The sequence below is a fragment of the Aegilops tauschii genome, chromosome 1, assembly GCF_002575655.3.
Source record: "Aegilops tauschii subsp. strangulata cultivar AL8/78 chromosome 1, Aet v6.0, whole genome shotgun sequence".
NCBI lineage: Eukaryota > Viridiplantae > Streptophyta > Magnoliopsida > Poales > Poaceae > Aegilops > Aegilops tauschii.
Window position 1 is genome coordinate 400,376,569 of NC_053035.3, and position 72,089 is coordinate 400,448,657.

The 72,089-nt window shown below is 48.5% G+C and overlaps 4 protein-coding genes across 4 annotated transcripts in view; 2 read left to right on the plus strand and 2 right to left on the minus strand.

The window, feature by feature from the left end:
• The first annotated feature begins 39,097 nt into the window (after nt 1–39,097).
• On the plus strand, nt 39,098–39,609 carry LOC109761931 (histone H4). The gene has a single exon (XM_020320741.4). The coding sequence runs from the start codon at nt 39,166–39,168 to the stop codon at nt 39,475–39,477; it is 312 nt and encodes a 103-aa protein (XP_020176330.1). The 5' UTR covers nt 39,098–39,165; the 3' UTR covers nt 39,478–39,609.
• Nucleotides 39,610–40,793: 1,184 nt separating this feature from the next.
• LOC109761938 (uncharacterized protein At4g08330, chloroplastic) lies at nt 40,794–42,266 on the minus strand. Its single transcript, XM_020320749.4, has 2 exons — nt 42,010–42,266; nt 40,794–41,393 (listed from the first exon to the last, which is right to left on the minus strand). The coding sequence occupies exons 1-2, from the start codon at nt 42,057–42,059 to the stop codon at nt 40,994–40,996; spliced, it is 450 nt and encodes a 149-aa protein (XP_020176338.1). The 5' UTR covers nt 42,060–42,266; the 3' UTR covers nt 40,794–40,993.
• Nucleotides 42,267–64,699: 22,433 nt separating this feature from the next.
• On the minus strand, nt 64,700–65,338 carry LOC109761978 (pre-mRNA-splicing factor 38-like). The gene has a single exon (XM_020320786.1). It carries the CDS (start codon nt 65,336–65,338, stop codon nt 64,700–64,702), a length of 639 nt encoding a protein of 212 aa, XP_020176375.1.
• Nucleotides 65,339–71,184: 5,846 nt separating this feature from the next.
• The window catches only part of LOC109761979 (uncharacterized), a 2,604-nt gene continuing 1,699 nt past the window's right edge, over nt 71,185–72,089 (plus strand). Inside the window, exons 1-2 of the mRNA XM_020320787.4 lie at nt 71,185–71,574; nt 71,953–72,081. Of these exons, the coding sequence (XP_020176376.1) occupies nt 71,299–71,574; nt 71,953–72,081 (405 nt within the window). The 5' untranslated portion in view covers nt 71,185–71,298. The remainder of the gene's footprint in view (nt 71,575–71,952; nt 72,082–72,089) is intronic.

Here is a 72,089-nt window from a genome sequence, read left to right on the forward strand (position 1 = left end):
AGTGGATCAATAGAATACCCCATTGTCACCACGGGTATCCCACGCAAGACATACATCAAGTGTTCTCAAATCATTAAAAGACTCAATCCGATAATATAACTTCAAAGGGAAAACTCAATCCATTAAAAGAGAGTAGAGGGGGAGAAACATCATAAGATCCAACTATAATAGCAAAGCTAGCGATACATCAAGATCGTGAGAGAGATCAAACACATAGCTACTGGTACATACCCTCAGCCCTGAGGGTGAACTACTCCCTCCTCGTCATGGAGAGCCCCGAGATGATGAAGATGGCCACCGGTGAGGGATCCCCCCCTCCGGCAGGGTGCCGGAACAGGGTCCCAATTGGTTTTCGGTGGCTACAGAGGCTTGCGGCAGCGGAACTCCCGATCTATTCTATTCCCCGATGGTTTTAGGGTATATTGGTATATATATAGGAGGAAGAAATACGTCAGGGGAGCCACGAGGGTGGAGGGCGCGCCCAGGGGGGTGGGCGCGCCCCCTGCCTCATGCCTTCCTTGTTGATCCCCTGACGTGCACTCCAAGTCTCCCAGATTGCTTTTTTTCCAAAAATAACTCTCCCGAAGGTTTCATTCCGTTTGGACTCCGTTTGATAATCCTTTTCTTCGAAACACTGAAACAAGGGAAAAAACAGGAACTGGCACTGGGCTCTGGGTTAATAGGTTAGTCCCAAAAATCATATAAAAGTGAATAATAAAGCCCAATAATGTCCAAAACAGAATATAATATAGCATGGAGCAATCAAAAATTATAGATACGTTGGAGACATATCAAGCATCCCCAAGCTTAATTCCTGCTCGTCCTCGAGTAGGTAAATGATAAAAACAGAATTTTTGATGTGGAATGCTACTTGGCATAATTTCAATGTAATTCTTCTTAATTGTGGTATGAATATTCAGATCCGAAAGATTCAAGATAAAAGTTCAATATTGACATAAAAATAATAATACTTCAAGCATACTAACTAAGCAATTATGTCCTCTCAAAATAACATGGCCAAAGAAAGTTCATCCCTACAAAATCATATAGTTTAGTCATGCTCCATTTTCGTCACACAAGAATGCTCTCATCATGCACAACCCCGATGACAAGCCAAGCAATTGTTTCATACTTTAGTAATCTCAAACTTTTTCAACCTTCACGCAATACATGAGCGTGAGCCATGGATATAGCACAATGGGTGGAATACCGGGATATGCAATGAATCAAGAGTGACATGTATGAAAGAATTATGAACGGTGGCTTTGCCACAAATACGATGTCAACTACATGATCATGCAAAGCAATATGACAATGATGAACGTGTCATGATAAACGGAACGGTGGAAAGTTGCATGGCAATATATCTCGGAATGGCTATGGAAATGCCATAATAGGTAGGTATGGTGGCTGTTTTGAGGAAGACATAAGGAGGTTTATGTGTGAAAGAGTGTATCATATCACGGGGTTTGGATGCACCCGCGAAGTTTGCACCAACTCTCAATGTGAGAAAGGGCAATGCACGGTACCGAAGAGGCTAGCAATGATGGAAAGGTGAGAGTGCGTATAATCCATGGACTCAACATTAGTCATAAAGAACTCACATACTTATTGCAAAAATCTACAAGTCATCAAAAACCAAGCACTACACGCATGCTCCTAGGGGGATAGATTGGTAGGAAAAGACCATCGCTCGTCCCCGACCGCCACTCATAAGGAGGACAATCAAAGAACACCTCATGTTTCAAATTTGTTACATAACGGTTACCATACGTGCATGCTACGGGACTTGCAAACTTCAACACAAGTATTTCTCAATATTCACAACTACTCAACTAGCACAACTTTAATATCACTACCTCCATGTCTCAAAACAATCATCAAGCATCAAACTTCTCTTAGTATTCAACACACTCATAAGAAAGTTTTTACTATTCTTGAATACCTAGCATATTAGGATTATTTAAGCAAATTACCATGCTATTTAAGACTCTCAAAATAATCTAAGTTAAGCATGAGAGATCAATAGTTTCTATAAAACAAATCCACCACCGTGCTCTAAAAGATATAAGTGAAGTACTAGAGCAAAAACTATATAACTCAAAAGATATAAGTGAAGCACATAGAGTATTCTAATAATTTCTGAATCATGTGTGTCTCTCTCAAAAGGTGTGTACATCAAAGATGATTGTGGTAAACTAAAAAGCAAAGACTCAAATCATACAAGACGCTCCAAGCAAAACACATATCATGTGGTGAATAAAAATATAGCTCCAAGTAAAGTTACCGATGGAAGTAGACGAAAGAGGGGATGCCTTCCGGGGCATCCCCAAGCTTTGGCTTTTAGGTGTCCTTAGATTATCTTGGGGGTGCCATGGGCATCCCCAAGCTTAGTCTCTTGCCACTCCTTATTCCATAGTCCATCGAATCTTTACCCAAAACTTGAAAACTTCACAACACAAAACTCAACAGAAAACTCGTGAGCTCCGTCAGCGAAAGAAAACAAAACACCACTTCAAGGTACTGTAATGAACTCATTCTTTATTTATATTGGTGTTAAAACTACTGTATTCCGACTTCTCTATGGTTTATAAACTATTTTACTAGCCATAGATTCATCAAAATAAGCGAGCAACACACGAAAAACAGAATCTGTCAAAAACAGAACAGTCTGTAGTAATCTGTAACTAACGCAAACTTCTGGAACTCAAAAATTTCTACCAAAATAGAAAGTCCTAGATAATTTTATTACTGATATGCTGCAATTGGAATCAGTATTTTATCACATTCTGGTGATTTTAAACAATTGTTTTCGTGAATAGAAAGTTTCTGGAATTTTCAGCAAGATCAAATAACTATCATCCAAGAAGATCCTATAGGTCTTACTTGGCACAAACACTAATTAAAACATAAAACCACATCTAAACAGAAGCTAGATGGATTATTTATTACTAAACAGAACCAAAAAGCAAGAAACTAAAATAAAATTGGGTTGCCTCCCAACAAGCGCTAACGTTTAACGCCCCTAGCTAGGCATGATAATTTCAATGATGCTCACATAAAAGATAAGAATTGAAACATAAAGAGAGCATCATGAAGAATATGAATAGCACATTTAAGTCTAACCCACTTCCTATGCATAGGGATTTTGTGAGCAAACAACTTATGGGAACAACAATCAACTAGCATAGGAAGGCAAAACAAGCATAACTTCAAAACTTTAAGCACATAGAGAGGAAACTTGATATTATTGCAATTCCTACAAGCATATATTCCTCCCTCATAATAATTTTCAGTAGCATCATGAATGAATTCAACAATATAACCAGCACCTAAAGCATTATTTTCATGATCTACTAGCATAGAAATTTTATTACTAACCACATAAGCAAAATTCTTCTCATTCGGAATAGTGGGAGTATCATAAGAGACTTGAATACTATAAATTGTTTCCACATTAAAAGAGTAATGTTCAGAGAAAGGGTACTCATAATCATGACAAGTTTTATAAATATAATCACTACTCTTTATAGCATAAGTTTCATCACAATAATCATCATAAGTAGCAACTTTGTTCTCATCATAATCAATTGAAACCTCTTCCGAAATAGTGGATACATCACTAAATAAAGTCATGACCTCTCCAAATCCACTTTCATAAATATTATAAGATTCAACATCCTCCAAAATAGTGGGATCATTACTTCCTAAAGTTGACACTCTTCCAAACCCACTTTCATCAATATAATCATCATAGGTAGAAGGCATGCTATCATCATAACAACTTTGCATATCAAAACTTGGGAAGCTAAAAATATCATCTTCATTAAACATAGCATCCCCAAGCTTGAGACAAACATTAATTTCAGCAAATATATTCTCAAAAACATCATCTTCATCAAACATAGCATCCCCAAGCTTGGGCCTTTTCATATCATAAGCATAATCACTCTCATTATTAATAGTATGAATAGCACCAACAGTATAGCAATTATCATATTCTTCCAAGCAAGTGCCAAAAAGATTTTCAAGATCATAAGAAGTATCATTATCTTCCCAATCATAATCATCACAACAAGCAATAGGCATAACGAGATCATCATCAAGTGCATCATCTTCCACAATTATTTTTGATTCATTTTCATGGGGCACAACAATAATAGGAGCAACATTATTTGGGAGAGATATCTTTTTACCTCTCTTCCTTTTTCTTTTCTTCTTCTTCACCTCATGTGTGGGTTCAATCCTATTTTTGGAGCTGCTTATTAATGAGATTGGTTGAATAGAAGGCTCCTCCTCGTTACCTGATTCATCATAAGAAATAATAGGAGAATATTGGGAAGTCTCTTCCCTTTCGTTAGCATTCTCTTCATATTATATTTGTTTTCTTTTCACCGCACAATACATATAAATTTCTTCTAGATCAAAATGAAGAACTCTATCAAGGGCAAATTCTGGAATAACCTTAGTTATACGTTTCATTTCTTCATAACCCAAGAGCAAACTAAGTTCATTATGATGTGCAAGGGAAATCAAGTCATCACAATTTTTGGACACGATACGATCATGAAACAATTTGCATTGGGTACTGAAATGATCACGTTCATTGCAAAGTTCACAAGTACGGCTAAGAAAGTTTAAATTTTCAGCACAAACATCTAGCCTCTCTTGCAACCATTTAGTTTCTAAGTGCTTATGCCTCTTGCAATATCTATCTTCCCTATTTTGTGTGTACTTGTTAACCCAATGCACTCCAAAAAAATTGACATGTTTATAGGAGACATTTTCATCATGACTAGTGCAATCATCGTTAGTACCATGCATATTCAAGGAGTTCATACTAACAACATTGCAATCATGCTCATCATTCAAAGATTTAGTGCCAAACATTTTAATGCATTCTTCTTCTAACACTTCGGCACAATTTTCCTTTCCATCATACTCATGAAAGATATTAAAAAGGTGAAGCGTATGTGGCAACCTTAATTCCATTTTTTTGTGGTTTTCTTTTATAGACTAACTAGTGATAAAACAAGAAACAAAAAGATTCGATTGCAAGATCTAAAGATATACCTTCAAGCACTCACCTCCCCGGCAACGGCGCCAGAAACTGCTTGATGTCTACTACGCAACCTTCTTCTTGTAGACGTTGTTGGGCCTCCAAGTGCAGAGGTTTGTAGGACAGTAGCAAATTTCCCTCAAGTGGATGACCTAAGGTTTATCAATCCGTGGGAGGCGTAGGATGAAGATGGTCTCTCTCAAACAACCCTGCAACCAAATAACAAAGAGTCTCTTGTGTCCCCAACACACCCAATACAATGGTAAATTGTATAGGTGCACTAGTTCGGCGAAGAGATGGTGATACAAGTGCAATATGGATGGTAGATATAGGTTTTTATAATCTGAAAATATAAAAACAGCAAGGTAACTAATGATAAAAGTGAGCACAAACGGTATTGCAATGCTAGGAAACAAGGCCTAGGGTTCATACTTTCACTAGTGCAAGTTCTCTCAACAATAATAACATAGTTGGATCATATAACTATCCCTCAACATGCAACAAAGAGTCACTCCAAAGTCAATAATAGCGGAGAACAAACGAAGAGATTATGGTAGGGTACGAAACCACCTCAAAGTTATTCTTTCCGATCAATCCATTGGGCTATTCCTATAAGTGTCACAAACAGCCCTAGAGTTCGTAGTAAAATAACACCTTAAGACACACATCAACCAAAACCCTAATGTCACCAAGATACTCCAATGTCACCTCAAGTATCCGTGGGCATGATTATACGATATGCATCACACAATCTCAGATTCATCTATTCAACCAACACATAGAACCTCAAAGAGTGCCCCAAAGTTTCTACCAGAGAATCAAGACGAAAACGTGTGCCAACCCCTATGCATAGGTTCATGGGCGGAACCCGCAAGTTGATCACCAAAACATACATCAAGTGGATCAATAGAATACCCCATTGTCACCACGGGTATCCCACGCAAGACATACATCAAGTGTTCTCAAATCATTAAAAGACTCAATCCGATAATATAACTTCAAAGGGAAAACTCAATCCATCACAAGAGAGTAGAGGGGGAGAAACATCATAAGATCCAACTATAATAGCAAAGCTAGCGATACATCAAGATCGTGCCAAATCAAGAACACGAGAGAGAGAGAGAGAGATCAAACACATAGCTACTGGTACATACCCTCAGCCCCGAGGGTGAACTACTCCCTCCTCGTCATGGAGAGCGCCGGGATGATGAAGATGGCCACCGGTGAGGGATCCCCCCCTCTGGCAGGGTGCTGGAACAGGGTCCCGATTGGTTTTCGGTGGCTACAGAGGCTTGCGGCGGCGGAACTCCCGATCTATTATGTTCCCCGATGGTTTTAGGGTATATTGGTATATATAGGAGGAAGAAATACGTCAGGGGAGCCACGAGGGTCCCACGAGGGTGGAGGGCACGCCCAGGGGGGTGGGCGCGCCCCCCTGCCTCGTGCCTTCCTCGTTGATCCCCTGACGTGCACTCCAAGTCTCCCAGATTGCTTTCTTTCCAAAAATAACTCTCCCGAAGGTTTCATTCCGTTTGGACTCCGTTTGATATTCCTTTTCTTCGAAACACTGAAACAAGGGGGAAAAACAGGAACTAGCACTGGGCTCTGGGTTAATAGGTTTGTCCCAACAATCATATAAAAGTGAATAATAAAGCCCAATAATGTCCAAAACAGAATATAATATAGCATGGAGCAATCAAAAATTATAGATACGTTGGAGACGTATCAAGGAAGGGCGCCTCTCCCTCCTCGAGATCCCAGCGGCCGACCCAGAAGACAAGAAGGCCAAGGCAAAGGACGTGAAGCGCAAGGGGGTGGCCGTGCTCGCGGCTGAACCAGAGATGAAGCGCGGCTGTGACCACCCAGAGTCAACCAAGGGCAGCCATTCGTTCTGCGTCTTCCACAACGTACACAACCACAACACCAATGATTGTCAGGAGCTCAGGGCCATCCGCGATGGGCGCCTCGGCCATTGCCTCGAGTGCGATGATCGAGGCTACGGCCGTGGAGGAGGCCGGAGTGGAGGACGCTGGGACGACCGCGACCCCCGCCAGGAGTGGCGCGACCAGCCTCGTGAGGGCGCCTGGAGAGATCAGCCTCGTGAGGACTGTCCTCAGGGCAACGGCGGCCTCCCTCCGCTGCCACCACCACCAAGAAGGAATGACGACCACCACCAGCACAAGGGGCTGGGGGCTTCCAGGAGCCTCGTGCCATCGCCTGCATCTTGGGCGGTGCTCAGTCCCCAGCCTCCCAACGCCTCTTCAAGCAGTTTGCCCGCAAAGTGAACATGGCTCTCCCCAGGCTCGAGGCCACGCGACCACTCAGGTGGTCCAAGTGCACCATCACCTTCAGCTCGTCAGACCAGCTCAAGTGTGCAGCAACCGCTTGCGCCCTCCCGATGCTCTGCTCTCCCGTCATCAGCAACGCCCAGGTCACCAAGACCCTCATCGATGGCGGTGCGAGGCTAAATGTTCTTTCCATCGGGACGTTCAACCGCGTCCAAGTGCCATATGATCAACTGCAGCCCACCAAGCCCTTCTCAGGAGTGACCGACGGCTTCACCACCCCGATAGGGAAGATCCGCCTCCCTGTCACCTTCGGCCAACACGACAACTACCGCACTGAGCTCATCGACTTTGACGTTTCTCACACCCGCCTTTCGTACAATGCCATCCTTGGGTATCCAGCCCTGGCCAAGTTCATGGCGGTGACCCATCATGGCTACAATGTCCTCAAGATGCCAGGGAACCGCGACATCATCACCATCGCATGCGAGGAGAAGGATGCAGTGTGCTCTCTCTAGCGCGCTTACCAGGCTGCAGCGGTCGAGGACCCAGATAACGAACGCGCCATCTACCCTCCCGAGGCCGTCCCCAAGAAGAAGCAGTTGCTCCGCCCTCCAGCGGCACCACCTCAGGACCTGCGCCCATGGACGAGGCGCCTCCCTCTCTCGCATAGGAAGGAGCGCCCGGCGTCCCTCTCAGGCTGGGCTCGGGGGTTCTCCTCTGGAGGGCCTTTGGCCTAGCCAATGTCACGAGGGAGGCGCTCGGGCACCACGTGCAGGCATGCTTCAGTGTGCGCTTCCGCCAAGAGGGCACAAGGCACAAGGTGTCAGGTGCTCAGGAGTTCATCACCAAGGCGACCCAAGAGCTTCAAGAGGCGAGAGTAATGCGCGGCGACCGCCGCCCACCACCTAGCGCAGCTCCTCGTCCTGGTGAGGACAACGAGCTGCGCGTCTGCGTTGACATACCAGGGCTCAATAGGGTCGCATCTCAGGAGCGCTTTTGGCCATCGCGCGTTGGTCGGTACGAGGGCCCCCTCACAACTATGTTCGCATGCCTTTCGGCCTGCCGAACGCGGCTGTCACCTTCCAGCCCCACCTGCGGAGCGTTCTGGCGGCTCAGGCGGCCAGGCATCAGGCGGTCCTGGCAGAGATGGCGACGGTTCTTCGCGAGCCCCCTGAGCACCCAGAGCCTCCAGAGGTTCAGGACCCAGGCGGCTCGTGAGGAGCGACTTCTTCACCACACGTCTTCAGTTACTCCAACATCTCTTCAGCAACGGTGCCAGGTGACATTTTATGATTTATTCAGTTGGGGGCGCCCCTCGGGCTGCATTATCCCCAGATCGCATGGGCCTGTCCCTGCGATGTGTATCCTTTTGCATCTTTGATTTGCTCTGTTGGGGGCACCCCTCTGGCTGCATCATCCCCAGGCTGCGTGGGTCCGTCCCTGCGGCATGTATCGTTCTTGCATCTATCAGAACTAGCTTTACCTCCTTTCCATAAGATGATTTATGTTGTCACCTACTTGCCTATTGCCCTTCGCGGCCTCCCGCGTTGCTGACAGGCCCCCTGCTCATCCCGCAACAGGGGCTACGCATGCTGGCACGACACTTGTGCCCGGGTCCATCCCTACAACGCTAAAAAATCTGAGAGATCGAGCTCTGGCTCGCGGCCCACTCCACGCACCTCACCTCACCAGATCCTCGGTGCCTTCATCTTCTTGCGAAAAGATCAGCGGCAGGACAGCAAACGCGACTATGAATTGTATTCCCCCCTCGGACTAACTCGCAAGAATCTCCAGAGCTTAACTACGGGTGGCCCAGCCAGCTGCCCCTTTTTCACACGATTCGCTTGCGCGTTAATGGGGGGGCTCCCAAGAATCGTGCCTCGGGAGCTCCTACTGACTCTCCAGCCGTCACCCCCTGGCCTTGACCACAGCATCGCGACCTGGCATACCAGCGGCGGCTGAGCCTCGCTTGAGGGTCAGGACCCGAGGACGCAGAGCACTTAGATGAACGAGAAAAGGGGAGGCCGGCGTGAGCCCTACCTAGTAGCTCCGCCGTTGAAGCACGAATCGGGCACCGCGCGAGGAATCAACTCAGGCTCGTTAAGATAAGTCACCTATTCGTGTAGTGCGACACTGTTGTCTGGAATTTTCGACTCTCGCAGCCTTGCTCCGGCAATGCCGCCTTCCTTTTCGGTCTTCAGGAAGCTACTTGCACGCCAAAGGGGACCTCTTGAGCACCGCGCCTCAGGAGCTCTTACCGGACCTTGGGCCGCTCACCTCCTGGCCTTGACCACGGCATCGCGACCTGGCATACCAGCGACGGCCGAAGCTTGCTTGGGGACTGGGACTTGCCGCGTAGAGCGCTAAGCTACCGCAAGGACAAAAAGGGGGAACAATGCCGAAGCAAGATATGCAGCCGCAACCTTATAATAGGAGTAGTAAACATTGGGGCAAAAGCATTACAGGTTCTTTACATACCCCCACGGGGTTTGTCTTGATTCCTCGCAGGGAACAAAAGAAGAAAAACCTCAAGGAAGCCCTGACTACGGGTGTGGCCATCGACGCCATCATCAACAGTGGGCCACGAGAGGCCGACGTCAAACCCCATCCAGGTCATCGACGACGCCGAGCGGATGCCGCTGCCGCGCTCCGGGCACGGCGAGAGCTTGGAGGCACGTAGCTGTCGTCACTCGACTCCGGGGACTCGCTAGGCTCGGGGGAATCGTTGGACTCCCAGGAGTCGTCGCTGCTGCTGGAGGAGATAGTGGCAGGGCCGGGAGCAGGCTCCACGCCTGCTGCCGCGCCATGCTGGCGGCTTCCTCCAGGGCAGCACTCCAGGCGGCGGACTCCTCGTCGAAGACCTTGAAGAACAGTGTGGAGGCGCCGTCGTACTCAAAATGGATGGCGAGGGCCCCCTCCGCGCAGCAGGCGCGGGCGGCCTCACCCCATCCTCAGGTCATGAAGATCTTGCCTGGGGGACGACCTCGACTTCCGCCCCCGTGGCCAGACTGCAGCACCCGGCGTGCTGCAGCCACAGCTCGAGTGGCCCCCTCGGTGGCATCTCCTCAGCAAAGAACCACGAGAGCTGAATCCACGTGCCCAGGGGCATCGCCGCCCACGCCAAGAACTCACGCGAGGAGCCTTCAGCGTGGGTTCGCGGGCCTGCAGCCCGCGCGACCTCAACCTGGCCACCACGGCCGTGGCGCGGGGCGCGGGGCGCTGCCGCCTCCTCCAGAGCCTTGCGCCTGGGCGTACAAAGGAAACGGGAAGCCGGGCGGAGGTCGCTCGTACCAAGGCCACACCACCACTGGCCTGTCGCCGGCGTCGCGGGGGCGGCTCAGCCTTTTCTTCGGCGGGAGCGGCCCCTGCTCCTCGCGGGGAGTTTTTCCTTTTTCTGCTGCGGAAAACCTCCTGATCGGCGCCATGGGAACCGCGGGAAGACGGCGAGGCAAAGAGGAAGAAGAGAGAGCAGGCGACGAGAAGAAGGAGATGAGCAAAGGGGGCTCCGCCCCTCTCCTCATTTATAGCCAAGGGGAGGCCAACCGTCGGCCTCCGCGATCGCACGTAATGATGGTTTTTCTCTACATGCAGCAGGGTCTCGTCAAGTCGGACGATTGCCGAGGCAGCGTGGGGAAGCGGAGGCGCCCACGTCCCATCCATCGCCACACGTCAACCGAGGCCGCAGGCGGTTGGGGCTCATGGTGGTCCGCACTTGCCCTTTGGCTTCGCCTCGAAGCCAAGTTCGAGCGCGCCTTGGGCCCGGGGGCTACTGTCGGCGTCCTGGGAACAGGGGTACCTAGACTTGCCTGCCTGCGACCCACGGCGTGGCTCCGTCAACGGCCTGGTACGGCCCAGCTTCAATGGTTGACGCTGGTACGAACCACTCCACCGCTTCCATGGCTGACGCTCGTCGAGCCCGTGTTGAGCGTTGGGCCGCCCTCACCGCCCGCGTCGCCCAGACGGCTCCTGCCGGCGGGCCTCCCCATCGGTCTCCATCGCCTACCGCCAACGCCGCCGCCGACCCGGCGGGGCACGAGCAGCAAGCCTCGTCGCTGCACCCCTCCGTGCGGCATGACGGATGCATGGCCACCCCATCGCTGGCTCCGGCTGGTTCGTCGTCCCACGCTCGTCACGGCCCGGCAAACGCGCAGGCTGCGTTGCTCATGGCGCGCGAGCTCCTGCGCTACCGCCCCGTCGACGACTTCCACGAAGAATGGTTGGACCGCATCGCCGAGCTGGTCAGTGCCACCGGGGGCTCTCCTGCACCGTCCCTCTCGCTACCTCACCCACCGTCTGCGGCGGGCGACGTGGCCCATGGAGCACCTCCACCACCTCTACCTCATCAAGACGTCGCCCTCGCACCAAGGCACGTGGCCCCACGGCGTGGCCCGCCGTGCAGGGCGCCCGCGCACGAAGAAGGAAGCTGCCAGGAGGTCCAGCGGCCGCAGGGAGAGACGCGTGCGCTTCCAGCACTGCCACGTCAAGATCGAGCGCCGCCTCTCGCGGTGGCGTGCGAGCTCCAAGAGCAAGCACCACCTCCACGACGAGCTCCGGCGGCCAGGGTAGGCTGCTGCGCCTTCACTCCCAAGCTTCGCAGCATCGCCTGGCCGGGAAAGTTCAAGTCTGACCTGCCTCCGCGCTATGACGACACCCCCGACCCTGCTAAGTTCTTGCAGCTCTACGAGCTAAGCATCGAGGTAGCCAACGGCGACGAGAAGGTCATGGCGAACTGGTTTCCCATGGCTCTCAAGGACGGCGCGCGCTCGTGGCTCCTGAACCTGCCCCCAGGATCGATCTCCTCCTGGGGCGAGATGCGCGAGCGCTTCGTCGCCAAATTCTAGGGCACTCGCGACCGCCCGCCTGCCGCGGGTGACCTGCGACGCATCAAGCAGCAGCCAGGGGAAACCCTGCAGAAGTACATCCAGCGTTTCAATAGCGTGCGCCTCAAGATCCCCAAGGTTTCAGACGAGGCCATCATTTCAGCGTTCTCTGATGGCGTCCGTGATGTCAAGATGAAGGAGGAGATCTCCATCCACGAGGACCTGTGCACGGCTCTGGAGATGTTCAACATGGCGACCAAGTGCCCGAGAGCTGAGGAAGGGCGCCTTTCCCTCCTCGAGCTCCCAGCGGCTGACCCAAAAGACAAGAAGGCCAAGGAAAAGGACGTGAAGCGCAACGGGGCGGTCGTGCTCGCGGCTGAACCAGAGATGAAGCGTGGCTGTGACCACCCAGAGTTATCCAAGGGCAGCCGTCCATTCTGCGTCTTCCACAACGTACACATCCACAACACCAATGATTGTCAGGAGCTCAGGGCCATCCGCGACGGGCGCCTCGGTCGTCGCCCCGAGAGCAACGATCGAGGCTATGTCCGTGGAGAAGGCCGGAGTGGAGGACGCTGGGACGACCGCGGCCCCCGCCAGGAGTGGCGCGACCAGCCTCGTGAGGGCGCCTGGAGAGATCAGCCTCATGAGGACCGTCCTCAGGGCAACGTCAGCCTCCCTCCACTGCCACCACCACCAAGAAGGAATGACGACCACCATCATGATGAGGGGGCTGGGGGCTTCCAGGAGCCTCGTGCTATCACCTGCATCTTGGGCGGTGCTCAGCCCCCAGCCTCTCAACACCTCTTCAAGCAGTTTGCCCACGAAGTGAACGCGGCTCTCCCCAGGATCGAGGCCACCCAACCGCTCAGGTGGTCCAAGTGGACCATCGCCTTCAGCTCGTCGGACCAGCTCAAGTGTGCAGCAACCGCTGGTGCCCTCCCGATGCTCTGCTCTCCCATCATCAGCAACGTCCAGGTCACCAAGACCCTCATCGATTGCGGTGCGGGGCTGAACGTTCTTTCCATCGAGGCGTTCGACCGCCTCCAAGTGCCATATGATCAGCTGCAGCCCACTAAGCCCTTCTCAGGAGTGATCGACGGCTCCACCACCCCAATAGGGCAGATCCGCCTCCCTGTCACCTTCGGCCAACACGACAACTACCGCACTGAGCTCATCGACTTCGACGTCGCTCACATCCGCCTTTCGTACAATGCCATCCTTGGATATCCAGCCCTGGCCAAGTTCATGGCGGTGACCCATCATGGCTACAATGTCCTCAAGATGCCAGGGAACAGCGACATCATCACCATCGCATGCGAGGAGAAGGATGCAGTGTGCTCTCTTGAGCGCGCCTACGAGGCTGCAGCGGTCGAGGACCCAGACAACGAAGGCGCCATCTACCCTCTTGAGGCCATCCCCAAGAAGAAGAAGAAGCTGCTCCGCATAGAGCCTCAGGAGAGCGGTGTCTCCAGCGGCACCGCCTCAGGACCAGCGCCCACGGACGAGGCGCCTCCCTCTCTCGCATAGTGAGGCGCGCCCGTCGCTCCTCTTAGGCTGGACTCGGGGCCTCTCCTCTGGAGGGCCTTTGACCTAGCCAACGCCATGAGGGAGGCGCTCGGGCACCATGTGGAGGCATGCTTTAGTGCGCGCTTCCGCCAAGAGGGCACAAGGCACGAGGTGCCAGGTGCTCAGGAGTTCATCACCAAGGCGACCGAGGAGCTTCAAGAAGCGAGAGCCATGCGCGGCGACCGTCGCCCACCACCTGGCGCAGCTCCTCGTCCTGGCGAGGACAGCGAGCTGCGCATCTGCGTTGACATACCAGGGCTTAATAGGGCCGCATCTCAGGAGCGCTTCTGACCATCGCGCGTTGGTCGGTGCGAGGGCCCCCCTCACAGCTACGTCTCATGCCTTTCGGCCTACCGAACGCGGCCGTCACCTTCCAGCGGCACCTGCGGAGCGTTCTGGCGGCTCAGGAGGCCAGGCACCAGGTGGTCCTGGCGGAGATGGCGACGGTTCTTCGTGAGCCCCTGAGCACCCAGAGCCTCCAGAGGTTCAGGACCCAGGCGGCTCGTGAGGAGCGACTTCTTCAGCACACGTCTTCAGCTACTCCAACATCTCTTCAGCAACGGTGCCAGGTGACTTTTTCCAGTTTATTCAGTTGGGGGCGCCCCTCGAGCTGCATTATCCCTAGATCGCACGGGCCTGTCCCTGTGACATGTATCCTTTTGCATCTTTGATTTGCTCTATTGGGGTGCCCCTTGGGCTGCATCATCCACAGGCCGCGTGGATCCTTCCCTGCGGCATGTATCATTCTTGCATCTATCAGAACTAGCTTTACCTCCTTCCATAAGATGATTTATGTTGTCAACTACTTGCCTATTGCCCTTCGCGGCCTCTCACATTGCTGACTGGCCTCCTGCTCATCCCGCAATGGGGGATACACATGCTGGCACGACGCTTCTGCTCGGGTCCGTCCCTGCAACGCTGAAAAACCTGAGAGATCGAGCTCTGGCTTGCGGCCCCCTCCGCGCATGTCGCCTCACCAGATCCTCAGTGCCTCCATCTTTTTGCAGAAAGGTCAGCAGCGGGACAGCAAACGCGACTATGAATTGTATTCCCCCCTCGGAATAACGCGCAGGAATCTCCAGAGCTTAACTACGGGTGGCTCCCGAGCATCACGCCTCGGGAGCTCCTACTGACTCTCCAGCCCTCACCCCCTGGCCTTGACCACGGCATCGCGACCTGGCATACCAGCGGCGGCTGAGCCTCGCCCGAGGGTCGGGACCCGAGGACGCAGAGCACTCAGATGAGCGAGAAAAGGGGAGGCCGGCATGAGCCCTACCTAGTAGCACCACCGCTGAAGCACGAATCGGGCACCGCGCGAGGAATCACCTCAGGCTCGTTAAGATAAGTCACCTATTCATGTAGCGCGACGCCGTTGTCCGGAATTTTTGACTCTCGCAGCCTTGCTCCGGCAATGTCGCCTTCCTTTTTGGTCTTCAGGAAGCTGCTTGCACGCCAAAGGGGACCTCTTGAGCATCGCGCCTCAGGAGCTCTTACCAAACCTTGGGCTGCTCACCTCCTGGCCTTGACCACGGCAGCGCGACCTAGCATACCAGCGACGGCTGAAGCTTGCCTGGGGACTGGGACCTGCCGGTGTAGAGCGCTAAGCTACCGCAAGGATGAAAAGGGGAACAATGCCGAAGCAAGATACGCAGCCGCAACCTTATAATAGGACTAGTAAACATTGGGGCAAAAGCATTACAGGTTCTTTACATACCCCCACGGGGTTTGTCTCGATTCCTCGCAGGGAACAAAAGAAGAAAAACCTCAAGGAAGCCCTGACTACGAGCGTGGCCATCGACGCCATCATCAACAATGGGCCACGAGAGGCTGACGCCAACCTGATCCAGGTCATCGACGACGCCGAGCGGATGCCGCTGCCGCGCTCCGGGCACGACGAGAGCTCGGAGGCACGTAGTTGTCGTTGCTCGACTCCGGGGACTCGCTAGGCTCGGGGGAATCACTGGGCTCCTAGGAGTTTTCGCTGCTGCTGGAGGAGCTAGCGGCTCAACGCCTGCTGCCGTGCCATGCTGGCGGCTTCCTCCAGGGCAGCACTCCAGGCGGCGGCCCTCCTCGTCGAAGACCTTGAAGAACAGCCTGGAGGTGCCGTCGTACTCAAAATGGATGGCGAGGGCCCCCTCCACGCAGCAGGCGCGGGCGACCTCGCCCCATTCTCGGGTCATGAAGATCTTGCCCGGGGGGACGACCTCGACTTCCGCCCCCGTGGCTAGACTACAGCACCCGGCGTGCTGCAGCCACAACTCGGTGGCCCCCTTGGCAGCATCTCCTCGGTGAAGAACCGCGAGAGTTGAATCCACGTGCGCGGGGGCATCGCCGCCCACATCATGAACTCACATGAGGAGCCTTCAGCGTGGGTTCACGGGCCTGCAGCCCACGCGACCTCAACCTGGCCGCCACGACCGTGGCTGGCGCGGCGCTGGGCGCTGCCGCCTCCTCCGGAGCCTTGCACCTGGGCATACAAAGGAAGCGGCAAGCCAGGCGAAGGTCGCTCATAACAAGGCCGCACCACCACTGGCATGTCGCCGGCGTTGCGGGGGCGGCTCAGACTTTTCTTCGGCGGGAGCTGCCCCTGCTCCTCGCGAGGAGTTTTTCCTTTCTTCGCTACAGAAAACCTCCTGATCGGCGCCATGGGAACCGCGGCAAGACGGTGAGGCAAAGAGGAAGAAGAGAGAGCTGGCGACGAGAAGAAGGAGATGAGCAAAGGGGGCTCCACCCCTCTCCTCATTTATTGCCAAGGGGAGGCCAACCGCCGGCCTCCATGATCGCACGTAATGATGGTTTTTCTCTGCATGCAGTAGGGTCTCGTCAAGTCGGACGGTTGCCGAGGCAACGTGGGAAAGCGGAGGCGCCCACGTCCCATCAATCGCCATGCGTCAACCGAGGCCGCAGGCGGTTGGGGCCGCGGCGCTCCGCAATTGCCCTTTGGCTTCGCCTCGAAGCCAAGTTCGAGCGCGCCATGACGACCAAGGCCAGGCGGGCGCCAGCGGGCGCAGTGTACCAGTTTCCTCTTTGGTGCTAAGGAGGCAAGCGTAGGCGCGGGGTCTCGAGGGATCAAGCAAAGGTTTCCATATTGGTGCAACAAGACCAAGAATGCCAGGACGGCAGGACGGAGGTCATCGCGGAGCCCACCATGGCGTCACCACCAGAGCCTTTTGCAGGCAAAGACTACTTTTGTCAGGATAGCTTGTACTAGTTGTCTCCCTTCAAATTTGGCCGTTGTGGGATCCCTTCCCGCCTACATTTGGGAAGAGGACCAAGGCCACTATAAATAGGACTTAGCCACCACCATAGAAGGGGACGAATCGATTCCACCCTGACCACCTCACCAGCTCATCGAGCTCAAGAACACCTCACCTCCTGAGGCCGTTCCCACATTGTACTAGTTCATCCTCAGCCCTCGAGGCAATCCACCACAAAGCTGGAGTAGGGTATTACACCGCAAGGTGGCCCGAACCAGGATAAACTGCCGTGTCTCTTGTTCTTCGGGTTCGTCGAGCTAGGCCGTGGAATCGTTGAGTAGGCAGACTGGGGAGAGAGACTTCTTCGCACGCACCCCAGAGTTCGAGCCTCTCAAGGGTCTGCGGAACCCTGAATCCGACAGAATCTCGATCATAGTGATACACATATTCATAATATTGATGCCAAAAGATGCAAAGTTGATAATGATAGTGCAACATACTTGTGGCACTACCGTTTAGGTCATATTGGTGTAAAGCGCATGAAGAAACTCCGTACTGATGGATTTTGGAATCACTTGGTTATGAATCATTTGATACTTGCGAACCATGCCTCATGGGCAAGATGACTAAAACTCCATTCTCAGGAACAATGGAGCGAGCTAATGACTTATTGGAAATAATACATACCGATGTATGCGGTCCGATGAGTGTTGAAGCACGCGGCAGGTATTGTTATGTTCTCACCTTCACAGATGATTTGAGTAGGTATGGGTATATCTACTTAATGAAACACAAGTCTGAAACATTTAAAAAGTTCAAAGAATTTCAGAGTGAAGAAGAAAATCATCGTAACAAGAAAATGAAGTTTCTACGATCTGATCGCGGAGGCGAATATTTGAGTTACGAGTTTGGCCTTCATTTAAAACAATGTGGAATAGTTTCACAACTCACACCACCTGGAACACCACAACGTAATGGTGTGTCCGAACATCGTAACCGTACTTTATTAGATATGGTGCGTTATATGATGCCTATTACCGATTTACCACTATCATTTTGGGGTTATGCATTAGAGACAGCCGCATTCAAGTTAAATAGTGTTGGGGAACGTAGTAATTTCAAAAAAATTCCTACGCACACGCAAGATCATGGTGATGCATAGCAACGAGAGGGGAGAGTGTTGTCCACGTACCCTCGTAGACCGACAGCGGAAGCGTTATCACAACGCGGTTGATGTAGTCGTACGTCTTCACGATCCGACCGATCAAGTACCGAACGTACGGCACCTCTGAGTTCTACACACGTTCAGTTCGATGACGTCCCTCGAACTCCGATCCAGCCGAGTGTTGAGGGAGAGTTTCGTCAGCACGACGGCGTGGTGACGATGATGATGTTCCACCGACGCAGGGCTTCGCCTAAGCTCCGCAACGGTATTATCGAGGTGTAATATGGTGGAGGGGGACACCGCACACGGCTAAGAGATCTCAAGGATCAATTGTTGTGTCTCTGGGGTGCCCCCCTGCCCCCGTATATAAAGGAGCAAGGGGGAGGCAGCCGGCCAAGGGGAGAGGCGCGCCATAGGGGGGAGTCCTACTCCCACCGGGAGTAGGACTCCTCCTTTCCTTGTGGGAGTAGGAGAAGGGAAGGGGGAAGGAGAAAGAAGAAAGGGTGCGCCCCCCTTCCCTAGTCCAATTCAGACCAGACCATGGGGAGGGGTGCGGCCACCTTTTGAGGCCTTTCTCTCCTTTCCCGTATGGCCCATTAAGGCCCAATACGAATTCCCGTAACTCTCCGGTACTCCGAAAAATACCCGAATCACTCGGAACTTTTCCGAAGTCCGAATATAGTCGTCCAATATATCGATTTTTACGTCTCGACCATTTCGAGACTCCTCGTCATATCCCCGATCTCATCCGGGACTCTGAACTCTTTCGGTACATCAAAACTCAATAAAACTGTCATCGTAACGTTAAGCGTGCGGACCCTACGGGTTCGAGAACTATGTAGACATGACCGAGACACGTCTCCGGTCAATAACCAATAGCGGGACCTGGATGCCCATATTGGCTCCCACATATTCTACGAAGATCTTTATCGGTCAGACCGCATAACAACATACGTTGTTCCCTTTGTCACCGGTATGTTACTTGCCCGAGATTTGATCGTCGGTATCTCGATACCTAGTTCAATCTCGTTACCGGCAAGTCTCTTTACTCGTTCCGTAACACATCATCCCGCAACTAACTCATTAGTCACAATGCTTGCAAGGCTTATAGTGATGTGCATTACCGAGTGGGCCCAAAGATACCTCTCCGACAATTGGAGTGACAAATCCTAATCTCGAAATACGCCAACCCAACAAGTACCTTTGGAGACACCTGTAGAGCACCTTTATAATCACCCATTTACGTTTTGACGTTTGGTAGCACACAAAGTGTTCCTCCGGTAAACGGGAGTTGCATAATCTCATAGTCATAGGAACATGTATAAGTCATGAAGAAAGCAATAGCAACATACTAAACGATCGAGTGCTAAGCTAACGGAATGGGTCAAGTCAATCACGTCATTCTCCTAATGAGGTGATCTCGTTTAATCAAATGACAACTTATGTCTATGGCTAGGAAACATAACCATCTTTGATTAACGAGCTAGTCAAGTAGAGGCATACTAGTGACACTCTGTTTGTCTATGTATTCACACATGTATTATGTTTCCGGTTAATACAATTCTAGCATGAATAATAAACATTTATCATGACATAAGGAAATATATAATACTTTATTATTGCCTCTAGGGCATATTTCCTTCAGTCTCCCACTTGCACTAGAGTCAATAATCTAGTTCACATCGCCATGTGATTTAACATCAATAATTCACATCACCATGTGATTAACACCCATAGTTCACATCTCTATGTGACCAACACTCAAAGGGTTTACTAGAGTCAATAGTCTAGTTCACATCTCTATGTGATTAACACCCAAAGAGTACTAAGGTGTGATCATGTTTTGATTGTGAGATAATTTTAGTCAACGGGTCTGTCACATTCAGATCCGTAAGTATTTTGTAAATTTCTATGTCTACAATGCTCTGCACGGAGCTACTCTAGCTAATTGCTCCCACTTTCAATATGTATCTAGACCGAGACTTAGAGTCATCTAGATTTAGTGTCAAAACTTGCATCGACGTAACCCTTTACGACGAACCTTTTGTCACTTCCATAATCGAGAAACATATCCTTATTCCACTAAGGATAATTTTGACCGCTGTCCAGTGATCTACTCCTAGATCACTATTGTACTCCCTTGCCAAAATCAGTGTAGGGTATACAATAGATCTGGTACACAGCATGGCATACTTTATAGAACCTATGGCCAAGGCATAGGGAATGACTTTCATTCTCTTTCTATCTTTTGCCGTGGTCGGGCTTTGAGTCTTTACTCAATTTCACACCTTGTAACACAGGCAAGAACTCTTTCTTTGACTGTTCCATTTTGAACTATTTCAAAATCTTGTTAAGGTATGTACTCATTGAAAAAACTTATCAAACGTCTTGATCTATCTCTATAGATCTTGATGCTCAATATGTAAGCAGCTTCACCGAGGTCTTTCTTTGAAAAACTCTTTTCAAACACTCCTTTATGCTTTGCAGAATAATTCTACATTATTTCCGATCAACAATATGTCATTCACATATACTTATCAGAAATGCTGTAGTGCTCCCACTCACTTTCTTGTAAATACAGGCTTCATCGCAAGTCTGTATAAAACTATATCCTTTGATCAACTTATCAAAGCGTATATTCCAACTCCGAGATGCTTGCACCAGTCCACAGATGGATCGCTGGAGCTTGCATATTTTGTTAGCACCTTTAGGATTGACAAAACCTTCTGGTTGCATCATATACCACTCTTCTTTAATAAATCCTTTTAAGGAATGCAGTTTTGTTTATCCATTTGCCATATTTCATAAAATGCGGCAATTGCTAACATGATTCGGACAGACTTAAGCATAGATACGAGTGAGAAACTTCATCGTAGTCAACACTTTGAACTTGTCGAAAACCTTTTTGCGACAATTCTAGCTTTGTAGATAGTAACACTACTATCAGCGTCCGTCTTCCTCTTGAAGATCCATTTATTCTCAATTGCTTGCCGATCATCGGGCAAGTCAACCAAAGTCCACACTTTGTTCTCATACATGGATCTCATCTCAGATTTCATGGCCTCAAGCCATTTTGCGGAATTTGGGCTCACCATCGCTTCTTCATAGTTCGTAGGTTCGTCATGGTCTAGTAACATAACCTCCAGAACAGGATTACCGTACCACTCTGGTGCGGATCTTACTCTGGTTTACCTACGAGGTTTGGTAGTAACTTGATCTGAAGTTACATGATCATCATCATTAACTTCCTCACTAATTGGTGTAGAAGTCACAGGAACAGATTTCTGTGATGAACTACTTTCCAATAAGGGAGCAGGTACAGTTACCTCATCAAGTTCTACTTTCCTCCCACTCACTTCTTTCGAGAGAAACTCCTTCTCTAGAAAGGATCCATACTAAGCAACGAATGTCTTGCCTTCGGATCTGTGATAGAAGGTGTACCCAACTGTCTCCTTTGGGTATCCTATGAAGACACATTTCTCCGATTTGGGTTTGAGCTTATCAGGATGAAACCTTTTCACATAAGCATCGCAACCCCAAAATTTTAAGAAACGACAACTTTGGTTTCTTGCCAAACCACAGTTCATAAGGCGTCGTCTCAACGGATTTTGATGGTGCCCTATTTAACGTGAATGCAGCTGTCTCTAATGCATAACCCCCAAAACGATTAGTGGTAAATTGGTAAGAGACATCATAGATTGCACTATATCCAATAAAGTACGGTTATGACGTTCGGACACACCATTATGCTGTGGTGTTCCAGGTGGCATGAATTTGTGAAACTATTCCACATTGTTTTAACTGAAGGCCAAACTCATAACTTAAATACTCTTCTCCACGATCAGATCGTAGAAACTTTATTTTCTTGTTACGATGATTTTCTGCTTCTCTCTGAAATTATATGAACTTTTCAAATGTTTCAGACTCTTGTTTCATTACGTAGATATACCCATATCTGCTCAAATCATCTGTGAAGGTCAGAAAATAATGATACCTGCTACGAGCCTCAATATTCATCGGACCACATACATCTGTATGTATGATTTCCAACAAATCTGTTGCTCTCTCCATAGTTCCGGAGAACGGCGTTTTAGTCATCTTGCCCATGAGGCACGGTTCGCAAGCATCAAATGATTCATAATCAAGTGATTCCAAAATCCCATCAGTATGGAGTTTCTTCATGCGCTTTACACCAATATGACCTAAACGGCAGTGCCACAAATAAGTTGCACTATCATTATTAACTTTGCATCTTTTGGCTTCAATATTATGAATATGTGTATCACTACGATCGAGATCCAACAAACCATTTTCGTTGGTGTGTATGACCATAGAAGGTTTTATTCATGTAAACAGAACAACAATTGTTCTCTAATTTAAATGAATAATCGTATTGCAATAAACATGATCAAAACATATTCATGCTCAACGCAAACACCAAATAACACTTATTTAGTTTCAACACTAATCCCGAAAGTACAGGGAGTGTGCGATGATGATCATATCAATCTTGGAACTACTTCCAACACACATTGTCACCTCGCCTTTTACTAGTCTCTGTTTATTCTGCAACTCCCGTTTTCGAGTTACTACTCTTTAGCAACTGAACCAGTATCAATTACCGAGGGGTTGCTATAAACACTAGTAAAGTACACATCAATAATCTGTATATCAAATATACCTTTGTTCACTTTTACTAGTCTCTGTTTATTCTGCAACTCCCGTTTCGAGTTATTACTCTTAGCAACTGAACCAGTATCAATTACCGAGGGGTTGCTATAAACACTAGTAAAGTACACATCAATAATCTGTATATCAAATATACCTTTGTTCACTTTGCCATCCTTCTTATCCACCAAATAGTTGGGGTAGTTCCACTTCCAGTGACCAGTCCCTTTGCAGTAGAAGCACTTAGTCTCAGGCTTAGGACCAGACTTAGGCTTCTTCACTTGAGCAACAACTTGCTTGCCGTTCTTCTTGAAGTTCCCCTTCTTCCCTTTGCCCTTTTCTTGAAACTAGTGGTCTCGTCAACCATCAACACTTGATGTTTTTCTTGATTTCTACCTTCGTTGATTTCAGCATCACGAAGAGCTCGGGAATTACTTTCGTCATCCCTTGCATACTATAGTTCATCACGAAGTTCTACTATCTTGGTGATGGTGACTAGAGAATTCTGTCAATCACTATTTTATCTGGAATATTAACTCCCACTTGATTCAAGCGATTGTAGTACCAAGACAATCTGAACACATGCTCACTAGTTGAGAGATTCTCCTCCATCTTTTAGCTATAGAACTTGTTGGAGACTTCATATCTCTCAACTCGGGTATTTGCTTGAAATATTAACTTCAATTCCTGGAACATTTCATATGGTCCATGACGTTCAAAACGTCTTTGAAGTCCCGATTCTAAGCCGTTAAGCATGGTGCACTAAACTATCAAGTAGTCATCATATTGAGCTAGCCAAACATTCATAACGTCTGCATCTGCTCCTGCAATAGGTCTGTCACCTAGCGGTGCATCAAGGACATAATTTTTCTGTGCAGCAATGAGGATAATCCTCAGATCATGGATCCAATCCGCATCTTTGCTACTAACATCTTTCAACATAATTTTCTCTAGGAACATATCAAAAATAAAACAGGGAAGCAACAACGCGAGCTATTGATCTACAACATAATTTGCAAAATACTATCAGGACTAAGTTCATGATAAATTTAAGTTCAATTAATCATATTACTTAAGAACTCCCACTTAGATAGACATCCCTCTAATCCTCTAAGTGATCACGTGATCCATATCAACTAAACCATGTCCGATCATCACGTGAGATGGAGTAGTTTCAACGGTGAACATCACTATGTTGATCATATCTACTATATGATTCACGCTCGACCTTTCGGTCTCCGTGTTCCGAGGCCATATCTGTTATATGCTAGGCTCGTCAAGTTTAACCTGAGTATTCCGCGTGTGCAACTGTTTTGCACCCGTTGTATTTGAACGTAGAGCCTATCACACCCGATCATCACGTGGTGTCTCAGCACGAAGAACTTTCGCAACGGTGCATACTCAGGGAGAACACTTATACTTTGATAATTTAGTGAAGGATCATCTCATAATGCTACCGTCAAACAAAGCAAGATAAGATGCATAAAGGATTAACATCACATGCAATCAATATAAGTGATATGATATGGCCATCATCATCTTGTGCTTGTGATCTCCATCTCCGAAGCACCGTCATGATCACCATCGTCACCGGCGCGACACCTTGATCTCCATCGTATAATCGTTGTCGTCTCGTCAATCTTATGCTTCTACGACTATCGCTACCGCTTAGTGATAAAGTAAAGCATTACATGACGATTGCATTGCATACAATAAAACGACAACCATATGGCTCCTGCTAGTTGCCGATAACTCGGTTACAAAACATGATCATCTCATACAACAAATTATATCACATCATGTGTTGACCATATCACATCACAACATGCCCTGCAAAAACAAGTTAGACGTCCTCTACTTTGTTGTTGCAAATTTTACGTGGCTGCTACGGGCTTAGCAAGAACTGTTCTTACCTACGCATCAAAACCACAACGATAGTTTATCAAGTTGGTGCTGTTTTAACCTTCGCAAGGACCGGGCGTAGCCACACTCGGTTCAACTAAAGTGAGCGAGACAGACACCCGCCAGTCACCTTTAAGCAACGAGTGCTCCGAACGGTGAAACCAGTCTCGCGTAAGCGTACGCGTAATGTCGGTCCGGGTCGCTTCATCTCACAATACCGCTGAACCAAAGTATGACATGCTGGTAAGCAGTATGACTTATATCGCCCACAACTCACTTGTGTTCTACTCGTGCATAGCATCAACGCATAAAACCAGGCTCGGATGCCACTGTTGGGGAACGTAGTAATTTCAAAAAAAATCCTACGCACACGCAAGATCATGGTGATGCATAGCAACGAGAGGGGAGAGTGTTGTCCACGTACCCTCGTAGACCGACAGCGGAAGCGTTATCACAACACGGTTGATGTAGTCGTACGTCTTCACGATCCGACCGATCAAGTACCGAACGTACGGCACCTCTGAGTTCTACACACGTTCAGTTCGATGACGTCCCTCGAACTCCGATCCAGCCGAGTGTTGAGGGAGAGTTTCGTCAGCACGACGGCGTGGTGACGATGATGATGTTCCACCGACGCAGGGCTTCGCCTAAGCTCCGCAACGGTATTATCGAGGTGTAATATGGTGGAGGGGGACACCGCACACGGCTAAGAGATCTCAAGGATCAATTGTTGTGTCTCTGGGGTGCCCCCCTGCCCCCGTATATAAAGGAGCAAGGGGGAGGCAGCCGGCCAAGGGGAGAGGCGCGCCATAGGGGGGAGTCCTACTCCCACCGGGAGTAGGACTCCTCCTTTCCTTGTGGGAGTAGGAGAAGGGAAGGGGGAAGGAGAAAGAAGAAAGGGTGCGCCCCCCTTCCCTAGTCCAATTCAGACCAGACCATGGGGAGGGGTGCGGCCACCTTTTGAGGCCTTTCTCTCCTTTCCCGTATGGCCCATTAAGGCCCAATACGAATTCCCGTAACTCTCCGGTACTCCGAAAAATACCCGAATCACTCGGAACCTTTCCGAAGTCCGAATATAGTCGTCCAATATATCGATTTTTACGTCTCGACCATTTCGAGACTCCTCGTCATATCCCCGATCTCATCCGGGACTCCAAACTCTTTCGGTACATCAAAACTCAATAAAACTGTCATCGTAACGTTAAGCGTGCGGACCCTACGGGTTCGAGAACTATGTAGACATGACCGAGACACGTCTCCGGTCAATAACCAATAGCGGGACCTGGATGCCCATATTGGCTCCCACATATTCTACGAAGATCTTTATCGGTCAGACCGCATAACAACATACGTTGTTCCCTTTGTCACCGGTATGTTACTTGCCCGAGATTTGATCGTCGGTATCTCGATACCTAGTTCAATCTCGTTACCGGCAAGTCTCTTTACTCGTTCCGTAACACATCATCCCGCAACTAACTCATTAGTCACAATGCTTGCAAGGCTTATAGTGATGTGCATTACCGAGTGGGCCCAGAGATACCTCTCCGACAATTGGAGTGACAAATCCTAATCTCGAAATACGCCAGCCCAACAAGTACCTTTGGAGACACCTGTAGAGCACCTTTATAATTACCCATTTACGTTGTGATGTTTGGTAGCACACAAAGTGTTCCTCCGGTAAACGGGAGTTGCATAATCTCATAGTCATAGGAACATGTATAAGTCATGAAGAAAGCAATAGCAACATACTAAACGATCGAGTGCTAAGCTAACGGAATGGGTCAAGTCAATCACGTCATTCTCCTAATGAGGTGATCTCGTTTAATCAAATGACAACTTATGTCTATGGCTAGGAAACATAACCATCTTTGATTAACGAGCTAGTCAAGTAGAGGCATACTAGTGACACTCTGTTTGTCTATGTATTCACACATGTATTATGTTTCCGGTTAATACAATTCTAGCATGAATAATAAACATTTATCATGACATAAGGAAATATATAATACTTTATTATTGCCTCTAGGGCATATTTCCTTCAAATAGGGCACCGTCTAAATCCGTTGAGACGACACCGTATAAACTGTGGTTTAGCAAGAAACCTAAGCTGCCGTTTCTTAAAGTTTGGGGTTGCGATGCTTATGTGAAAAAGCTTCAGCCTGATAAGCTCGAACCCAAACCGGAGAAGTGCGTCTTCATAGGATACCCAAAAGAGCCTGTTTGGTACACCTTCTATCACAGATCCGAAGGCAAGATCTTTGTTGCTAAGAATGGATCCTTTCTAGAGAAGGAGATTCTCTCGAAAGAAGTGAGTGGGAGGAAAGTAGAACTTGATGAGATAATTGTACCTACTCTTGAATTGGAAAGTAGTTCATCACATAAATCAGTTCCAGTGATGCCTACACCAATTAGTGAGAAAGCTAATGATGATGATCATGAAACTTCAGAACAAGTTACTACCGAACTTCGTAGGTCAACCAGAGCATGTTCCGCACCAGAGTGGTACGGTAATCCTGTTCTGGAAGTCATGTTACGAGACCATGACGAACCTATGAACTATGAGGAAGCGATGATGACCCAAATTTCGCAAAATGGCTTGAGGCCATGAAATCTGAGATGGGATCCATGTATGAGAACAAAGTATGGACTTTGGTGGACTTGCTCGATGATCGGCAAGCCATAGAGAATAAATGGATCTTCAAGAAGAAGACTGACGTTGATTGTAATGTTACTGTCTACAAAGCTCGACTTGTCGCGAAAGGTTTTCGACAAGTTCAAGGAGTTGACTACGATGCAACCTTCTCACCCGTAGCGATGCTTAAGTCTGTCCGAATCATGTTAGCAATTGCCGCATTTTATGATTATGAAATCTGGCAAATGGATGTCAAAACTGCATTCCTTAATGGATTTCTTAAAGAAGAGTTGTATATGATGCAACCAGAAGGTTCTGTCGATCCTAAAGTGTTGGAAATATGCCCTAGAGGCAATAATAAAATGGTTATTATTATATTTCCTTGTTCATGATAATTGTCTATTGTTCATGCTATAATTGTGTTATCCGGAAATCGTAATACATGTGTGAATACATAGACCACAACATGTCCCTAGTGAGCCTCTAGTTGACTAGCTCGTTGATCAACAGATAGTCTTGGTTTCCTGACTATGGACATTGGATGTCATTGATAACGGGATCACATCATTAGGAGAATGATGTGATGGACAAGACCCAATCCTAAGCATAGCACAAGATCGTGTAGTTCGTTTGCTAGAGCTTTTCCAAATGTCAAGTATCATTTCCTTAGACCATGAGATTGTGCAACTCCCGGATACCATAGGAGTGCTTTGGGTGTGCCAAACGTCACAACGTAACTGGGTGGCTATAAAGGTGCACTACGGGTATCTCCGAAAGTGTCTGTTGGGTTGGCACGAATCGAGACTGGGATTTGTCACTCCGTATGACGGAGAGGTATCTCTGGGCCCACTCGGTAATGCATCATCATAATGAGCTCAATGTGACCAAGTGTTTGGTCACGGGATCATGCATTACGGTACGAGTAAAGTGACTTGCCGGTAACGAGATTGAACAAGGTATTGGGATACCGACGATCGAATCTCGGGCAAGTAACGTACCGATTGACAAAGGGAATTGTATACGGGATTGATTGAATCCTCGACATCGTGGTTCATCCGATGAGATCATCGTGGAACATGTGGGAGCCAACATGGGTATCCAGTTCCCGCTGTTGGTTATTGACCGGAGAGTCGTCTCAGTCATGTCTGCATGTCTCCCAAACCCGTAGGGTCTACACACTTAAGGTTCGGTGACGCTAGGGTTGTAGAGATACTAGTATGTGGTAACCCGAAAGTTGTTCGGAGTCCCGGATGAGATCCCGGACGTTACGAGGAGTTCCGAAATGGTCCGGAGGTGAAGAATTATATATAGGAAGTCCAGTTTCGGCCACCGGGAAAGTTTCGGGGGTCACCGGTATTGTACCGGGACCACCGGAAGGGTCCCGGGGGTCCATCGGGTGGGGCCACCTATCCCGGAGGGCCCCATGGGCTGAAGTGGGGAAGGTAACCAGCCCTGGTGGGCTGGTGCGCCCCCCTTGGGCCTCCCCTGCGCCTAGGGTTGGAAACCCTGGGGGTGGGGGGCGCCCCACTTGGCTTGGGGGGCAAGCCACCCCCCTTGGCCGCCGCCCCCCTAGACATTGCATCTCCCAGGGCCGGCGCCCTCCCCCAGGGACTCTATATAAAGGGGGGAGGGAGGGCAGCCGCACCTAAGCCCTGGCGCCTCCCTCTCCCTCCCGTGACACCTCTCCCTCTCGCTGAGCTTGGCGAAGCCCTGCCGAGATCCCCGCTGCTTCCACCACCATGCCGTCGTGCTGCTGGATCTCCATCAATCTCTCCTTCCCCCTTGCTGGATCAAGAAGGAGGAGACGTCTTCCCAACCGTACGTGTGTTGAACGCGGAGGTGCCGTCCGTTCGGCGCTCGGTCATCGGTGATTTGGATCACGACGAGTACGACTCCATCAACCCCGTTCACTTGAACGCTTCCGCTCGCGATCTACAAGGGTATGTAGATGCACTCCTCTCTCTCGTTGCTAGATGACTCCATAGATTGATCTTGGTGATGCGTAGAAAATTTTAAATTTCTGCTACGATCCCCAACATAAAGGTGCTAACAAAGTGTGCAAGCTCCAGCGATCCATTTATGGACTGGTGCAAGCATCTCGGAGTTGGAATATACGCTTTGATGAGGTGATCAAAGCATATGGTTTTATACAGACTTTTGGAGAAGCCTGTATTTACAAGAAAGTGAATGGGAGCTCTGTCGCATTTCTAATATTATATGTGGATGATATATTGTTGATTGGAAATGATATAGAATTTTTGGATAGCATAAAAGGATACTTGAATAAGAGTTTTTCAATAAAAGACCTCGGTGAAGCAGCTTATATATTGGGCATCAAGATCTATAGGGATAGATCGAGATGCTTAATAGGACTTCCACAAAGTATATACCTTGGCAAATTTTTGAATAAGTCCAAAATAGATCTGTCAAAGAAAGGGTTCTTGTCTGTGTTGCAAGGTGTGAAGTTGAGTAAGACTCAAAACCCGACCACGGCAGAAAATAGAAAGAGAATGAAAGTCATTCCCTATGCCTAAGCCATAGGTTCTATAAAGTATGCTATGCTGTGTACCAGACCTATTGTGTACCTTGCCATGAGTTTGGTAAGGGGGTACGATAGTGATCCAGGAGTGGTTCACTGGACAGCGGTCAAAGTTACCCTTAGTTACCTAAGAGGACTAAGGAAATATTTCTCGGTTATGGAGGTGATAAAGAGTTTGTCGTAAAGAGTTACGTCGATGCAAGCTTTGACACTGATCTAGATGACTCTAAGTCTCAATCTAGATACGTATTGAAAGTGGGAGCAATTAGCTAGAGTAGCTCCGTGCAGAGCATTGTAGACATAGAAATTTGCAAAATACATACGGATCTAAATGTGGCAGACCCGTTGACTAAACTTCTCTCACAAGCAAAACATGATCACACCTTAGTACTCTTGGGTGTTAATCACATGGCGATGTGAACTAGATTATTGACTCTAGTAAACCCTTTGGGTGTTGGTCACATGGCAATGTGAACTATGGGTGTTAATCACATGACGATGTGAACTATTAATGTTTAATCACATGGCGATGTGAACTAGATTATTGACTCTAGTGCAAGTGGGAGACTGAAGGAAATATGCCCTAGAGGCAATAATAAAGTTGTTATTTTATATTTCCTTATATCATGATAAATGTTTATTATTCATGCTAGAATTCTATTAACCGAAAACTTGATACATGTGTGAATACATAGACAAAACACCGTGTCCCTGGTAAGCCTCTACTAGACTAGCTCGTTAATCAAAGATGGTTAAGTTTCCTAACCATAGACATGTGTTGTCATTTGATGAACGCGATCACATCATTAGGAGAATGATGTGATGGACAAGACCCATCCGTTAGCTTAGCATGTTGATCGTTCAGTTTTATTGCTATTGCTTTCTTCATGTCAAATACATATTCCTTCGACTATGAGATTATGCAACTCCCGGATACCGGAGGAATACCTTGTGTGCTATCAAACGTCACAACATAACTGGGTGATTATAAAGATGCTCTACAGGTATCTCCGAAGGTGTTTGTTGGGTTGGCATAGATCGAGATTAGGATTTGTCACTCCGAGTATCGGAGAGGTATCTCTGGGCCCTCTCGGTAATGCACATCATAATAAGCCTTGCAAGCAATGTGAGTAATGAGTTAGTTGCGGGATGATGTATTACGGAACGAGAAAAGAGACTTGCCAGTAATGAGATTGAACTAGGTATGAAGATACCGACGATCGAATCTCGGGCAAGTAACATACCGATGACAAAGGGAATAACGTATGTTGTCATAACGGTTCGACCGATAAAGATCTTCGTAGAATATGTGGGAACCAATATGAGCATCCAGGTTCCGCTATTGGTTATTGACCGGAGAGGTGTCTCGGTCATGTCTACATAGTTCTCGAACCCGTACGGTCCGCACGCTTAACGTTCGATGACGATTTGTATTATGAGTTATGTGTTTTGGTGACCGAAGATTGTTCGGAGTCCCGGATGAGATCACGAACATGACGAGGAGTCTCGAAATGGTAGAGAGGTAAAGATTGATATATTGGATGATAGTATTCGGACACCGGAAGTGTTCCGGAGTGCATCAGATACATATCGGAGTACCGGGGGGTTACCGGAACCCCTCGGGGGAAGATATGGGCCCTATGGGCCATAGGAGGGAGGCAAGGCAGCCCACAAGGGTGGCGCACGCCCCCCAAGGGAGGAGTCCGAATTGGACTAGGGGAGGGGGCGCGGCCCCCCTTTCCTTCTCCTTCCCCCTTTCCCCTTCCGGTAAAAGGAAAGGGGGCGAATTGGACTAGGAGTCCAAGTGGGACTCCCCCCACTTGGCGCGCCCCTAGGGCCGGCCTCTCCCCTCTCCTTCCTTTATATACGGGGGCGGGGGGCACTTCCAAGGACATCAATTTTTCTTAGCCGTGTGCGGTGCCCTCCTCCACCGTTTACTCCTCCAGTCTTATTGTCGTAGTGCTTAGGCGAAGCCCTGCACGGATAACTTCACCATCACCGTCACCACACCGTCGTGTTGACGAAACTCTCCCTCGACACTTTGCTGGATCAAGAGTTCGAGGGACGTCATCGAGCTGAACGTGTGCAGAACTCGGAGGTGTCGTACGTTCGGTGCTTGATCGGTTGGATTGAGAAGACGTTCAACTACATCAACCATGTTAAGCTAACGCTTCCGCTTTCAGTCTACGAGGGCACGTGGACACACTCTCCCCCTCTCGTTGCTATGCATCTCCTAGATAGATCTTGCGTGATTGTAGGATTTTTTTTGAAATTGCATGCTACGTTCCCCAACAACATCATGCTTACGTTTCCCATTTTATGATGACTACGATCAGCCTACGTGATTCGTGTCTTAATAGCACTGCTCCACCCATCAAGCTAAACAAGCTTAGTTGTACAAATTCGAATCTGATATGATGCTGATATTAGTAAAACTGAAACATGTTTAATTAGTCAGCTAAATGTTCCTACTTTAGTTTCCAAATGCACGTGAGCCACACATGGAGAGACCAGAAGGAATAGTATTTCTCTGTGCGCTCTGGTTCATCATGGGTGGGCAACAAACATTGTATAGAAAGACTTGTAATATCTTCAATCTGCTTGCTCTTCTGCTCTTCTTTAACATGATCCTCTTCTCTTCTTCTTCTTTAATAAGTATGTTCCTTGTTGGGAAGAGTAGCAGAGACATTTGCGGTCGACTAATCAGGTCGAGTTGTTCTCCCTTAGTATATTTTGAATCTGTCAGGTCAGGTCGACTTGTTCTTCTTTACTATATGTTGAAGCTGTCATCTGCGAAGTATCATCACTTCTGGAGCTCTCATATTTTGAGTAGTAGGACACATTATATTAATGCACACACCAAATTACAGCATGCATGGCATCTCTCAGAAGAATTGCAGCGATAGCACAAAGGGGTTTACAGGGAGGCAGTATTGGATTAGAATCACTTCTGCATTACAAAGATAATCTCACTTATTTTTATGTTTTCATGCATGTCGGGTATTGAACATGATCAAAATGAATATGAGAATGGGCGCACGAGAGTAATATTGCGGAACAATCCACTGGCTAACAAAGTTGGCATGGTGGAGGATGGCTTGTCTTATTCACCCATCAAGGTGCTTGCTCTAACTTGGCAAGGTTGTATTGGTCGCACACATTTTGCATATGACCTCTTGCATTACTTCTACTTTGTTACACCACCATCTGCTTAGTTTAAGCATCATATATGAGTATATGCCATACCTATCCATTTTCTATACCTATTCCATGTGTCATCATACTATGTTTTTCCGGTCAAATGTTGTTCTTTCATAATAGATGGAAGAGGGTGAGTGCAGATCCTCAAGGAGTACAAACTAGGTATTTGGAAAAGGTAGTGATACCTGTTAAATCAGATAGATCAGCAGCCACAGAAAACACAGGCCCAACTGTACCACACTTTACCTCTACTAGCCAAACCCCTATTAGAACTACAGAGAGCCCAGCGTCAAGTACTGTCTATGATATCAATTCAAAATTTGAACTCCTACATTTCTGCATGTGCCTTACCTTCTCTCTTGTATGAAAACTAATTTAAGATGAATATCCTTTCTCAAAGGATCATAGGATCTCACAACAATACTGGGCACTGCATTGCTTTTGTCAGTACCCTCTTGCCCTTTGTCAGCATACTTACACTCATTGCTTTTTGACTATGTAGCATCACTGTAAATGTTCGCTTCCTTATCCTCCCTTTGCTCAAAATTATAAGATCTATATTTACTCTTAGATAAAGAAGTTTTGGACTGCTTATGTAAGTACCTGTTGTCATGTACCCCCTCTGTATCCAATTAATTGTTGCTCAATGGATGTATTTAGAACTTAATAGTGCTAGATACATCCATTTGAGCGACAAGTAATAACGGACGGTGGTAGTATTACCGTACTTGCATTGCGAGATAGTTGATTGTCTAGCATTACTCTACATCTTATCTGCCCTGCCCTCCACTTTCTCCAAATTATCAGATCTACATTTACTCTTACCAAAATGTTGAATAAAGCCAATGCCACTGCACACGTTGATGTCTGCATTCCTCTTGTCGGTACCTTTGGACTTGCAACGCTGTACTTAATTAATAGCTATTTGATTATGTATCATTACTCTGCACCTGAGCTTCATTATCCTCTATTTCTTCTAATATTATTTGATCTATATTTACTCTTTACAAAATGTAGAATAAAGGCAACGCTTATAAAGAAGTTTCTTTGGGGATTTTCTTGAATTATCCTTCCATCGACATGGAGAAGAGCTTTGTCCAGCCCGTGTTAACATGTAATGTAAGTTCATCCTTCTCAAGCCTTCAAACTTTGTTCTAGTATAGATTTGGATAGGCATCATTTCCTCCACTGCTGTTTACTTTGGTGTTTACATCTGATTGGATGTTTGCAACAACTACCAGTCTTAAATTCTAGTTGTAAAAACATGTTCCTTATGCAGAACAGATCCATTTATTTGCTTATATAATTGTGAAACCTATTACGTGTCTCCTTGTTTTTCTTTCAGAGTCATATCTCTTATGCCAGGCAGAACTTTAGGGAAGATAGTGAGCCAAACCATCTTGAAGAGAGCGAGATGACCCCAAGGTCATGTCTTGATGAAGACAGTGAGTTGAAGCTACTCACCTGCAGCTGTGAGACAACCTCTGTGCGGTTGCTGCCTCAATCAGTTCGACTTCTTCAGTCTCAACTTAACGCGGAAAGGTTTGCTTCAACTCAGCTTCGACTTGATGTCAATGATGCAAAGAAGACCTCAGAGGACTGCCTTGCGGGCTTTGGTGCTATACAGCTAGGGTTAGAGCATCTATCATTGACACAACTGAGGTCTCATCAGCTTTTTCTGATGGTTGCGGTGCACCTCCAGGCCAGGCCTAATGCCTTCTGAAGTGCTCTTAGTTTTGTATACTCTTTTGTCGGCGCATTTATATGCACTGGGGGCGACCTTTGATGGCCAGTGTATGTAATCTGCGGTCTCGTTGCGCTTTATTATCACCGGTGGCGAGGGTTGATGTCCAGTGGATGTAATATGCCAAAATTTCTTTATTGTGTAGTCTAGGTTTAATCTTAGTCGGTATGTTGTAGTTTAGGCCGGAAGCTTCAACAGATCTCAATGTTGTCGGTCTTCAGGCCGGCCCGTAACTCGCTACGCTATATATGGGCCGAAACGTGGGCCTACAATCATCTTGGGCCATTAGCAGGTCTAAACGTATAGTAGTTTTCCGCCTTTAATAGGCCAAGTAAAGTTCTGGCCAGCTGGGCCAGAGAATACCATGGGCTTTTAATAGGCTAAAAACTAGATTCGGCTAGCTTTGAGCCGAAAAATTCATGGGCCAACACAGGTCGAAACTGTCTTAGGCCCATGTTTGGCCCAAATAGGAAACGAGCCATTAACAGGCCAAAATATATCTCGGGCCTTGTTTGGCCCAATAAAATTATGGGCTTTTAGCAGGCCGGTATCAACGCGGGCCGTAGGCCCAACTGTGTCACGGGCCATTAACAGATGGGCTGTAAGCAGGCCGGATTCAACACGGGCATTAATTAGGCCCAACTATTATACGGGCCATTAACAGGCCAATAGGCACGTTGGGCTGAAATTTATCCGCGAAGACTACGGGCCGTTAAGAGGTCTAAAGTCACTTCAGACAAGAAATAGCCCAGTTTCAACACGGGCCGTTAAATGGCCTAAAGTGAAACCGGGCCGACAATAGCCCAGGTGCACCACGGGTCGCTAATAGGCCGAAACTATTATTGGGCCGAACTGGTAAACGGGCATTTAACACGCTGAAATACAAACTCGGCTTAGAATGGGCCCAAAAGAACAGTGGCCTGTTAACGGGCCAGATCTGATATGGGCCTTAATTTGACCCAAAACATGGCAGGCTATTAACGGGCCGGCCCACTAGTGTTTGAAAAATTATGGTGGGCCTTTAGCTGGGCCGGCCTTTTTACCTTAAGTGGGCCACTGTTGGGCTGTGCCACGTGTCGACATATCATATGCGTCTTCCGTCCATTGTATGGATGACATCTGTCCCAACCATGAGCTGACACATGGATCATACGGCGAATGAGAATTTTACACGTGGAAAATCCCCATTGGTCGGGGCTGTTAACGGGTTATCGGATCCAAACCGGAACCCGATAGCTTAATGGCGACCCGTTACGGTTGATGCCACGTGTCGGTTACCCTTGACGAAAACACTTCTATGACGCGCCATTTATCGTCATGGAGGTGGACACTTCCGTGATGATAATTTTGGTATTGTCATGGAACACTTCTAACAACACAGGTATAAATATCTTGATTCTGTCATAAAATCGTCATGGATGCACATGCATGACAGAAAACGTGACATACTATGACAAACACGTATCATCACGGAAGTGTATTTTTTTGTAGTGTTCGTACTTAGCGTAATATGGGAGAGCAACGTCCAAAGGACGTTGAACTCGAGTAACTGAACCGTAGGGTGCAACTGGACCACTGACCTGATCCAGTTCTCCTTGTAGAACTCCTCCACCATCTTGTGCTTACTGGTGGCGATCTTGTAAAGCTCGAGAGCCATGATGCGTAACAACCTTTTTATCACCATTGGTCATGCCAAAACATAGACTTCCCGGGCTAGGCGGTCCGCCGTCCATCAACGATCAAGAACGGCCAACCAAGAGAACGCCGTCACCCGTAAGGGAGCCCATGTTTTCTAGTGAAGGCACCAGTTCGGGTCCGAGATGGAACCGTGGAAGAGAGCTAGGTAGCAGGACTTGGCGGAGTACTGTCCGGAGTTAATCCATCGCTATCTCAGCTCTTTGGGCTGGTCGGAGTGATGTACACGACTAAGACGCCGCCATAACCCCACATATTGGACCAAGGAAACTTGGTCAACGACGCCATGAATATCATGGACCCAGGCCCTCCCCCAAGGAGCCCTTGGCACACTGAACGTTCTCTTTGATGTCGCTTCAGGACCCGATCAAAGATCAAAGGGGCATATTCTGCAATAGACTTCCAAGCGAGCCATGGGTCTGTCCAGAAGTGGCAAGAGTTGTCGTTGCCCAGCAACTAGGAAGTGGAGGCACGAAATATTTGCAATGCCTCCGGATCAGAGGGGAGGTGAAGATGACTCAAGCTCTAGTATTTCTACCAACCAACAACCAGGAAGTTCATCTTACAGTCAAGGTAGTCGAGCTCTTGTATTTCTCACATACCATGATTTCTTGAAACAAACTGAAGTCTGATGGTTATTTGCTTCACTTAACTCGCTCAAAGCTGACGCCCTCTCTATGTGACTTATAGGAGCTCCTATCATTCACCTACCTGTAGAAGATATGCCCTAGAGGCAATAATAGTTATTATTTATCTCCAAATTTATAACTACAATGATTCTTGAGTCCGCAATAACCACGAGGCTCGAAGGGAAACTCACGTGCATGTGTGGAATAATAAAATAGATAAATAGATTCTTAGTCTCGTCTCTAAGACTAGCTGTGTTCCTTCCAGATGTTGTTCTGGATCGTATATTGGAAGCGACCACTGCGGCGGCGACGACTATCATCAGAAGCGATGAACATGTCCCACCAGTTCGAGACCCCATGGTTGGGGGGGGGCGTGAGGTTGGTCACTAGAGCCTCCCCAACTAGTCTAGATATGGGTGTGGGAGCAAACTGCGACAATGAAAGGGCAGTCCTTGCCGAAGTGGGTCGCCGTTTATAGCCCCATGCAGAGTGGACATCGTGTGTCTTGCAACCAACCCCTGATGAGCATGTAGGCAGTAAGGATCGTCCCGTGGAGCATGGGTCATGAGAATAACTTGCACTTCGGCTCTGCGTGTGCCTCCCAAATCTTGGTTGAGGAGAACTTGGGGGAAGGAGCCCTGAAACTGAGTTGTGTATGCCGAAGCGGAGGATTAGATGTCGTTGGCGGTCCAGTTCCAGGTGATGGTGTCCTCTTGTTTCAGACTCAACGTAATCTAGGGGAGCAACGTCCAAAGGGCAATTGAACTGGAGTAACTGAGCCGGAGAGTGCAACCGGGCCGCCGACCTGATCCGGTTCTCCTCATAGAACTCCTCCATCGTCCTATGCTTCCTGGTGGCGATCTTGTAAAGCCCGGGAGCCATGGTATGCAGAGACTGTTTTCTCATGAGTCGTCATGCCAAAACGCAAATTTCCCGCTATCACCTAGTGAAATGGTGCTAGCGGCCATTGTTAGCGCCATGTCCGCAAAGGCAACGTAGAACCCGCCCATGGCCGATTAGGGTTGGTCCACTGGAGCTAAGGCCAACACGACCTCAGAGCTTGGCCGATAAGAGTCGGTCCACTGGAGCCAAAGCCGGCGCAACATGTGAGCTCGGTTGAACCTCTCAAGATCCATGACCCCAAACCCCCCAGAGCCTTAGGCCAACAGAGCGACCGCTAGTTGACCAGAGAGTGGCCACTGGATGCATCCTCGGAGTCATCACCACACCAGATGAAGTTGCGAGCTTGTGATTTTCCCAGGTAAGCAATGGGAGCGCCGTGAGGTGATATGCTACAACTACGGACAATACGGTTTTGGCTAGGGACACCTTCCAGCCCTTCTAGCCAGGCAAGCTGCACGCGGCCTTGTTTAGGAGCGGTTGGAGGTCGGTCCTCCTAAGCCGCCTCGTGTGGAGAGGGAAATGCTTTCACATCTAATATTATTTTATTTTATAAGTTTTGGAAATGTCACACGAAAAGAAAAAAAAGAAAAAAACAGTCTTGGGAAAAAGGAAACATATAAATAAAAAAGAAGTTTGGATCGCCATCATACTCATCAAGAATCACGGTTCATGGAGCATCGTGTTGCTCCAATGTGCCAAGCAGTGAAACTGCACCAAAAAGAGGTTTGGATTGATTCTCCTGCATACCACGTCTCGCGCTGAATTTCAGCCAACCTTCTTCATATCTCCAATCAAAGCACTCGGTCTAAATCCAGAAAGTTGGTTCATAACTTAAAATCAGGAAAGTTCTCACAAAAGGAAGGAAAGCCACAACCCACAGCCAAAAAATTCGAGCTGCCGCCCCACCTCTGACCCGGCCCGCCAAGCCACAGGTCCAAGCTCCCCGCCACGTCATCGATCCGCGGCATCTCTCTCGCGGATCCTCATCTTGACCGTCCACTGCATCCGCATCGAACGGCAGGCACACGCCTCCTCCAACCTCTCTCCCCTTTAAAGCACCCCTCGCCCCTTTCCGCAAATCACATTACCAACCACCACCGCTCCTCCAACCCCACATTAGCTCATCAGCAGCTCGAAGAGGATCGTCGGCGACCATGTCCGGGCGCGGCAAGGGAGGCAAGGGGCTCGGCAAGGGCGGCGCCAAGCGCCACAGGAAGGTGCTGCGCGACAACATCCAGGGCATCACCAAGCCGGCGATCCGGAGGCTCGCTCGGAGGGGCGGCGTGAAGCGCATCTCGGGGCTCATCTACGAGGAGACCCGCGGCGTGCTCAAGATCTTCCTCGAGAACGTCATCCGCGACGCCGTCACCTACACCGAGCACGCCCGCCGCAAGACCGTCACCGCCATGGACGTCGTCTACGCCCTCAAGCGCCAGGGCCGCACCCTCTACGGCTTCGGCGGCTAGGCTCGTCCTCGCCCCCCCTCCTGCAGATCCCCAAAGTTTGATGATACCGCGACTTGTTTAGTTCTCTGTATGCTCTGTAGTTCGAACTGAATCGTGGAACAAAGTTATTCGCATATGTTGCTGGAAATCAAACCCCTGTCTGTGCAAATACCGTGTTTCTGAATTTTGTCTCGCTGGTGGCCTGCTGCATCTCTGTTGTGTGCGATTGCTGTTTCTTCTGTGATGCAAACTTGTGTGCGCTTATGAGCTAGATTTTACCAGTAGACCTTCACGAATTGTACTTGGTTGCGCAAGAATTGTTTATGGCTGAATCATGAACATCCGAATTGGTGTTCCTTCTGTTGTGCAGCGCTGTAATTGAGATGGAATTTGTCTGCATATCATACATCCAGTCTTAGATTGATTTGTTATGCTCAGCAGAGTTGCAGCTGTGCAAAAATTATTCTGAAACTCTCACAGCTACCGATTCATGATGGGGTTACTGTTAACTGCTACTGTAAGTTAATCAGAATCATCATTTCTGCGTTATCTCTCTCGATTTCTAGTTACTCAGAAACCTTTCCAATTGCTTGAACGGTGATTCCATGTGCAGACTTTGCTAGTAATACACATACGCGAAACCCCCTTCTGCAGTGGCAGCAACAACTACATCCTTCAGAGGAATTGGCCGTCTTCATTTTGCTATCTCAAAGGAGGATGTGGATGAGTTTACAGTGACAATGATTCACTGCAAATCCTTCGGAAATCAGTTACCTGATGTGTTCAAGGCCAGTGCTTTAGTATGTCTCATTCACTGTATTCAAACGATTTCCATTTGTGAGGTGTCAACAAAAAGTGAAAAACTGAACAATGAAAACAAAGGAAGGGGTGCAATGATGCATTGGATCTCTTATGAATTACATTCAGATATCCAAACCAGCTCAAATAACGGAGTAATAATCTGTCCTGAGAAGACATGATGCAGATTACAAAACCATCATCCAGTCAGAACAGCGATGTAAAAGGTACACCAAGTTAGATTGATATTGGTATTCACACGAATTAGTGGTCCTTCTTGTTGTTTGGCTTTGAAGTATATTTGTGTATAAAAGAAGTCGTTCTATTAGAAAATAAACTGAAGATACATCATTTTGATAGACAATATTCACAGTATCTCAATATATTTTTCCCTTCGACGCCAACAGCTTTGGCCCCCTCCCACATGAACAACTTCAGGAACGCCTTTATGAGACTGAATGCCTGATACAGGGAGGCGACTGAATATGGCAAACATGTTGCAAACACGCTGAAGAGATAGACACACAAGCACCGACGTAGACAACAAAAAGACCCTCTCAGTTTGTACTATCAACACAACCAAAATTTGGCACTTTTGTTTAAAGTATACATGTACACAGAGTAGAGCTACAGAGATGGCAAGTTCCCTTGAAAAGCTCCGATTCACAACATCCCAGTCCGGCACAGAGTAGAGCAACCATGCTTTTCAAGGCACACAATACATCAGTTCAGATTGCTGTCATTGAGAGAATGGAACACCGGAGTCGTCGGATGAGGGCTGTAGTGCATTGATCTTGATAACATATTTCTTTCGACTAGACATGCTGCTGACCTCTGAGCTCGCGAGTGTGTCATCTAAGGTATCATACAAGGCAGAGTCCTTGTCGTCATAAGCGTTACCGATATGGCCACTGCACTTGCGGCAGAGCAATCGTGTTCTCTTTCTGAAGAAGCCCCAGGAACGACTCGAGCGGAAGTATGGCGTGCAGCTCACCTCGTCGGTTTGCGTGAACCGGCTCTCGTCGATCGCGAAGAATGAGACGACACCTTTCCTGATCAGCTTCCCGTACTTTGATCCAATGTTGGCCGTGTTCCGTGTCGAGGAGCTCAAATTCAGTGCATAGCCACAGTATCCACAGCTGGCAAGAAGGAACAAACAACACACATCATTGAACTGGACATATAGACGCTTTACAAACCTGAAAGCCATAAACGACAACGCGGTGTTCCCTCTACGCCTTCACAAGTTTAAAATTCAAATTATGTCGTACAGTGCTTATTTATTCGTTTCTAGTCAGTTATCAATGTGTAACTTCATCAGTCAATTTTAATCTGCACCCAAAACATTGCATCCATTTCCTCTTGTGTAATTCTAGTGTTTCTCAGAGATCATGATCTCTTGGAAGAAACAGAGGGCCAATGATAGATGATCCACTTCACTTTCTCGAAACCGGCACGCTCTCTCTATGATCAATCTATTTGGAGTCCCTAGCCAGCAGCCGCCCATAACTAATAACTATAATAAAGAAGCAAAGGATTCAGTATCCATCTGAACCCAGCAACACCGTAACAGTATTCTGAAATTGATCTTGCTGGACAGTAGTACAGACTTCTGACAACAAACACCGCAAGAAGTTACGGCTCCTCCGAGCAAGACCAATCTAGGTTCTGCATCCTATGGTTGTTTGACTCTGGGTTCCTGACCCAAATTAAGCAAGCAGCGGGGAGAGGGCCACCGGAAGGAAGTTGGCGAACCTGTAGGCGACGTCTTTGGCGGAGTAGCAGCCGTCGAGGGTCCTCGCCATGCTCCCCGAGTCCTGGTCGATTTGGGAAAGTGCCCGGGACGGGAGGGAGGGAGGGAGAAGGGAGAAGAGGGGGGCTCTGCTCTTTTGATTGGGGGCTGGCCGGGACGGCGAAGCGGGCAACGGTCTCCGCGGAGGGCAGGCAGGTACGGCGACCGCGCCGCGCTGGTTTTCTTTCTTTTTCTCCTTTTCTTCGTGCCCTTTGGCGCACGTCGTGGCGGGGCGGATGGTGGGTGGATTGATGATGGGGCGTTGCTCTCGCGTCGTTGTTGCCATGCCAGCGCCGTGATTGATTGCTGCCGCGTCTGTGATGCGATCGTGTGAAGGCTGGTGGTGCCTCGTTCGTTGTGTTTGCGTGTTTGCCGGACGTTGCGCCTGTCTCTGTTCAAACTTCAAAATCTTCAGTGGCAGGCAGTGCTTGGTCAATATGGATGTGTTCAGTAGCCCGCATCCGCCCTAATAACTAGGCTCGTACGGGAATAAAGTGTCCTATTTGGTTATCTGGGCTTAGTCCTGGCCATCTCCGGCCCGGCCCTGTCGGCCCACCCAGGCCCGGCCCTAAAATCCAGGGCCTAGGCCCGATGGGCTTGCCCGTGGGCTGGGCTTGGGCCTGAGTTTTGAGCCCACCAGCAGGGCCTGGACGGGCTTGGGCTTGGTATATTGGTATTTTATAAGGAAGAGGCCTAGCCCACGGCCCTAAGCCCTAAGGGCTTTTCAGGGCTTTTTATCAGATGGGCCGAGCTTGGACTTGAAAAGTAGGCCTGATGGTAGGGCCTGGGAGGGCCTGGGCCTCAGTTTTCTGCCATGGGCTTTTTTGGCCCGGCCCAAGCCCGTCCCGGCCCGGCCCATGGCCAGGTATGACTGGGCTGCATCAAATTCTTGCATAGTACGGAACTTAAAGTACTCCTTAGCCTGGCCTGATAGAAACGGCCGAATTGACCGTTTCTAGCGATCCAGGTTGAGGAGATCCATATCGAGGGCACATGGGTGGGTCGAGATGCACGAGGGGATGCAAGGATGCGTACACGATGTACGCGGTTTCTTCTTCTATCTTCAGTAAGCTCCTTCTTAATCCTCTTTCTTCCGCCCCATAGGTGCCTTAGCGGCGGAGGCAGAGTGCCTGAACAGCTCCTACGCCATCAGCAGCACGACGAGGCCGAGCTGACGTAGTAGAGCCTGACGCGCTTCGCCTCTAAGCTGGGCATCACGTTCGAGTTCACCGCCGTCGCGTTCGACCCCTTCAGCCCCTCGCCATCCCAAGCCTATCGGCGGTGCCCGATGAGACCGTTGTCATGCACATAACGGTCGACACAGAAACCTGCAGGCCGACGACGGCCTCCCTCCACGCCGTGAAGCAGCTTCAGCCAGCCATCGTCGTGTGCGGCGATCACGGCTGCGACCGCGCCGACCTACGGCTCTCGAGCCACGCGCTCAACATCGTCCGCTCATGCACCGCGCTGAACGACCTGCAGAAGAGCGCGACGACGTAATACATGCCGGTGGCGGCCAGTCCACCACCCTCTTCTGCTGCTGGTTGTTCCCCTTCCCTGCTCGGTATCTATCGACCATTGATGAGCTCCAGGGACTCTGCTCGCCACGGCGGTGGGAGGCTTGCTCGTCGACCCGAAGAGGTCGGCGTTCCACACGTGCAAGCCCGAGGCAGTGGACTGTCGCCTCGACGCCGAGTCCGATGGCGGCGCGACGTACTAGTTCCTTGTGTCCTCGTCATCGTTCATTGCAATCGCCATGGCACTGTGTGTTATGGTTAGCTGTTAAGTCTTAATCATATCCCATGCATGCAACCAAACAACATGCACTAGTATGAGCACAGCCAATGCGAGCAACCAAAACACAATGTGTAGAGGCGTTGCTCTGATGCAGAAAGAGGGGATGCATGCAACCAATCAATATGCAGATGATGTTGTTTTGCCTGCATATGCTTAGCCAGACCCAACTGAGACAAGTATGCAAAAGGGCAAAAAAGATGCAGGTAACCAAACGCATCCCATGTGTGTCCACACGCAGTATGTTGTGCTGCTGCGCTCTGTTTTTTTAGTGATGCTTCAGAGAAACTAGCACCGGTTTCTGCGATAAATCGCGTGTGCACATGCGGCCACGCGAGGTCGTTATCTGCACCACTCGTCCCCACGTGATTCGTGCTAGCGCAATACAACGTTGCCGTATAATCTCCCCTTGGCAGCGTACACCAGCTGGTATAGCGCTCGTATTCGCGTCTGCGCCACAGTAAAGGCCCACATGGCAGCCTGTAGTGACAACGGCTAGCAGCACTAGGCGGGAGCGAGACACGCAGATGCATTTATTGCACGGGACATGGCCATTCGAAGCTGCTCCCCTTCTCCATTCCTCACAGCTTAGCTGGGCTTGCAAATCATGTGTTCGTCCACGTCCCGTAGTAGTTCATGTTGGGGAACGTAGTAATTTCAAAAAAATTTCTACGCACACACACAGGATCATGGTGATGCATAGAAACGAGAGGCGAGAGTGTTGTCCACGTACCCTCGTAGACCAAAAGCGGAAGCATTAGCACAACGCGGTTGATGTAGTCGTACGTCTTCACGATCTGAACGATCCAAGTACCGAACGTACGACACCTCCGAGTTCAGCACACATTCAGCTCGATGACGTCCCGCGAACTCCGATCCAGCAGAGCTTCACGGGAGAGTTCTGTCAGCACGACGGTGTGGTGACGGTGATGATGTTGCTACCGGCGCAGGGCTTCGCCTAAGCACCGCTACGATATGACCGAGGTGGAATATGGTGGAGGGGGGCACCGCACACGGCTGGAATAGATCAATCGATCAACTTGTGTGTCTAGAGGTGCCCCCTGCCCCCGTATATAAAGGACCAGGGGGAGGAGGCGGCCAGCCAGGAGGAGGGCGCGCCAGGGAGGAGTCCTACTCCCACCGGGAGTAGGACTCCTTCTTTTCCTAGTTGGAGTAGGAGGGGGAAAAGAAGGGAAGGAGAGAGGAGGAAGGAAAGGGGGGCGCCCCCCTCCTTGTCCAATTCGGACTAGAGGGGGAGGGGGCGCGCGGCCTGCCCTAGCCGCCCCTCCTCTTCTCCACTAAGGCCCATCTTGGCCCATTAAACTCCCCGGGGGTTCCGGTAACCCCCCGGTACTCCGGTATATGTTCGAAACTCCCCGAAACCATTCCGGTGTCCGAACATAGTCGTCCAATATATCGATCTTTACGTCTCGACCATTTCGAGACTCCTCGTCATGTCCGTGATCATATCCGGGACTCCGAACTACCTTCGGTACATCAAAACACAAAACTCATAATACCGATCGTCATCTAACTTTAAGCGTGCGGACCCTACGGGTTCGAGAACTATGTAGACATGACCGAGACACGTCTCCGGTCAATAACCAATAGCGGATCCTGGATGCTCATATTGGCTCCTACATATTCTACGAAGATCTTTATCGGTCAAACCGCATAACAACATACGTTGTTCCCTTTGTCATCGGTATGTTACTTGCCCGAGATTCGATCGTCGGTATCTCAATACCTAGTTCAATCTTGTTACCGGCAAGTCTCTTTACTCGTTATGTAATACATCATCCCGCAACTAACTCATTAGTTACAATGCTTGCAAGGCTTATAGTGATGTGCATTACTGAGTGGGCCCAGAGATACCTCTCCGACAATCGGAGTGACAAATCCTAATCTCGAAATACGCCAACCCAACAAGTACCTTTGGAGACACCTGTAGAGCATCTTTATAATCACCCAGTTACGTTGTGACGTTTGGTAGCACACAAAGTGTTCCTCCGGTAAACGGGAGTTGCATAATCTCATAGTCATAGGAACATGTATAAGTCATGAAGAAAGCAATAGCAACATACTAAACGATCAAGTGCTAAGCTAACGGAATGGGTCAAGTCAATCACATCATTCTCCTAATGATGTGATCTCGTTAATCAAATGACAACTCATGTCTATGGCTAGGAAACATAACCATATTTGATCAACGAGCTAGTCTAGTAGAGGCATACTAGTGACACTCTGTTTGTCTATGTATTCACACATGTATCATGTTTCCGGTTAATACAATTCTAGCATGAATAATAAACATTTATCATGATATGAGGAAATAAATAATAACTTTATTATTGTCTCTAGGGCATATTTCCTTCAGTTCAACACCACCTCCATCTCACCACACGAGCAATAAGATGCCTCCACTCCCTCTCATCCGTTGCCCCGAATGCAACACCGACTACGTGCTCTAGTTTGTCTTCGGGACTGAACTAAACCCCGGCATGGGGTAAGTGTTTCTAAATCCTTTCATGCCTTCTTCTCCAGGGCGTGCTAATCTTTCTTCCTGCTGCAACATGGAGGGTGCAGTTTTTGGAAGTGGGAGAACGAGTACATGCAGTACTTCAGCGCGCGGTGGGGACATCTGATTTCGCATGCGCCGGTCCATCGCCAAGTCACACTTCTCGAGCAGAACCAGTCATTCCTAAAGAACATTTCCATGTTGTGCCTCTCAAACTTGATGGTCATGGTCACTATGTTCCTCCACAAGTTCTGAAGTATCATTCCGGCTGCATAGGAAGCGCCGTAGTCATAATACATGTGTTCATCTTCTTCTGCTCAGTGCACTTCATGCATCCCGCGCATGGCCTTGGCCAAGAGCTGCCTCCTTAGAACTACGTAGTTTATCCCCTCTGCGTAGGGACTGCCGTTTTCTTTTTCATATGTTCCACTTTTTGCTGGCCGAGCTGCATGTATCACCCAGTACGTTTAGCTTGCTCATGCAGGCTGCGAGCTGGTCTATCAATAAATTATTTAGCCACCTTTGTGGGCCGACGCCCCTGCTGCAATTAGCCTGTCTCTAATCACAAAACGTGTGCAAATACATCGAGCGTAAATGTGCGTACACCAAACAGCAGTGTATGCCATAAATTGCCCAATTGAAGTCATTGCCCAGCTCCCCTGAACCGAATAACAACACCCAGCATGATTACTTCAATTAACACGCACTGCAGCGGAGCAGTTATGACCCACCCCGGACGGGCGTCCCCCGCGGGCCGAATCGCTAATGGATAAGGCTGTATTCCTACGATGATAAATGCGTGCGGGCCCACACGCGTGAGGGTATAATGGGTGTATTCCCATTTCGTAAGAAATTAACATTGTGCAGTATTGGGCGTTGGGGGCAAGATGCTATATTAGATGCCGATAACGACGCGCTGCGGACGCATAAGATAACGGCAGCGCGTGGCCGCATGTCCTCAAAATTCGCGTCGCGGTTTCTGACTTAAACCAGAACCGATGTTCTGCTTCGGGACGGATAGCCCCACCACGCATGGTGCTAGTCAGCATCAGGACTAATTACCTCAATCAATGTTTAAGGACACGTGGCTCCATTACCGTAGCCCGTCCAGAGAAGGTATGCCTTGTTTTCCTTCGTGGCTTGGCTTGGTTGCGCGTCATTCTCCATGCAATAATTCTCACGATCAAGTGACCCACGTCACGGGATTGCTCCCTTCGCTATACCATCATAGCGTTAGGGGTGGCATAACCCATTAATTTTTGTATAAGAGATACGGGTGAGAGCTTTATCAAAGGGAAAAAGACAAAGTGATTAGAGATATTAGGTGACTTCAGCATGGGGAGTAGCATCTATGATAATCACCATGTTTTTTCTACGGTCAACCCAGGAGCTGATATGTTTAACACCCCCCACCCTCCACCCGGGGGTCTTCTAAGCATGCGCCGTTGCAAATAAAGAAGCAACCTCAAGGTGGGCCATACGATGAACTGACGCTCAAAGTCGTTACTTGGGTGCTTAGGGTTGTGCTCGTGCAGGGCAACAATGGCGGCGAAGAGGAGCGACACAGAGGTCAAAAGTGAGGGGAGGCAGTCTGGGGATGAAGAGACGATGCAAAGGAAGGGTAAACGTGAAAAGAGGAATGTGGCGGTGACATTGAGGAGCAAGCTAAGCTTTTGGTGTTGAGATCACGCGCCTACTAGCCAACCACCTCCAACGCCGCCAATAGACCTTAGAACACAAGCGGCGATGCCGATACAAACGAGCAAAGACCAGGGAGGCAATGCGAACCAGCAACAACCCACATCAGAGAGAACCCCTCCCCAGACCAACCCGCGCACATGCCATCTGCCGCACAACACAACTAGCTTCATGAACTTGGCCGCTAAGAGCATCTACAACCAGACCACTCATATTTTCACCAAACGTCCGGGCGAGTAGCCCGGTCACGGCTTGGACACGAGAGAGAAGGGGGAAAGGCACCCAACCGGACACCCATATTGTCCTCATATGTCTAGGATGTCCGCAAATCTCCATATCCACGCCATATCTATATCTATACTGTAATGCCATAGCTGTAATGCCATTGTTCGACCAAAAATCTATACCCACAATTTAATCCCCACAATAGGAAGCAAAAGAACACTTCTCCAGCAGTCAAAGAGTAGCAAATACAATGAGAGTGCAAATACCAGATAGCAATAGCAGAGTGCAGATAGCATCAACCTTTTCTTCTAGGCTGTTTGAATCTTTGGCATTGATTTGGTTAAAAGAAATGGAATAGGGAGTGGAGCGAACAGGTTGATTGAGTGGCAGTTTTTGTTCAACAAATAATTTTATAGGTCCTCGAATATATGTTTTTGGACGCAAGTCCATGTATGTGTTTTTATTCATTTTCACAAATGCGGCAATGGCCTTTTCTAGTGTCTATAAACTTGTCATGACCAACAGGTGCATAGAGTTTTGTCGTAGCTTTTTCAAAATAAGAATATCGATCTCACATGAAGTGATCTTTGTCTCTTGTAGGATACTGGGATGTGCCTGCAAGTTCATTATGGTCCAAAGGAAGAGCGAATGCAGTGGTTGAAATATTGCCGATGGAGAGCATCGTCGAGGCCGACCATATGTGTCATCGCCATCACTCCTCCACGAGCCAGTGACTCCGACTTCACCAAAACAAACCACTGACGAGCCCGCACTGCAACAACCTGCATGAAGCCTGCATTGACCTATGCCAAACAGTTGGCCACCAAGAGTAACGGCGAGACAACTCCGACTTAGATGACAATCAAGTGCAGAAGAAAAATGAAAATCTTGCACCGACAAAGACCTCACGAAGACCAGTGAACACCCGTCATCATTGTTGCCCATGCCCCACAAAGGCAGCTCTGACTGCATGATGAAAGAGACCATGAGGAGACCAGACAGACACGCCGGAAAGAGCCAACTACCAAGACCCTGCCACGACCCTACACCACACGCCACCAACATCGTCACCAAACAAGTCACCATACCGAAAGGTAGGAGAGCCGTCAACCTCACAACCATGCGAAACAAGCTGTCGCAGATCCACAATGCCCACCGGCTCCAATACTATGCCTTTAAGAAGGGAGCGATACAAAGCATCACCATCGTCCGCTTGACATGAGCTAGGGTTTCCCCAAGAGCCGAGGGAAGGGGGAAGGCAAGCTCACAACTATGCCCCCAATAGGAAAACGGTGCCCACAGGTGTTATCATCACCGACTCCTACCACAACCGGAGCAGGGCACTTGCCCCAAGCAGATCATCCACTCCACTTCCCAGTGAAGGCCAATGGACCCTGCAACCCGTCACTAGCCTGCTCTCCACACCAGTGTTGGGGAACGCAGTAATTTCAAAAAAATTCCTACGCACACGCAAGATCATGGTGATGCATAGCAACGAGAGGGGAGAGTGTTGTCTACGTACCCTCGTAGACCGTAAGCGGAAGCGTTATGACAACGCGGTTGATGTAGTCATATGTCTTCACGATCGACCGATCCTAGCACCGAAGGTACGACACCTCCGCGATCTGCACACGTTCAGTTCGGTGACGTCCCACGAACTCACGATCCAGTAGTGTGTCGAGGGAGAGCTTCGCTAGCACGACGGCGTGATGACGGTGATGATGAAGCTACCGGCGCAGGGCTTCGCCTAAGCACTACGACGATATGACCGAGGTGGATTATGGTGGAGGGGGGCACCGCACACGGCTAAGAGATCAATGATCAACTTGTGTGTCTATGGGGTGCCCCCTCCCCCGTATATAAAGGAGTGGAGGAGGGGGAGGGTCGGCCCTCCTATGGCGCGCCCCATGGGGAGTCCTACTCCCACCGGGAGTAGGATTCCCCCCTTCCCTAGTTGGACTAGGAGTGGAAGGAAGGGGGAGGAAGGAGGAAGGAAGGGGGGGGGCGCCCCCCTCCCAATTCAGATTGGGCTTGGGGGGGCGCGCCCCCTCCTTTGCTCCATTCTCCTCTCTCCCACTATGGCCCAATAAGGCATGTATACCTCCCGGGGGGTTCCGGTAACCTCCCGGCACTCTGGTTTTCTCCGAAATCACCCAGAACACTTCCGGTGTCCGAATATAGCCGTCCAATATATCGATCTTTATGTCTCGACCATTTCGAGACTCCTAGTCATGTTCGTGATCATATCCGGGACTCCGAACTACCTTCAATACATCAAAGCACATAAACTCATAATACCGATCGTCACCGAACGTTAAGCGTGCGGACCCTACGGGTTTGAGAACTATGTAGACATGACCGAGACACGTCTCCGGTCAATAATCAATAGCGGAACCTGGATGCTCATATTGGCTCCCACATATTCTACGAAGATCTTTATCGGTCAAACGCATAACAACATACGTTGTTCCCTTTGTCATCGGTATGTTACTTGCTCGAGATTCGATCGTCGGTATCTCAATACCTAGTTCAACCTCGTTACCGGCAAGTCTCTTTACTCGTTCCGTAATGAATCATCCCGCAACTAACTCATTAGTTTCATTGCTTGCAAGGCTTATAGTGATGTGCATTACCGAGAGGGCCCAGAGATACCTCTCTGACAATCGAAGTGACAAATCCTAATCTTGATCTATGCCAACTCAACAAGTACCATCGGAGACACCTGTAGAGCACCTTTATGATAACCCAGTTACGTTGTGACGTTTGGTAGCACACAAAGTGTTCCTCTGGTATTCGGGAGTTGCATAATCTCATAGTCATAGGAACATGTGTAAGTTATGAAGAAAGCAATAGCAACAAACTAAACGATCATAGTGCTAAGCTAAAGGATGGGTCATGTCAATCACATCATTCTCTAATGATGTGATCCCGTTCATCAAATGACAACTCATGTCAATGGCTAGGAAACTTAACCATCTTTGATCAACGAGCTAGTAAGTAGAGGCATACTAGTGACATTCTGTTTGTCTATGTATTCACACATGTACTAAGTTTCCGGTTAATTCAATTCTAGCATGAATAATAAACATTTATCATGATATAAGGAAATAAATAATAACTTTATTATTGCCTCTAGGGCATATTTCCTTCAACCAGGCCCAGGGACATTCGGTCACCGTCGCCGCATCACAGCCACCGCACCTCGCGAAGCAGGCGGACAAGGCCACAACAGATACCCCGAAGGCCGCCCGAATCCGGCCATGCTTGGCCAGATCCGGCAACCACCAACCTCCCCACTGGCACAAACAAAGCATCCGCGCTGTCCAGCCGAGTAGAGCTGGAGACCTAGCCGGGGAGCATTGAGACCGGAGCGCCACCAGGCCCAGCAACCGCACTGCCGCGTGGCCACAACAGTTGCCAACCACCAAAAGGTAGGCCATTGCCTGAGATCCAGAGAGCTTCCCATGTTGCAATGGCTCAGGAGAGCCCCACCGCGGTCGTCCGTTGCACGGGCTTAGTCCAACCCCGTCATTTGGCGGCGGGGAGAGGAGGCGGAGGAGAGAGGGGTGGAGCCAGTTGGAAGGCTCTGCCCGAGCCACTCGGAGGCGGCGTGGGGACAAGAGGAACGGGAAATCAAATATAGTTTTTTTTTCGAGAGTACGCTAAGGGTGTACCATATTTTTATAGAAGAAAGAAAGACAATTTACAAGAAGATCGCGCGCACTGCGAACAGGTCTCGATCGAATACCGACACCAACACCTACAGCTAAACTAAGGCTACTCTCTCGCTAACTGATCTAAGCCTCCAGCACCAGCCTTCCTCGAGTCCTTAGTTTCTGCGATGATGTGCCCCTTCAGTTGCGTGGGGGACAGCTGCTGAGCGGTCCTACCTAACACCCTGGCATTCCGCTGCTTCCAACGTGACCAGGTTGTCACCATGAATAGGGAGTCAAATCCTCTTCTCTCCCTCCCGTGAAGGGTGTCCCTTCCTAAGGGGTCAGATAAGGAGCTAGGTTCTAAGGGATTTGTTAGAGATACTCTTATCCAAAACTATGACAAGCCCAAGCTGCTCGAGGACGATGCGGGTCTGCCTCTTCGCCGGGCGAGACTCAATGGTCACCGGCGGCCCGATGAACTCCGCATCCGCCTGCGTCTTAATCTCCAGGAAGTTGAGCTTGGGTCGCGGTCGGCCGAGCCTCCACAAGGCAATGCCATAGACACACGCGACCACCTCCGCCGTCTCAAACGTGTAGAGCCAATACAACCGACTGTCACATTGAAACTCGACACTGAAGCGGCTAGATGGCCGCGCCTGAATGCCGCGGTAGTCAGACTAGGCCTTCACGAGTTTCAGCAGCATCGTCGGTGGTGGCGGCCGAATTTGGTGGTGCGGCGCGACAACAGTAGCGGTGTGGCCCAGCGACGATGAAGTAGGAAGATGCGTTGGCAAGACGGTAGCGGTGTGCTACCTCTTGAGCATGCGTTGGTTTTCCCTTGAAGAGGAAAGGGTGATGCAGCAAAGTAGCGTAAGTATTTCCCTCAACTTTTGAGAACCAAGGTATCAATCCAGTAGGAGACTACACGCAAATTGCCTATTACCTGCACAAACAATCAAGAACCTTGCAACCAACGCGATAAAGGGGTTGTCAATCCCTTCACGGTCACTCGCAAAAGTGAGATCTAATAAAGATGGTAAAGTAAATATTTTTGGTATTTTTGTTGTATAGATTGGAAAGTAAAGATTGCAAAATAGTAAACGAGATGCGATGTATATAAAAGAGATGTAATATAATAGGAAAGAGACACGGGGGCCATAGGTTTCACTAGTGGCTTCTCTCAAGATAGCATGTATTACGGTGGGTGAACAAATTACTGCCGAGCAATTGATAGAAAAGCGCATAGTTATGAGAATATCTAGACAATGATCATGAACATAGGCATCACGTCCGTGTCAAGTAGACCGAAACAATTCTGCATCTACTACTATTACTCCACACATCGACCGCTATCCAGCATGCATCTAGAGTATTAAGTTCATAAGAACAGAGTAACACATTAAGCAAGATGACATGATGTAGAGGGATAAACTCAAGCAATATGATATAAACCCCATCTTTTTATCCTCGATGGCAACAATACAATACATGCTTTGCTGCCCCTGCTGTCACTGGGAAAGGACACCGCAACATTGAACCCAAAAGCTAAGCACTTCTCCCATTGCAAGAAAGATCAATCTAGTAGGCCAAACTAAACCGATAATTCGAAGAGACTTGCAAAGATATCAAATCATGCATATAAGAATTCAGAGAAGAACCAAATATTATTCATAGATAAACTTGATCATAAATCCACAATTCATCGGATCTCGGCAAACACACCGCAAAAAGATACTACATCGAATAGATCTCCAAGAACATCGAGGAGAACTTTGTATTGAGAATCAAAGAGAGAGAAGAAGCCATCTAGCCAATAACTATGGACCCGAAGGTCTGTGGTAAACTACTCACACATCATCAGAGAGGCTATGGTGCTGATGTAGAAGCCCTGAAAGATCGTGGATGTCGCCTAGAGGGGGGGTGAATAGGCGCTTTAAAATAATTATGGTTTAGGCTTGAACAAATGCGGAATAAACCTAGCGGTTAATTTGACAAGCACAAAACCTACAACAACTAGGCTCACCTATGTGCACCAACAACTTATGCTAAGCAAGATAAACAACTAAGTGATAGCAAGATATATGACAAGAAACAATATGGCTATCACAAAGTAAAGTGCATAAGTAAAGGGTTCGGGTAAGAGATAACCGAGACACGCGGAGACGCCGATGTATCCCGAAGTTCACACCCTTGCGGATGCTAATCTCCGTTTGGAGCGGTGTGGAGGCACAATGCTCCCCAAGAAGCCACTAGGGCCACCGTAATCTCCTCACGCCCTCGCACAATGCAAGATGCCGTGATTCCACTAAGGGACCCTTGAGGGCGGTCACCGAACCCGTACAAATGGCAACCCTTGGGGGCGGTCACCGAACCCGTACACTTTGGCAACCCTTGGGGGCGGTCACCGGAACCCGTCAAATTGCTCGGGGCGATCTCCACAACCTAATTGGAGACCCCGACGCTTGCCCGGAGCTTTACACCACAATGATTGAGCTCCGGACACCACCAACCGTCTAGGGCGCCCAAGCACCCAAGAGGAACAAGCTCAAGGGCACCAAGCACCCAAGAGTAATAAGCTTCTCAACTTGTAACTTCCACGTATCACCGTGGAGAACTCAAACCGATGCACCAAATGCAATGGCAAGGGCACACGGAGTGCCCAAGTCCTTCTCTCTCAAATCCCACCGAAGCAACTAATGCTAGGGAGGAAAATGAGAGGAAGAACAAGAAGGAGAACACCAAGAACTCCAAGATCTAGATCCAAGGGGTTCCCCTCACATAGAGGAGAAAGTGATTGGTAGAAATGTGGATCTAGATCTCCTCTCTCTTTTCCCTAAAAAACTAGCAAGAATCCATGGAGGGATTGAGAGTTAGCAAGCTCGAAGAAGGTCAACAATGGGGGAAGAACACGAGCTCAAAGGATTAGGTTCATTGGGGAAGAAGACCCCCTTATATAGTGGGGGAAGAAATCCAGCCGTTACCCCCACTTCAGCCCCACAGAGAGCGGTACTACCGCTCGGCCAGCGGTACTACCGCTTGGCCCTATAAGCGGTACTACCGCTCCCCCTCGCGGTACTGCCGCTGGGCCCAGAGCGGTACTACCGCGGTGGCAGGGCGGTACTACCGCAAACGAGCGGTACTACGGCCCCCACTGCCGCGGCTAGTACCGTAAAACCCGACACGAAAAAGACCCCTCGAATCGAGGCGGTACTAGCACGAGACCGCAGCGGTACTACGGCTGGGGGCTACCAGTGGTACTACCGCTCTGGAGCGGTACTACCGCTCTAGAGTAGTACTACCGCTTGTAGCACTCAAGTGGTACTACCGCTCCGGCCCGCGGTACTACCGCTAGGAAACCAAAACTGCCATAACTTCTGCATATGAGCTCCGAATTGAGCAAACTCAAGCTTGTTGGATTGAGGAAGACAAGTAGCATCAAGGTTATAGTAAGAAGAGGCAGGGGAGGTATGCCAACAAATAGAGGAGTGAAACCTCCAACCGAGAAGAACCGGCATAACCTCCAACATCGAAAACATCATAGAAGATGTGAGTGAACTCCGTTTTCGATGAACTCGAGCTTGTCATCAAGATGACCATAAGCTCCAAAACTCACACAGAGAAGAACCAAACAAGAACCAAGAAAGATGATGCAAGGATGCAATGGTTTGAGCTCTCTACGAATGATACGATCAAGCTACTCATCGAGAGCCCCCCTTGATAGTACGGCAATCGATCCTATAACCCGGTCTCCCAACAACCATCATGAGACCGGTAAAATAGAAAACCTATCAAGGGAAAACCTTTGCCTTGCACATGGTCCACTTGAGCTAGATGATGACGATCTTGACTCCCTCAAGTTGGACCACCTTTCTTGGTTGCGTTGGCTCGATGAAGACTAGTTGATTGCTCCCCCATACTCCACTATGGGTGAGCCACTCTTCCGCACATCTTCACAAGTCCATTGTCACCACAATGGACGGCAAGCTTCAAGCATTTGATCTCTTCATGATGCTTCACTTGAACTTGCACACCACAACATCTTCACAAGTCCATTGTCACCACAATGGACGGCAAGCTTCAAGCATTTGATCTCTTCATGATGCTTCACTTGAACTTGCACACCGCAACCTAACCCCACAAAGAACTCTCACGAAGAACATGGGTTAGTACACAAAGCGTAATTGACAATGCTTACCACACCATGGGATCGCTTGATCCCTCTCGGTACATCTTCTACGCTTTGTGAGTTGATCAATTTGATTCACTCTTGACTTAGTCTTGATCAACCATGAATCTTTTCAACTCTCTTCATTTGGATGATGTCTTGAAGATATACATGAATGATCACACAATCTTCTTCTCCAAGACATGCTTGCAATAAGCTCAACTCTCACATGACCAATCTTTGGATAATTCCTTAATAACACCTTGGTCACCACATAAACTCCTTGAAACCAACACATGAACTTCAAGAAATGCCTATGGACAAATCCTTCAAATATAACTCAAGGCAACCATTAGTCCATAGAGATTGTCATCAATTACCAAAACCAAACATGGGGGCACCGCATGTTCTTTCAAGTCCTCCGTGATCGATTCCCCCTCCGGCGGAGCGCCGGAAAAGGCCCCAAGATGGGATCTCACGGGTACAGAAGGTTGCGGCGGTGGAAAATTGGTTTCGTGGCTCCCCCTGATGTTTTTTAGGGTATAAGAGTATATATAGGCGGAAGAAATAGGTCGGTGGAGCTCCGTGGGGCCCATGAGGGTGGGGGCGCGCCCTCCTGCCTCGTGACCACCTCGCGGTGTTCCATACTTCAACTCCAAGTCTTCTGGATTGCGTTTGTTCCAAGAAAGATCCTCACGAAGGTTTCGTTCCGTTTGCTATTCCTTTTCTGCAAAACACTGAAATATGCAAAAAACAGAAACTGGCACTGGGCCTTTGGTTAATAGGTTAGTCCCAAAAATAATATAAAAGAGCATATTAAAGCCCATTAAACATCCAAAACATATAATATAATAGCATGGAACAATAAAAAATTATAGATATGTTGGAGACGTATCACGGTGCGGCCGATTGGAGGAAGGGAACGACGGATCCGAGCGGCGGTGTGGTACGTCAACGATGGCGATGGCCGGATCCGGCCAGATTCGGTGGGGCACCGGCGCCGTGGGAGGGTTTGCGGCGTCGGGAGGCTGCGGCAAAATTTCGCATGTGACGGTGGGGCATGCACGCAACTGGCTTTTGGTTTGTTTGGGTTTGTGGCAGCAGCCCACGTGCCGCATACGCACACGGCGCTGCCGCTTTTTTGTCTACCCAAAAAACTATTTGCAACCAATTGTAACAAAGACATTTCTTTTGTTCAAAAGTCCAATAAAACGGTTATGCCCTGCAATAATAGAGTTGTTGTTGGATATGCTCTTACACCATCCAAGTAGTACATCACTACCCAAAGGTTCAGGCCGGATTGTAGGAACTAGCTAGGAAGTGGGTGATACGTTTTTGTATTTTTATGAGAAGAAATACGGCACCCATGATTCCCAGTAGTAAGTCGTCGGCATATCACGCGTAACAAATCCTTATTAATAAGGAATGGCTTTTAAAAGGGGCCAGGCCTCTCTCTAACCTCCCTCCGGTCCTTTTTACTCTGCACATTAGATTTCTGTCAAGTCAAACTTTATAAAGTTTGACCAAATTTATGTTAAAGAATACACACATCTACAATACCAAATATATATACTATGAAACTACATTTCATAATGAATCTAACAATATTGATTTGACTGTGAATATTGGTATTTTTTCCTATAAGCTTGGTCAAAGTAGAGATAATTTGACTTCGGACAAAACTTATATGCGAACTAAAAAGGACTGGAGGGAGTATGCCTATGAGGTAAGTTTCTAACATCGTGAACCAGATCATCACACTCGTCAAGGTCAGAACGAAGTCTTGTCTGAAAAGAAACGTTACAATAAGCATCAACTTCTTTAACAATGCAGTTTTTGCTAGAATTTTGTCTATTATGGGCCAACCCAATAGCAGTTTTAGAAATTCCTAATAAATCCTAGAGGCCCACGCAGCTCATTCATGCAAGGCAAGAGGTGGAACTAAAGTTTAGTCCCACATTGCTAGTTTAGAGGGAGTTGGACCTCTTTATAAGGGAGGTTCTTTCCCCACATGTATGAGCATGAGAACAAGAGGGACATCCACGTGCGCTCCTCCTCCGCCGCCCGCCTCGCCACGCCTCGGCACGACGCGCCGCGCCGCGGGTTGCGGGAATGAGCCGAGCCGATGTCTAAATTTTTGCCACGCACGACGGGTATACGAAAGGTCACACAGAAGCTGAAAAGTTTTTACGATAGTGGAGTTTGAATGCGAACGGTGCAGCCCTTCGGCTGCTAGCTGTTCGCTTCATCTTCGTCTCTTCATTTCACCTTTCGTCGCTGCCCTCTCACCTCCTTCTCTCGCGCCTATAAAAGGGAGGTCGCTCCTCTCAGAGAGACGCACCAGACCTTCTCCTTCCTCTCGCCACCGGTTCCAATCTCTGAGCTGCTGCTGTCTTCCTCATCCCGGCTTGCGGCGTGCACCGCGAGTCGGGACAGTAGGCCTCCGAAATCGCACCTCTTTGAGTCCTGTACGGGAGAAGGGTGATAAGGTTTTTGGGGAGCGCTCCGCGCGACTACTGACTTCTTCATCACGGACTCCGACGGCTACTTCCCCGACGACGACTTCTTCCGCGACGTCGACAACCAAATCAACGACATGGCTGGAGAGGATGTCGACCCCAAGTCCAGTGCTTCTGCTGCTGTCCCGTACATGTTCTTCCTCTTTCTATTAGAAGTCCTGCCACAGTTCTTTGCTCTAGCCTCTGCCCTACATATGTTAGGTTCTACTTCATATATGCAACTTCATCTAGTGTCTGTTCTAGATGTGTTTAGCTCAAGTTCATATATGCAGATGCTATTTACCTTCTCTCTGTCAGATTGCATGACTTGCTTTATCTCTGCTATATTAGTCATGCTTTATTCAGCATTTCCGTTAATAAAATCATTCGGTAAATTGCTCATATTTCCAACAATCCAAAAACCTTATTATAGGCAATTCACCCCAAGTGGTTTTGCTGCTTCCATGAGACCTCCTATGTTTGAGGGTATCCACTATAAGAGGTGGTGCGTGAGAGCAGTCTTATGGTTTCAAACCATGAGTTGCTATGACGCCACTCTTGGCAAACCTGAAGGAGAGCTTGATGCTCAACAGGCACAAGCTTTTCAGAAAATGGATACTCTGTTTAAGGCTGCTCTCTTGAGTGTTCTTGGTGAGAACATAGTTGATGCTTATGCGTCAATTGATAATGGAAAAGATATGTGGGATGCACTTGAGGCCAAGTTTGGGGTCTCAGATGCTGGCACTGAGCTGTACATCATGGAGCAGTTCTATGATTACAGGATGACTGAAGAGCGCTCCGTGGTTGAGCAAGCTCATGAGATACAGTCATATGCTAGAGAACTTGAGCACTTCAGTTGTATGCTACCGGACAAGTTTGTTGCCGGAGGTATCATCACTAAGCTTCCTCCTTCGTGGAGGAACTTTGCTACCTTACTGAAGCATAAGAGACAAGAGTTTTCCGTCCCGGATCTCATTGGCACTCTTGATGTGGAAGAAAAGGCGAGAGCAAAGGACACACGTGCTCGAGGTATTGAGGGAGGATCTAGTGCCATTGTGGTACAAAAGCAGAACTTCCAACCCCACAAGTTGAAGAACAAGGGCAAGTTTGATGGTAAAGCAAAGTTTGATGGGAAGAACAAGGCTGTCCAGCACAAGAACTTCAAGAAGAAGAATGACAAGAAGAAAGGTGTCTGTCATGTGTGTGGGGATCCTGATCATTGGGCTCCTAGTTTCCCTAATCGCTATGACAAGCGTCATCCTGGGAAAGGCGGAAAGACCGCTAATGTTGTCATTGGAGACACTGACATGAAGGATGTTGGGTATGGTATATTTCCCACTATTCTTCCAGTATGTCATTCTCCTGATTGGTTGATTGACACGGGTGCTAATGTGCATGTATGCGGTGATATTTCCATGTTTTCGTCTTATCAGACCGCAGGGACTTCAACCGTGCTGATGGGCAACGGTTCAAGTGCTTTTGTTCGTGGTGTTGGCACGGTCGATCTGAAGTTTACTTCGGGGAAGATCGTGCGGCTGAAGAACGTGCATTATGTCCCCTCCGTCAATAAAAATCTTGTTAGCGGATCTCTTCTGTGTAGAGATGGCTACAAGCTTGTCTTTGAGTCGAATAAATTTGTAATATCCAAGTATGGAACCTTCGTTGGTAAAGGCTATGAGTCAGGAGGCCTGTTTCGTTTATCCTTATCAGACGTTTGCAATAAAGTTGTTAATCATATTTGCAACAATAGTGAATCAAATGTGTGGCATTCACGTCTTTGTCATGTTAACTTTGGTTGCATGTCGCGACTAGCGAAGTTGAACTTAATCCCTAGTTTCACCACTGTCAAGGGATCCAAGTGTCAAGTGTGTGTGCAAGCTAAGCAACCTCGTAAGTCTCATGTGACTGCGGAAACGAGAAATCTTGCACCACTAGAACTCATACATTCAGATCTATGTGAAATGAATGGTGTTTTGACAAAAGGTGGAAAGAAATATTTCATGACGTTAATTGACGACTCCACTAGATACTGCCGTGTGTATCTTCTGAAATCTAAGGATGAGGCTTTGAACTTTTTCAAGATCTATAAAGCTGAAGTGGAAAACCAACTTGATCGGAAAATCAAGAGGCTTAGGTCCGACCGTGGTGGAGAGTATTTTTCCAATGAATTTGATGCTTTTTGTGCGGAACATGGTATAATCCATGAGAGGACGCCTCCCTATTCACCTTAGTCAAATGGGGTGGCCGAAAGAAAGAACCGTACTCTAACTGATTTGGTTAACGCCATGTTAGACACATCGGGTCTCTCCAAGGCATGGTGGGGGGAGGCGATATTGATGGCATGTTATGTCCTAAACCGAGTTCCCACAAAGAACAAAGAGATAACTCCATTCGAGGAATGGGAGAAGAAAAGGTTAAAACTCTCTTATCTACGAACATGGGGTTGTTTGGCGAAAGTCAATGTTCCAATTCCAAAGAAGCGGAAGCTTGGACCAAAGACTATGGATTGTGTTTTCTTGGGATATGCTTTTCATAGCATTGGCTATAGATTCTTGGTTGTAAAATCTGAGGTACCTGACATGCATGTCGGTACGATCATGGAGTCGAATGATGCGACTTTCTTTGAAGATATCTTTCCCATGAAGGATATGGCTACCTCATCTAATCAGGAGATGCCTAGTTCATCGAATCAGGAACCAGTTACAATTACCAAACCTACAATTTCGATGGAACACTTTGAAAGTCCTGTGGAGGAGAACAATGAAGTTCCTACTAGGAGCAAGAGACAAAGGACTGCAAAATCCTTTGGTGATGATTTTCTTGTGTATCTCATAGATGACACTCCCAGTTCTATTTCAGAGGCCTATGCATCTGAAGATGCTGACTACTGGAAGGAAGCGGTTCGTAGCGAGATGGATTCCATCTTGGCGAATGAAACTTGGGAGATAACTGATCGTCCTTATGGGTGCAAACCTATAGGATGCAAATGGGTATTCAAGAAGAAGCTTAGGCCTGATGGTACTATTGAAAAGTACAAGGCTCGGCTCGTGGCTAAGGGTTATACCCAAAAGGAAGGTGAAGACTTCTTTGATACTTACTCACCTGTGGCTCGACTGACCACTATTCGAGTTCTACTTTCACTAGCTGCCTCACATGATCTTCTCGTTCATCAAATGGATGTTAAGACTGCTTTCCTAAATGGAGAGTTGGACGAGGAAATTTATATGGAACAACTAGATGGGTTTGTAATAGATGGTCAGGAAGGGAAAGTGTGCAAGTTGCTGAAGTCTTTGTATGGACTCAAGCAAGCACCCAAACAGTGGCATGAGAAGTTTGAAAGAACTTTAACAGCTGCAGGCTTTGTTGTGAACAAAGCTGACAAATGTGTGTACTATCGCCATGGTGGGGGCGAGGGAGTTATCCTTTGCTTGTATGTTGACGACATACTAATTTTCGGAACAAATCTGAATGTCATCAAGGAGGTCAAGGATTTCCTATCTCGTTGTTTTGAGATGAAGGATTTAGGAGTGGCTGATGTCATTCTGAACATCAAGTTGTTGAGAGACTATGATGGTGGGATTACATTGCTTCAATCTCACTATGTGGAAAAGATCTTGAGTCGCTTTGGCTATAGTGACCGCAAGCCCTCTCCAACACCATATGATGTGAGTGTGTTACTTCGAAAGAATCGAAGAATTGCTAGAGATCAATTGAAGTATTCTCAGATCATTGGCTCGCTTATGTACTTAGCCAGTGCTACAAGACCTGACATCTCTTTTGCTGTTAGCAAACTGAGTCGGTTTGTCTCAAAACTAGGAGATGTGCATTGGAAAGCTCTAGAGAGAGTTTTGCGTTATTTGAAAGGCACTGCAAATTATGGAATTCACTACACTGGGCACCCAAAGGTGCTTGAAGGGTATAGTGACTCAAACTGGATCTCAGATGCTGATGAGATAAAGGCCACGAGCGGATATGTATTCACTCATGGAGGTTGCGCTATTTCTTGGAAGTCTTGCAAGCAGACCATCTTAACGAGGTCAACAATGGAAGCAGAAATCACAACACTAGATACAGCTATGGTCGAAGCAGATTGGCTTCGCCGGCTCTTGAATGACTTGCCGGTTGTTGAGAAACCTGTATCGGGTATCCTTATGAACTGCGACAATCAAACTGTGATCACGAAAGTGAGCAGCTCAAAGGATAACATGAAGTCATCAAGACACGTTCAGAGAAAGTTAAAGTCTGTCAGGAAAATGAGAAACTCCGGAGTTATTGCATTGGATTATATCCAAACGTCTAAAAATCTGGCAGATCCTTTTACTAAGGGTCTATCACATAATGTGATAGATAATGCATCAAGGAAGATGGGTATGAGACCCACAATATGAGCTGTTCACAGTGGTAACCTATTCTTTGTGATCTGAGATCCCGTGAATTAGATGTGGAAGACAAGTTGTTGGTCAACTGAGAGGAGAGTATCCTTACTATTAACAATACCACTCCATGAAGATGCAATACTCTTCTAATCTGCATGGCAGGTTGATGTATATCTTAATGTGTTCTAAGTGGCTCTTTTAAGCAAAGATGTTGTCCCACAGAACATCTTTTGAAGAACACACCTATATGAGTCTGATTGTTAAACGTCGTAATCTATGAGAGTAGGGTTCTCTCTAATAAACTCATGAAAGGTCTCGGAGTATGACGCATAAGCTCCACCCGCGGGGAAGACCCACGGTAGCCATGTATCGGTCAAGGCTTTATGTGAAGCTAGATTCGCAGAAAACTTGCAGTTCAAGGCCCAGTCCACTGTTTAAGTTGCTTACTAGTGTAGCATAGAGTTCTAGGTGGAAGTTCAACTTAACAGTCTCCACTGCAGTACCGGTATATAAAACAGTGTCTTGGAACCAAAGGCAAATTTTGTGTGCCTTTGGGATCTGGTGGGGGATTGCTGGAATTTTGTCTATTATGGGCCAGCCCAATAGCAGTTTCAGAAATTCCTAATAAATCCTAGAGGCCCACGCAGCCCATTCGTGCAAGGCAAGAGGTGGAACTAAAGTCCCACATTGCTAGTTTAGAGGGAGTTGGACCTCTTTATAAGGGAGGTTCTTTCCCCACATGTATGAGCATGAGAACAAGACCTCGTCACGACGTGCCATGCCGCGGGTTGCGGGAATGAGCCGAGCCGATGTCTAAATTTTTGCCACGCACAACGGGTATACGAAAGGTCACACAGAAGCTGAAAAGTTTTTACGATAGTGGAGTTTGAATGCGAACGGTGCAGCCCTTCGGCTGCTAGCTGTTCGCTTCATCTTCGTCTCTTCATTTCACCTTCCGTCGCTGCCCTCTCACCTCCTTCTCTCGCGCCTATAAAAGGGAGGTCGCTCCTCTCAGAGAGACGCACCAGAACTTCTCCTTCCTCTCGCCACCGGTTCCAATCTCTGAGCTGCTGCTGTCTTCCTCATCCCGGCTTGCGGCGTGCACCGCGAGTTGGGACAGTAGGCCTCCAAAATCGCACCTCTTTGAGTCCTGTACGGGAGAAGGGTGATAAGGTTTTTGGGGAGCGCTCCGCGCGACTACTGACTTCTTCATCACGGACTCCGACGGCTACTTCCCCGACGACGACTTCTTCCGCGACGTCGACAACCTCATCAACGACATGGCTGGAGAGGATGTCGACCCCAAGTCCAGTGCTTCTGCTGCTGCTGTCCCGTACGTGTTCTTCCTCTTTCTATTAGAAGTCCTGCCACAGTTCTTTGCTCTAGTCTCTGCCCTACATATGTTAGGTTCTACTTCATATATGCAACTTCATCTAGTGTCTGTTCTAGATGTGTTTAGCTCAAGTTCATATATGCAGATGCTATTTACCTTCTCTCTGTCAGATTGCATGACTTGCTTTATCTCTGCTATATTAGTCATGCTTTATTTAGTATTTCCGTTAATAAAATCATTCGGTAAATTGCTCATATTTCCAACAGTTTTGACCGTGACAAATACTAGTACGTAGTACAAGAAAGAGTAGGAAATTGAAGTTTCAAGGGGGCACCATTAAGCCAAGGACCATCCAGAAGCTTCAGCCTTCACTTCAAGCACCGATCTCTTCTAAATGCGGGGGAGGACAATGTCGCAGCAGGAGTCCTGAGTCAGGAGCTCATCAATGAAATAGCCAACATCCGTGAGCATGAATTCTTCGTCGCTGATCCTCTCCCTGATCTCGCGGTGGTCGTTGGAGAGCGGCTCGAGGTACCGGCGAACGTCGGCGCCGGCGCCGGTGAGGCGCAGGTAGAAGGCCCCGAGAGCTCGAAGGTACCTGTGCTCCTCGTTGCTGATGAACCCGACGACGGTCTCCCTGTCGGGCTGCATCTGGAGCATCTTGAGGGCGAGGCACAGGAAGGGGGTCGGCCTGCTGCGACCGTAGGTGCCGCTGACGTGGTCGAGCTCCACGGTCCTGCCGACGAGGGTCTCCACAGTGAGGCCGAAGCACCGCTCCCTCCAGTAGCTGCTCCGGTAGATGCTGGACCGCACGGTCTTCTCCACCAGCCACTGCAGGTTCGCGGCGATGCGGCGGCGGAGCTCCACGGCCCAGTCGACGGGCGTCTCCGCCGTGAGGCCGGAGAACTGCTCCTCCGTCTCGCTCTCGCTCTCGTAGATGTTGGACCACTTGAGCTTCACCACCAGGGGTTGCGGCTGTGGGTTCGCGCTGTAGGAGACCACGAACCGCGGGGCCGTGCTGTTCGCCATCGTCGCCGGTCGGTTCTCTGCCATCGGCGGCCGAGGCGGCGGGAGTGGGTTTAAGATTGGGACTGGGATTGGGGTTTGCAGGCGATACCCTGGTAGACTACTATTTATAATAGACAGGCCAACCCCGCGGGAGCTTTTGAACCGACCTCGGCACGACCACGAAGTTTTTTGAGACAATTTTAGAACACAAGTTTTTTTAGCATTTTTTTAGCAATAAACTAGGCTTTATTCAATCGTTGGTATTGCTACCAGTATTACAGAAGTATCATGTGGTAGCCCCGACCAAATATGGCGGCCATGATCTAACTTTACAGCATGCCTAGCTAGTTTATGAGGCTCGAAATTCGAGGCTCTAGATTCAAACTTAAAACAGCAAGAATTAAAAGAAGATTGCCATGCAATAATCTCTTTTATGACTGCACCATAGTTTCCGCCTGAATTATCTTTAATATGCTTCACCACCTCTTGACAGTCCGACGCAATCATGAGGTTCTGGAGCCCCAGATCTTCCGCTAGCGATAATCCTTCTCTGCATGCCATAGCTTCGAGAGTAGGCGGATCAACCAGCCCTCTAATAACAAGCACCGAGGACCCCAGGTATTGTCCGTTATTGTTCCTGCACACCGCAACAGCTGCACCAACTCCACGAAAAACAGCAGCGTCAACATTGATCTTAGCAGAATCACCAGTGGCCGGAATCCATTTCCTTGGTGCTGCAGTAACTGGGATGTTCATACGGCTCGGTATTGGATTCTTCTCCTCCTCCAACTCTGATATGAAATGAGTGATGAACATGTATGTGGATAAAGGGCTTTGATTCAGCCCTTCATGGATCAGCTTCCGCCTCGCCCACCATATGGCCCATAGGGTAACTGCTACCTTGGTAAACTTGTCATGTGGAAGTTGTTCGATCATAGTAAATAACCATTTCTTTGCATCATTTTCAGTGTTACTCCGCAGATCATCAATTAGGTCCTGATCCACCAATGACCAAACACGCCGTGCAGCAGTACACTCAAGCAAACTATGCTTCCAAGAGTCCGGAGTTCCACAAATGGCACAAGAGCTGCTTGTGGTCATGTTCCGATGCATTCTGACGTTTTCCGTTGGGATATATTGACGTGCAAGTCGCCACAAAAAAACTCTGATTTTAGCAGGAACCGTAGTTTTCCATAGCCATTTCCAATCCGACTTCTCCTCCTAGCGGTTTGACGCACCTGGGCGTGAATCCAGCCAATCTTCATGCCTCCTCTTAGTTTCAACAATCATACGATAACACGACCGTACACTGAACACGCCAGATTTCTCAAACATCCAAGACCAGTAGTCCTCCACATTCCTTTGACAAATCGGGATTTAAAAAATTGCTTGTGCATCAAAAGGCAGAAAGACCCGTTTCACTAACTCCATGTTCCAGTGGGCATTACCTGAATCAATAAGTTCAGCAACCATCTGCGGCGGGTCAGGCACTCTAGCAACTAGAGGCCTCATTAACTCAGACCGAGGGATCCAGTTAGTGTTCCATATTTCCGTCGATGATCCATCACCGATTCGCCTGATTAGACCCTGGTTCATGATATCCCTTCCTTCCAGAATAGATCTCCAAATCTGAGATGGATGACTCCCAATATTGGCTTCAAGAATCGAGTAATTTGGGAAATACACAGCTTTTAAAATACGAGCGCTAAGGGACTCTGGGGAGACCAAGATCCTCCATGATTGCCGAGCCAATAGAGCCAAATTAAAGAGCTCAAAGTCACGGAAACCAAGGCCGCCCATATACCTCGGCATTGTCATACTGTCCCATGACATCCAGTAGGGTTTCCTCTTCCCTTGTTTGCTTCCCCACCAAAAGGCCCTTATAGCTGAGGTTAACTTCTCACATAACCCTCTTGGCAGTTTGAAGCATGACATTGAAAAGACCAGGATGGCTTGTGCTACGGACTTGATGAGCACATCCTTTCCTGCAGCCGAGAGGGTCTTCTCCATCCAACCTCTTATTTTGTTCCATAACCGATCAATAAGGTACTTGAAAGCTCCGTTCTTGGATGAGCTCACATCCGTTGGCAACCCCAAGTATTTCTCGCTAAGTTGTTCATTGGGAACTTGCAAGATTTGTTTAACCTGTTCTCGAACTGATTCTGGACATCCCTTACTGAAAAAGCATGATGATTTGTCCCGGTTCACTCTTTGGCCCGAAGCCCTAGCATAGGTTTCCAATAAAAGAGACACTTCTTCCGCCCCTTTCGAATTTGCTTTAAAAAACAATAGGCTGTCATCTGCAAACAACAAGTGGTTTATCGGCGGAGCCGTTGAAGCCACTTTGATTCCTCCTAGATTAGATGACTGAACTCGAGATTTTAAGAGGCACGAAAGGCCCTCTGCTGCCAGCAAAAACAAATAGGGTGAAATAGGATCCCCTTGACGGATGCCACACGAAGGATTGAACTCTTCTAATTTTCTCCATTAAACATAACCGAGAAGGAGACAGATGAGACCATCCCCATAACAATATCAACCCAATTCCGACTGAACCCAAGCTTCAACATGATAGCTCTGAGGTAGTCCCACTCGACACGGTCATAGGCCTTCATCATATCCAGTTTTAGTGCACAAGACCGGTGGATCTGAGCTTTATTTCTCTTCATAAAATGAAGGCATTCGTAAGCTGCAATGATATTGTCAGTAATCAATCTGCCCGGAACAAAAGCCGACTGCTCCTCTGAGATGATCTCCGGCAATATTAGCTTCAAGCGATTAGCTATCACTTTTGATGCAACCTTATACAGTACATTACACAAACTAATTGGCCGGAATTGTGTAAGCAAAGTAGGGTTTTTTACCTTCGGGATTAGAACTAGCACTGTATTGCTGATTTCCTTAGCACTCTCCGTACCCGATACAATACCTAGCACCACTCGGGCTACCTCTTCACCGCAGACCTCCCAATGATGTTGAAAGAAATGAGCGGGAAATCCATCGGGGACAGGAGCCTTTGTCGGTGCCATTTGAAATAACGCGATTTTTACCTCTTCAGCAGTGTACGGTGCATTCAACTGTTCATTCATCTGGGCGGTTACCTTTACTGGTACTGTATTCAGCACCTCCTCCATATCATGGACCCCTTCTGACGTGTAAAGATTACTATAGAAAGAGTTTACCATATCTTTCATAGTTTGTATGTCCTCCGTCGAGTTGCCATCCTCTTGCACCAGCAACTTAATCAGGTTTTTTCTTCTACGCATACTCGCCTGTAGATGAAAAAAGCGGGTATTCTTATCTCCCGCACGTAGCCATTCAACTCTAGCCCGCTGCCTCCACATTAATTCTTCTCTATGATAAAGCTCAATCAGATTTTCCTTGATCTTTAGCTCTCTGTGAGAGGGACCAACCCTCCCTGGCACACCTTGCAAAATTTCCAGCTCGCGCTTTAGGGTTCTGATTTGTTTACGTACGCTCCCGAACGTAGTCTTGTCCCATGCAGATAATGACAGGGCCAACGCCGCCAACTTTTCCTTGATTTCCGCCACGGAGCTGCATGCCGGCGAGCCCCCCCCCCCAATCATTAGCTACCTTTGTGTGCAGTTGGTCATGTAATTCCCACATCGTCTCGTACCGGAATACATGTTGTCGCTGTCTCACCCCAGCCTCGCCGTGCGGGTGTAAAATAATGGGCACATGATCCGATGATCCTGCCGTCAGGTGGTCTACTCGCGCCCTTGGAAACTGCGCAGTCCAAGCACTGCAAGCGAGTGCTCTATCCAGCCTGACTCTAGTATATGAGCCTCCTGCAACCTTATGCTCAAAAGTCCATGGAATTCCTGTATACCCCAGATCAAGCAAAGCACAGTCATCAACAACTGATCTGAAAGAAGCAATCTGGCTCTGGCTTCTCTGTCCCACTCCATCATGCTCTCCCGCATGCAGTACTTCGTTGAAATCGCCTATCAGGAGCCATGGTAAGGGAGACATTCCTGCGACACTCCGAATAGTGTCCCACGTATTTTGCCTTGATGCAAACTATGCTTCTCCATAGACACAGGTTAGCCTCCAAGGGTTTGGACCTGATTCATCGATTAGTGCATCAATGTGATACCTAGAGTAACCATCAACTTTCAACTTTATTTCATTATTCCAAAACACGCCTAAACCTCCACTTCTACCAGAACTGCTTACAGCAAAACTATTATCATAACCGAAAGAAGATTTCAAATTCTCGACACGTACCCTGTCTAGTTGGGTTTCCACTATACAAAGTACTGCCGGGGTAAACTGCTTTGCAAGGTCGCAAAGCTCACGAACTGTCGCAGGTCTACCCACCCCACGACAGTTCCAACACAATATACTCATTGTGCCCCGCGGAGGCCGCTCTGGGTCTCCACGATGGGCGCTTCTTTGGTCTTGTCGGTGAGGTTTTTCTTTGGCAAACCCTTGTCAGTAAGGGCAACCTTGGCTCTCTTCTGCTCTTGTCGCGATGTAGGGCTTGGAGGGACTATTGGAGGTGCCGGCAGCATGAGAGCATTGGCCGACGCCCCTTTCGCAAGATTTCTGTCTCCTGTATTGCCCGCCAACGATCTCTTCCTAGCTGATTCAGCATCCTCCATGAGAGCATCCACATCCTCTTCTCCTGCATGTTGCTGTGGCTGCTGGGACATGCCTCTGCCAGCGCCAAATCCAGCACCGCCCCTTGGTGCACCACGACCGAAGCCGCCTCTGCGAGCTCGTCCTTCTCCCGGACCCCTTCCAGCACCTCGGAACCAGTTTGCACCCAGCTCCTTGAAAACTAGGGCCTTTGGGGGATGGATCCCGTCCCCATGCTCCTTGAATTGGTGACCAAGATGGCCACACACTGCACACCAGTCAGGAAGGCGTTCATACTTCACCAGAAAAATCTGTCGCTTGTTTTCTTTGACAATTGATGTAGCATTCTTCAGGGGCTTATTGACATCGATCTTGACTCTAACCCTGTAAAAGTTTCCTTCAAAGTCGTGAGACTTGGGTTCCACGAACACCACCTCACCAATCTTCCCTGCCATGGCCTTCAACATGGGACAAAATCCATCAGGAAGATCGTGAATCTGTGCCCATATCTCCAGGGTGTCAAGTTTGATTTGGGACGGTTTTGTGAACCCATCATACGGTGCAATGATCACCGCAAAACCCTTGAAATTCCACGGTCCATCTTGCATAACTCTGTCCCAATCGCCCAAGCACGAGAACTGCAGGGTGTATAAGTTTTCTTCAAGGGGTCTAATCTTTACTCTTGTGCCAGATCCCACGCAGCTCTCATTGTCTTGAAGAACCAGTATTGACTGTAGGATTTCGCAGTATGAACCCTAGCCAGAGCCATCCAACGGAGCGACTCTGGTGGAGGGGGTTCTTGTTCCTCGAAGACCACATCATCCAGATTGTTCTCTTGGAGGCCAAGCCTCTCCATCAATTCTGCCACATCATTGGAGTCTACAGTCTTCGACCCCGAAGCTTTGTCCGCCATCTCTGAAAACCCTAACCCGATGGAGAAAGACGATCGGGCTGTTGAGGAATCCCTAGATCGCCTCGCGCATCCAGCAACCGTGGTTACCGCAGGGAGACCCCTGAGCAACACACCGGCGGTAAGGACGGGGGAGACGGCAGGGGAGTAGCGATCTCGACGTGCAGGCTATCGCCGCCGTGAGTAGGAGAAACCCTAACGAGAAGGGATTGCTCAATCTCAACTGCTCCAGTTTTTTTTTAGCAATGAACACAAGTTTTTTGTAGAACACAAGTGGACTAATATTACTGGGCTGTCTTGTTAACTGGGCGTCCTGTCACAAATTTCACCGTACCTCCTCGCCCACGACCGACGACCGGCGCGCCCTTATGATTGCTTCCTCCCCTCCACTTCGCTCCTCCCGCCCGGTCTCCGCCTCCGCGTCCACCCCAGCATTATCTCATAGCCCCCGTCTCCGGCGACCGCGGGCATGGCGGCGGCGACCGAGGTATACTCGCCGACGCCGGCGGCGCCGCACCGGGAGCAGGCGGCGTGGTGGGCGGTGGTGGGGTGGCTCGGGCTCCTCCTGCAGGTCCTTCTCCGGGTCATCCGCGGCGCGCCCTCCTCCCTGGCGAAGCTCCTCAGGTCCCTCGGCCTCCGCCACCCCCTCCTCTCCGCCGCCCCCGCGGTGGCCTTCGTGCAGCTCCCCTCCAAGGCCCCCGCCGACGACTTGCCGCCCCTGTCTCCGCCGCCTGGGCGGCTCACGGTACGGACCCATGTGTTGCCGCGCGAAAGGATAGTAGTCTGCTATGATAGGGATCACCGTGGTGGTCGGGGTTTATATGAGGCTAGTGGTTAACTGCAGCTAAACCAGCTGTGGTTCTAGAACTGGATTGCTGTGTGCAGGCAGGAGTGTTGAGCAACAGAGCAAGGTTCATTCTGAGCATGATTTCTTAGGCATGGCTAACAGAATAACACTATGTCTATCTTAATTAAGCAGAATTGTAGGCTATGAATGTTTGTTTATTAGTAGTTGTTTTACAAATCAAGTCCTTTTTTCTTTTTGCGAATGATATCAAGTCTTCTTGGGCGAGCTTCCTTTCTGACTGCATAACACATCACTATTTTGGGGTTGTATCTTCAGGTAGTGTTGGACTTGGATGAAACATTAGTCTGTGCATACGAGTCATCGAGCCTTCCTGCCACCGTGCGCACCCAGGCGGTCGAAGCAGGGTTGCATTGCTTTGACATGGAGGGCATATCATCCGACAAGGCAAGCAT

Coding starts and splice junctions, on each gene's coding strand:
- LOC109761938 (XM_020320749.4), bottom strand. CDS start 42,059: ATGGCGAGGACCCTCGACGGCTGCTACTCCGCCAAAGACGTCGCCTAC. Junction 41,394..42,009: donor GCCAAAGACGTCGCCTACAG/GTTCGCCAACTT, acceptor CCTTCTTGCCAG/CTGTGGATACTGTGGCTATG.
- LOC109761978 (XM_020320786.1), bottom strand. CDS start 65,338: ATGGCGAACAGCACGGCCCCGCGGTTCGTGGTCTCCTACAGCGCGAAC.
- LOC109761931 (XM_020320741.4), top strand. CDS start 39,166: ATGTCCGGGCGCGGCAAGGGAGGCAAGGGGCTCGGCAAGGGCGGCGCC.